At 42.1% G+C, this 69431-nt stretch overlaps 3 protein-coding genes across 5 annotated transcripts; 1 reads left to right on the top strand and 2 right to left on the bottom strand.

Moving 5' to 3' along the window:
* Positions 1 to 28948: 28948 nt before the first annotated feature.
* On the bottom strand, positions 28949 to 32821 carry tent5aa (terminal nucleotidyltransferase 5Aa). Of its 2 annotated transcripts, XM_053880902.1 has the most exons (3): positions 32378 to 32821; positions 31843 to 32285; positions 28949 to 31679 (listed from the first exon to the last, which is right to left on the bottom strand). In XM_053880902.1, the coding sequence occupies exons 2-3, from the start codon at positions 32266 to 32268 to the stop codon at positions 30900 to 30902; spliced, it is 1206 nt and encodes a 401-aa protein (XP_053736877.1). In that variant the 5' UTR covers positions 32269 to 32285; positions 32378 to 32821; the 3' UTR covers positions 28949 to 30899. The 2 variants fall into 2 exon arrangements, with proteins under 2 accessions (XP_053736877.1, XP_053736875.1); XM_053880900.1 differs by having other exon boundaries at positions 31843 to 32821.
* A 7082-nt stretch (positions 32822 to 39903) lies between these two features.
* ibtk (inhibitor of Bruton agammaglobulinemia tyrosine kinase) lies at positions 39904 to 59602 on the bottom strand. 2 transcript variants are annotated; one of them, XM_053881458.1, is made up of 30 exons: positions 59429 to 59602; positions 57674 to 58510; positions 57463 to 57559; positions 56922 to 57046; positions 55241 to 55351; positions 54152 to 54322; positions 53965 to 54082; positions 53700 to 53880; positions 53496 to 53619; positions 52341 to 52518; positions 52018 to 52171; positions 51465 to 51849; positions 51062 to 51318; positions 50824 to 50910; positions 50671 to 50753; positions 50555 to 50592; positions 50387 to 50483; positions 50208 to 50309; positions 49996 to 50113; positions 49230 to 49290; positions 47711 to 47782; positions 46470 to 46594; positions 46212 to 46324; positions 45970 to 46115; positions 45687 to 45802; positions 45436 to 45534; positions 45214 to 45366; positions 44823 to 45014; positions 40961 to 41093; positions 39904 to 40669 (listed from the first exon to the last, which is right to left on the bottom strand). In XM_053881458.1, exons 2-30 carry the CDS (start codon positions 58016 to 58018, stop codon positions 40544 to 40546), a joined length of 4107 nt encoding a protein of 1368 aa, XP_053737433.1. In that variant the 5' UTR covers positions 58019 to 58510; positions 59429 to 59602; the 3' UTR covers positions 39904 to 40543. The 2 variants fall into 2 exon arrangements, with proteins under 2 accessions (XP_053737433.1, XP_053737434.1); XM_053881459.1 differs by lacking the exon at positions 47711 to 47782.
* A 1873-nt stretch (positions 59603 to 61475) lies between these two features.
* On the top strand, positions 61476 to 63516 carry tpbgb (trophoblast glycoprotein b). The gene has a single exon (XM_053881341.1). The coding sequence runs from the start codon at positions 61993 to 61995 to the stop codon at positions 63085 to 63087; it is 1095 nt and encodes a 364-aa protein (XP_053737316.1). The 5' UTR covers positions 61476 to 61992; the 3' UTR covers positions 63088 to 63516.
* The last annotated feature ends 5915 nt before the right edge of the window (positions 63517 to 69431 follow it).

Genomic DNA, 69431 nt, shown 5'->3' on the forward strand with positions numbered 1-69431 from the left:
GCAAATGTGGAACCATGTTGCGGGTGGCGGCGCACGCTGTGCTGCGGCTACACATTTACACCTGAAAAAAAACAATGGCCATGAACAGAGAGTGTCGAATTAAGAGGCTTTATTTAGTTTGGAGACAGCCACGCAGCAGTTTTGTTTATTTTTAGTCCCACATTTTGATCACGGCACTCAGATAGATCAAAATTACAAGACTGCTGTTTTCACCCCACTGACCAGTGGCAGAGCTGGCTCATGCTTTGACACATGAAAGTAACACTATTTATTGATAATTTTGCATTCTATCACTGATGCCAAGGAGCAAAGCTCCCGCCAAAACTTGATGTTATTCAGTTAAATTATTGCAATGTACCTAATGAACAGGAAAATAAATATAAAATTAAAGTTAAACATTGCTTTACAGTAGTCTTAAACAAAACATTTTTTTTTTTAAAAAGCCTGATCCGCTGGACATCAAGATCATCTTATTTTCATTGCTTAGCAAAAAAATAAGAGCAAGCTAATTTTTTACAATTTTTTTCTGACAAAATAATATTTTTTTTCAACACCTGGATACAGCTTTGTTCATCAATGGTCGCTACAAACCTGCTGTGAAAGCTGTGAGTGCAAGATTACTTTTTTAGGCCTGAAAGATATAATCCATTGGGTTGTGTTGACATAACTGTATTCAATAATTACCATTACTATCTTTATTCTAAAAGTTGACACGGCTCACTCATTTTGGTTTTGCCCACATAGGAACAACAGAACAGATGAATGAAGATAGTACCTCAGACTGGGATTTATGGATGATCAATTCATGTCATTTTGGAAACATATGGGATGATCACAACGGAAGTGACTCAGACAGCCATCTACACAGATACGCCAGTGAAGTTTTGTTTGAAATACAAAAGTTTCCAGTATATAAGTATGTGTTGTTGTGCAGTTGGTTGTCAGATCGAGTATTGTATACTCCATTCAGTGAACTATTCAGTCAAGTAATATAGAACGGTGATGTTTGGGATGCTTCTTTATCTGTCTCTGTGAGCCTTTTACAGATAAAAAGAGTGGTCCTTTCAATGTCACCCTCTCACATGACATACAACAGCAGTATCCTGCCATACTTCCATAACCAAAATACACACACACCACTTCATATGTCGCCATTGTTTATAGGTTTTGAACAAATCTATATGATTTCAAGGAGCGCAAAGATCTTGTCCCCCTTGCATTGAGGAGTGTCAGCCTAAAGTTTCTGTGGCATCTGGGTGAGACTGCCCCGAGCCCCAATCTCAACAGCCTCTCCATGCTGTTTGGTGAAACATCCTGTTAAGAAATGAGGGCCAACTATTGCGTTCAGACTGAACCTGGGCCTTGTTACATGCTCCGCTCCGCAGAGGTTTGGGCCATCCAGAGAGGAAATGAGAGGGAGCGTGGTTGTAAAACATGTTGGGCTTATGACTCATCAAGAGACCTGGCAACCAGAGCTGTCTGCAGCCCCCCGTCCCCTTCCCTAACTACACCCTCAGATGTCCAGCATTTTATGGTTGATTATAATTTATTTTATTTGTGACCGCTACTTTGGAAAAAGTAACTCACTTGGTGAGGAACTCTAATGGCGCTAAAGGGTGATGGCAAAGACCGGACACTTCTCTCAATTCAAAACACGACCCTGGGCAGAGGACCATATCTAATGAGACCCTTTGTGATGCAGAAACAACAGGCCCTGTAATTTACACATTTATGTGGAAGAAGAATTGACACTTTTACTGAGGTCTAACATTCTCTCATAATCCTAAAACAACATTGGAATGAACTGGATTTTTGATGCTGACAAAGCAGTTTGAGTGAGAGAAAAATAAAGCATGTTTCTGCAGTACATGAGGACAAGCTGTTTGTTGAAATAAGATAACCTGCATCTTTGTGATATTGTACAGCTAGGTAGCGCTGTGTCTGGGGTTTGTATTTGAGTGGCAACCTCTAAAGGGTATCGCACATTTCTCTTGAGTTCTGATCCAGGCACCTTCAAACCGGGCATAAGCAAGAACAGGGTGACTCATCTGGCCATATCCAGCCCACACAGACATGACATGTGGTCCTCTGAACTTCACCCAAACAATGTATGAATTATTCAGTCGAACTGGTCAACATAACAAACGCGCGCTTGTTAGTGCATTACTTCTGTTACTGCCAGGGGGCATCGGTGAGTAAGATGTTCAGGTCACCATAAAGCAGTAGAGGAAGAACAAACAGATTGGCTCCAAAAAATAAGGAAGGTAAATTAGTTAAATGTTACTGATGATGTCTGAGAGTTTATATCAATTCAAAAAAAATGTGGTGAGCACCATGGGCTTGAAATGCTGCTTCTGGGCTTTGGTAGATTCCCTCTTCACCATCTTGGAAGTCAGCTTTGTATGGAAGACTTCTTGCTTCTTCCTGTTGCTACAGACCTTTGGCGGATAGTTGTGGTCGAAAAGTAATCCAGGTCTGACCATTGATGGAGATGTTTCCACCATGCTGCTCCGAGAATCTTGAATTTAAAAAACGTGAGGGGGCGGGGCTTGGCAACCACAGCAGGACTGTGGCCGATCTGCTGCGCAGGATCAACTCCAAATTCCTCCTTGTATCCCACCTTGCCCCTGTTTAGGTTCTCTGTGAAGAACCTGAGATCATCAGCTTCCCTTGTCGCCTAGCACTGATCATAGAAAAAATGTACATTTCACTACTTTATTAAATGTTTCAAATTGTTAAACTGCCTTCAGTATTTACTTGTACTTAACCAGTGTTGCGAATTACCAAATTCGTACCAAAGAACCGGTTCTTGTGACAACGGTACATTGTATGAAGAACGAAAGGAGTGGCATCCCAGCTCCGTTTTTCTTTTTACGCAACACGGGATATTTGCCGAACATGCAACACAAATTTGATGAATTTGAGAGTGAGAATGTGTGACTTTGACTTTTTATCATCCCAACAAGTAGCACACACTCACAACAAAACAACATACACATGCTAAATTTACCAAAACAACATTGGTGTAAATGTTATACTACACTAAATACTACTGCAACTAGTCTTTTTTTTTTATGCCATCTCATTTTTTAGTTTGTTTGCATTGCTAGTGAAATGTTTTTGGGGTTTTTTTTAAATCATGTACCAACTCAGCCGTGGACATTTTTTTCTATGGTTATGTTTTATATTTAATGTTAAACCCATCTGCTCAGTTGCTTACGGTACATGTCGCAGCTGTTAACAATTGCCAGGAGCGCAACAACATGGAGCACCGCACAGTACAAGGTGTTTTATCCCATGCAAATGCTTATTCCATTACAATTGTACTTACATGCTTGTGGTAGGAGTCTCTGTTTTTATCTCAGGTTCGTGTTTCTTTCTCCACTATGCAACATTCTGCACAGTTAAGTGAACACACAACAGCATTGATCAATCAGCAAGAGAAAAGCTAGAAAACCCTCCAGTCCTCAGAATAGAACTATTAAAAACCAAAACGTCACATCACGGTTTTATTTCCCTTCATGCTTTCCAGCATTGCCTCAGGCATTAAAGCGTCTTTTCACGGGAGTTCACAAGCAAAGGTTGTTTCTCCCTCAGGGTTCCGTTCAAGTGATGAACGATGTCATATTTGTTTTGTTTTTTTTTCTGCAGCCTCTGGGATCATGTTTCAAGTCACCCACAGCACTCTTTATTGATTCGAATCGACCAGAAGTCCGTATTTTAGTTTAATCGCAATGGAGGATGCCAAACTATTTCAAAGGTTTTACTGAAGAGACAAGATCAAAGTTTCACTTTTTTATGTTATGGGATATCGGTTTATTTGTCTTTTACTTACCAAGCATTCGTCTTTCTGCTCTGCTTCAGGTCAAATGAAGCAGCAGATAAGAGGTTCCGAGCAGGTTTGGCTGGTGATGGACAGTGTAGTGGCCAGAATGACTCACCTCAATATCACTCCAGTCACTTTCAACACTGAGCTCTGGTTGCTTGTTGTCTGTGAGGGCTGGTTGCTATTTGATCAGCAGAAACTCCCTTGTTTTGTCTTGTTTTTTTGTTTTTCCAAAGGTTGTCAAATCTTTCAAAGACAAATTCTTGGTTCAACTTTTTGTGGTAGCTTTAGCCTCTTTAAAGTTTTGATCCATTGCTGTTACACAGACAGGAATATAACTGAATGGAAACAGTCGTTTTTTTATACGACAAGAACAAAGAGGGCGTCAAATACCATGAAGACCAAACAAATTTCATGGTCTGCCAATTTTCCAACAGCTATTTTAAACCATCAACACAATTTTATTCTGTTTCTATCATTTTTTTAAGAACCACAAATCTAATTCAAATTGTTGATGATGATAGGTACATATCTCACGTGCATTTGGGTCAGAGCAAAACGACAAGGAAAACCCTCTCATTCACTATCTGAATTCAATTTATTTATTTTATGTTTTCAGGGGGTTATTTTCAACATTTTGTATAATTGTTTTCCCCTCCCTGTAGCTATTAATACATAAACTGAAAAGGTGCATTCAATTTATTTTATTCATAGTTCTCATTTTAATAATATATATAACGTGTTAATATAATGAATAAAATCAAATAATAACCGTGTAATAATAAAAAAAATGCCAATCATATTCACATATTTTATCTGTAGTTGTGGTACCAAGATATTCACCACTAGGAAAAAGAAAAATCGCATTTAATAAAAATGAAACTAAAAAAAAAAATCATCGGAGAGTAGTAATATGAAACATATATAACCAAATTATAAAATATTCCTGGTGATTTCTTAAATATGTGACAAAAAAGGCAAAAGTACAGTAATGTAATTTTCAACATGGAAAATAAAATGTTGAAGGCTGTGATCTTGTGATATTTACCATTGTGTGCTCAGCAATATCATTCAATTAATGATACAAACTACGAGCTGATAGAAACTTTAAAGCAGAATAGTAAAACTCAGTCATACAAGGGTCTAAATTTGGGACTCGAGCTTCAGACCAAAGAGAATTTAGGAGTTAGGAGGAACTTTAGGAGAAGTTTAGGAGTCTACAACTGGCATTAACTGACCAGGGTGTCTATTCCTCCGTGGCAAGATTGTTCTAAAGTTCCCTGTTTTCTGCAGCTACTTTTTATATTCTCTTCAAATTACTTTTATAATCTCCTCATTACTAAATGTGGATGCGAAAAAACTGCCACGTCGTGGTGATAGGCTGTCAATTTGTGGGTCATGAATTCTAAATGCGTGCGGGTGTTCTCGGTTTTCCCTTTTTTTCATCAGCATTTTGCATTCAATTAGTATCAGAATTGTATTTTAAGTTTTCACGGGCCACATGAGACGACGGCCCGGTTTGGGCCCCCAGGCTTTGAGTTTGACACGTGCTTCTCAGGGAGACGCTGACTGCTTTGCGGTGAAAAGTGTCTGTTTTCATTTATAATCATGAATTACCAATGTTTTTGGTTGGAATTCTAGCACTGGACATTCTTCATGCATGAATCAGAAGCATCATCATCTCTGTAAAGAAGAGATTCAACACTAGAAAGTCTCGATTTCTGAACACAATGGAACCACCAGCACCATTTGAGGGGGGAAAGTACCTTGATAAGGTCACATGTAAGCATGAACACGCAACAACCTGATAAACTCCTCAAAACTGTTCTGCACCAACACACAATATCTCAACATTTATTGTTTTTAAATGCTTCACTTCCGTCAACAACAAGGAAACAATTACAGATAGAAAAAGTAAATGGGTTTGTTGTGGAAGTTTAGGCAGAGTCACTGCAAAATAATCTGAATATGGTCATGATATTTTGGTAAATAGACACTCTCCAAACGGCAAAACGTTTTTATTTATTTATCATAATGATGCTTCAGCACTCTCAGCAACTAGCAGATTCCAGATGTACAAGAAGCGAAGCAGAGAGAGAGAAGTGGCCCAGGCCTGCTGTTAAAACATTCAGCAAATCCACTGTATCTACAGAACAGAGTTTACAGGTCAAACTCTGTACAAGTCTTGCATTGAATTTGTCAAATAAATAGATAAAACCAAAGGCTGCCACAGTTTAAACCACTTGGAATATTTAGGATTAAGGCCATGCAGGTTGAAGTGAAAGGACAAACACGGTTGACTGATAAGGCCGGATTACATGACTTTCCCCGACCGCAGCTCGTGACTCGGGGTGGCCACTGCTTTCAAACATGGAGGTCTCAGATCTGTCCAACACTTAGACCTCAAGTATGTTAATAATTTGCTGCTGAGGATGAAAATCTTCTTTTTCTTTTTCTCTTTTTTTAAGTGGGCGACATTTATTCAACCCTCTTTTCTGTACAATCAAGTTTTGTTTGTATCAATGAACAGTTTGGTTGAGAAAGCTCTTATGACTTATCAAAATTAACGCATTATATTTAAGTGCAGTATTAGTTTGTTCTCCGTGTGGACGTCTGTGAAGCAGGACTTCTGCCCTCAGATCAGATGTGGTGTATCTTCATGATGTTAAGCTTCAGCTGAAGTTTCTGCTTCCATCAATGGGATGTAGCCGGGGGGATTTAAAAAAAGATACGACTTGAAATATTAATGTTTGTTCTGTTATAACCCACTGAGGGATGCAGGGCTGCAACCTCGAGGACAGGTTTCCCATTTAAGGGCATCTAAAATGGTCGACTCAAATATGTATAAACAAGCGAGGCAAGCAAAACCACCTTTACAAGCAAGGCACAAGTTGAAGGTCAGGAGTCTTCTCACGCTGTTCTGTCTGCCGCTGCTTCAAGAGGACCAAAGCTACTGTTACTTGAATGTTTTTTTTAAATGATATTGAACACATCAGTGTGTGTCTGTTTCACAAAAAAGTGAAAGTGTAAACGTGAAGCCTGTCTCCTTCTCCCTGGCCACGCCCACTCTAAGGTAATTGGACAGGAGGAAACCTTCAGTCCGCCTCTGCTGAAAACCCTTCAGGAGGCAGGCAGTTCAGAGCTAGTACAGTTGAGCACAATGTGACGTCACATTGTGATCTCTAGTTCACAATATTCCAGTGGGGGAGAACTTTACAAAGCAGTAACTTCCAAACGGAGCAACGGAAGTTCTGCATCATGGAAGCACACTGGCTCTTCATGTACGCTGTGTTGTGCGTTCTATGTGGTCACTGTGCTTTACTTGTTTTGCATCAGACTTGCATTTAGCTTGACTAAATCACAGCGCCACAGTCAAACTCTCTATATTTTAGCCCAATAATAGAAACTGTGACAGCATGGAACTGTGTTTAGTGCACGACAAAGCTACTCTTCCTGATTCCAAATGAAACATGCATTGATTTTATGCAAAGCAAACTCCATTGCTAACAGACTGGGTTTACACTGTTGAACTTAGCGATGGATGTAACCCAAGTGGCAAGCTGTGCACCCTGTTAGCTCACATGCGGACCAAAAATCACAGCCAGCTGTGGAGATGGAGGTTGTGAAAGCCAGTCATATCGGATGAGGCTACTTCATTTATGCTGAAATGAATTTAAACAGACATCATCAAGGTCTTCTGGTTCTGGAGGGAGACCCTGGTCCAGATGGAGAGAGTGTGTGTCGGGTCAGAGCTGTCTTCAGAGATCAGCCCCACAGAAGTCTTCTTTAAAATATGCTCGCCTCAGCCACTAATTCATCAAATATCTCAGCATGTACCATTAACGCCCAGCAATGTGGCTTTCTCTCGACGAGTGCTTTAACGGCATCCAGAACATGCTTTTTTTGCATTCAACCACACGTCCAGAATCATTCTGCTGAACTGCTGAAACTGTCAAGTGAAGCTTCCTGCCCTCAACTCCTTTAGTTTTATTCAAAATATATATTGCGCAATGTTTCAGATTCACATGGACAGTGCACTTACACTGGAGCTCAGTATTTTCTTCTTTCCTTTTGTTCTTCTTAAAAACGTTTTTTCCGAGACATGATAAGGATGAATAGACAGCTCAAGGGAACGAGTGACATGGGACTGCATTATTTAACGGCCTGGACTCAGCTGCTGCATGTCATCAGTTCTTCCACAGTTCATCCCCACAGCTGATCTATATTCATAATACTATTAGTCAGAGCAGAGTTCCACATTGTTCCATCTTATTCTTCTCGGTTGGTGCTGCTTCTTGAGGTAGTTCCTCCCACCATCTGTTCCAAACTGAAATACTTCACAGGTCCACTCCAGGCTCTGTCTCTGACAGTGCTCTGGGTCTGAGGAGAAATCTGCAAAAGACGGGGTGTGAGTTTTTATTGCTTGTCTCGAACTTTAAAAGGGGAATGTTCTGACCTGCATCTCCAGTTACTTGATAAACCTTCCTTTGTTTGGACCCTGGGAGTCTTTACGCCCGGAGTCCAATAAATGGTCACATTCTCTTGGAATTATGTTTAAAATGAATCTACAGATTCAGTAACCCGGTCACATGGCGGAGGAGACGTAGGACACTGAAAAACTGTGCGGCTTAATCATCTGATATGAAGAAACGAAGAGGTTGTTTTATGTGTATTTCTTTAATAAAATAGTTTAGAAAAACAAGAGGACGTGGAAGCTCAACCCAGCCTCACTCTCATTGCGTCACGATGATGTTGGGAAAGTGAACATTTGCGTCCTATTCTGACTACAAAGGCTGCCTCCAGCGTTGCATGTGGGCACACAGGTATTTTATCAGGGTGAAAAATGTCCCACGTCAGGTAAGTGGGGGGAAGAGCAAGAGGTGGAAGAAGACGTTGGGAACCTCTCTCCACTGAATTGCATGTCATCTTCGAGACGCAGAGCAGATCCCAAGTGCAGTAATGGAAGAGTCACAGGACGAAAGGAACACCATCCAACGCCGTGTCTAGCCCCAACCTCTGTCTTTCTTTGATATGGCGTCAGACTTTGCGGTGGAAGGCAGGGCATGTGCCTCAATTGAAAACCTAAAGCGCCACCATGGAACAATGACAGCTACCTTTGGTGTCAGCATTGAATGCAAAAGTTTGCTTTTCATGTTGGGTAAAGTGTTGTTGACATGCACAAAAGAATGGTGACTCAAGCCCATCATCAATTGAGAAGCTATATTTACCACGTGACCCAACTTACTATACAGAGCGCCACTCCATGGGTTAACCCGAAACCTACCCCTTTCTTACCTAGGATGGCTAAAGTCTCATTTCCTTATCTCTTATAAGATTATCCTTATGATAGTCACGTGGTGCGAAGAGTGAAATTTTCCAGATAATCGTCTTGCAAAATGGTAAATCTCACATCAATTTTCACACTAAGTTCCTCTTGTGATTCTTCTGTTAAAAAGAACACACCGCCAACCTGTCCAATTCCATGTTGTGTGTTGTGTTATCCTGTTGTTGCAATGTTAGTGTTGTATCCGTGATCATGCTTGATAAAATGTTGAGTTCACAGGTTGGTGGTTGGACAGAATCTTGATGTTTGCTGTTGAGATTATCAAGGTGCACCACTGACATCAGTATCAATTATTAATGTTTTGTATCATTTCTGTTATTTTAAAATCGTCATGTGAATGGTCTCACATATTAAAAAAGTATCCTTATGTGTCCCACTTTAGGAAAAAGTAAGCGTACCAGTGACATGATTGTGCTAGTAATTTTTTTTATCTATTAAATATCTGGTACATCTGCAATTTGGCTTGACTTGTTTCAGTTTCAGTGGACTTTGTGTTTGGGCGATTGACTTTACTGATGTTAAACAATCATAACTGCTTCTGTTTTAGGTGTGAACTTCCTGTGTAGAGTATTCAAGTTCATTTCAACATCATGAGTCAACTGGTCCCACCATCTGGATCATCACTGATGTGCTAATGGTGGTAAATGGTAAATGGTAAAATCTTTACTGTTCAAACATGCAGAAGGGACATCATCCGAACATCAACATATGATGTATCTTGATTTCAGGTGAATTGGAATGTGCTGTAGCCACTGACTATGGAAATGGATGGTCAAGTAAAGTCATTGAAAGTTTGAGTTTCCTTTCTTTTTTTCCCTGATGGTTCTTGAATCTTCGCTTTCAGTTGTCGAATGAAGGCTAAAATTGTGTTCCATGATGGCAGCAGTCTTATGACTTGGTAAAAAATAAAAACAAAAACAAAGTTGAGGCTTTAAAGTTTGTAAATGTGGCTGCTTTTTTGCCTTCACTTAGGTGTTATGATTGTGATTTAAGGGAAATGTTGACATTGGCATGAGGATGGATGGCCACAATATTTATTGACTTATTTAATTTAAATAAATCATTTTTACTTTACTTTATTTTGAATTACCTTCTGACTCAGGAAAGGTTAAAAGGAATCACAGCTGTGAACCCGCTCAAAAAACAAACCAAACATTTTTATTTTGCTGTGAACGACATTGCGTCAGTAGAATTCTTGAATATTGAATTTATTAATGTAATTGTGTGCTGTATTTTCATGTGGCATCAGAGTGCTTCTCTCTAGATCCACTTTCCCATAGTGCTATGGGAGAGATGGTCCTACTATACGCAACAGGATCCAAGTGTTGGAGGATTTTCCATGTTACATAAAGTATATTAGTATATTTTTCAAGACAAATGTTGGTGAATTTATGAACAATGTTGATGACTTTATGGTGTTGGTGGACACCCTGGAAAGGGGACCACACAGAAAGGACCTTGGTTAACCCCATCCATTTCACCTATAGACGGTTAATTTAAGTACAATAGCAGTCACGGCGGGATCAGGTGTGAACTTTTGCCCCTCAGATGTTGTTGCTAGTAAAATGACTAAGTGGAACATAACGTGAAAAAGCCCTCTAAATCCGTGTGGTTTCATCAATCATCAGCTTCAGAAATGCGTTGGATACATCAGTGATACTCTATCAGTTTTATCTTCTGCTTAAAGTGTCAGTCAGTGCAGGCCGTTTTGCTGGCCCCTCCACCCCCCACCCTTCTCTTTAGGAAAGCCTCCAGCTGGCTCTCTGTGTGGAATTACACCCCGGGATCCAAGCAGGGCCGGCTCGCAGAAAAGAAAACAGCTGTCAGACAATGAATTACTGTTGTGAGAGCAGACAAGTGCATTTCTGAGGAGTGGATGAGGAAGCTGCAAGTGTGCAAGGAATGACACACACGCAAATATAAACACGCCGTGCACATTAGAGCAGCAGTCAGACGCGTCAGGAAAAGTGGACCGCAGCGCGACACTTCATTATTCATCCACTTCCCCACTCAGGATCCCACACACTCCTGTACGTGAGCATCCGCACATTCGCTGGCTGGAGACGAAATATGTAAGACTTTTCAGAAATGCTTTTTCTGTCGAGTGCTGGAGCTGCTCTGCAGCAGCGTGGTTTAGCAACGCAAACACAGCACATCCTCAGGCTGACCCCTGTGAACCGGGCCGGCAGCTCCTCAGACGGACCCCAGAGCCTGCAGATCTCAATGACGTCTCAGTCTCACACACGACTGTGAACGACTGAGGTTCCACGGCACAGAAGAGCCTCTTAGAACAGCCTAGCTGTGGAGGGGGGGGGGCAGATATTGAACATATTTTCCCAAATATGGAGCAACGTATCAAGCAGACCCGCCCATTATTTAGTCCGAAAGATCTTCAATTTGGAATGAATCCTCTCTCTGGCCAGAGCTTTTCTGAGATGATTTCTATTCTTTGGAAAATTCCACAATGCACAAATACTCAATTTTTAGTGTTTTTCCTTCAGATTCCATTTCAGCGCGGGCGAAAAGGAGCTTCAAGTTTCAACATTGCACTTGTGTACTTTTCATTTTAAATCACCGTTGGCTCCCGACGGCTTAACAATAAGAGAATGGAGCTTGTAGCTACACGTCTTAAGCATGGACGGTCCTCACAATGACAGCTGCAGGAGAACGGAATCTTTAAAGCTAAGCCAGATCGATCGCTTGGTTGTGTGCCTGTCTCTTTAAATATTTTGGAGACTGTCACTCAAAGTTGAGAAACATATTTTAGAATTCTCGTGTTGTTGGAATGGTCGTAAAAGAAAAGCTTATCTAATATTTGCCACAATACCATAACAAAACTATTCCCAAATATGTGGCGTCCCACGGAGAAAAGGCTTATTATAAACATTTGATAGCTGATAGTTACCACCGCCAATGGGGTCACTGGCTTTTATCGGTCTGTTAGCAAAATAATGCATCAACAAAATTCCAACTCGATTTTCTGGAAATGTTGATAGTGGGGACAGAAAACTGCTGATTGCATTTTGGTCTGAATCCACGAACACTCTTTCTTCTTCACTCCCTGGGTGTTGTGCGAGTGAGTTCCGGAACTTTACTGCCACCTGCCGTCCCATTGCGCTTACCAATACTTGACATGCCTAAAAATACTATCAACTGAATGAATGCAGAGGAATAACATTGGACCTATATACACCTGTAGAAATCAGCGTGTGAGTGTGATTTTCCTGTGTCCAAATCCTGTCGGTCGTGTGCCAAAATCCAAGTTGAACATTAATAGCTATAAAAATAACCATCACAAGAGAATGATGACTTCACCGCATTATTATCTCTCGAGTTAAGGAACAAAAAGACCCATGTCTTTCATTGTTTTAAAAGTAACTTTCCATGTTACTTTTAACATCTTTTCCCATTGTCACAAATATATATATATTTTTTTAGATTTGCAAGAAAAATAGATCAATAATAATAATAATAATAATAATTGTCATTATTATTATTATTATTATTATTATTATTATTATTATTATTATTATTATTATTATTATTATTATTATCTTTTCTGTTGCAGTAAAAAAAAAATCAGCTCTAGACACTATTTTGATGTGAGCATTTCCACTGGGGCTACAGTTACAAAAAGTTGACAAAAATGGCATTTAGTTTTTATTTAAAAAGGAAAAATTAGAGCATATTATTCAAAAAGAAACTATGATGAATTAAACTTCATAAATATTACAGTTTAAGTATCATCATATATATATCATTTATATAACATATATAAATAAATAGTATAAATAGTAAAAGTATTATTTTATATACAGTTTAGGTGTCGTAATAAATAGGGGTCAAAGCAAATGTGGTACGTATTGGAAAAATAACAGTTTGGGTGAGGAAAAAATGGCAAATAATATCTGGAAAAAATATGACTAGAAATTGTAGAAGGATAACTGGCATGCACAATCGCTGAAAAAGGTAACTCAAATAGTTCATTGTTTTAAAAACTTGAAAAGTATCTTTAAAAGTAAGTTTGAAGGGTAAAAAAGTAGAATAAAATCATATTGAATAATAAAAAACTCATCTGAAGTTGACCTGGGGGGCAGATAAACACAGCAGTTAGTCGCTACTGTATTTGTTCCTTCTATTTCGAAAACCAAATTGTATGACATATACATTAATAGTATTGAAAGAAAAATAGTAGTAGTAATAATAGTAAGAAAAAGTGTCGAGTGATGGACCAGAATCAATTTATGGACGGAATTTGGATGTTCTCCACGTGGTAGGTAAGATTCTGGGCTCGGAGCCCACAAGCTAAAACCTGAGTAAAGCTAGGAATGACTCGCTTCTGTTGACTGTGACTTGCCCTCTGCTGCAGGATTGTGTTGGCCGAACAAGTAAACCACCTTAAAGTAAAGACGTTTGTGGCTGTAAAGAGAAGCTGTGAAAGCTCAAGCCTTCCTGAAACATAAAGAAGGGTGAGTGACACCATGTAAACCACGTCTCTTTGTTGAGCCTCTGGAAAACCATATTGCATTTCAACTGGTCACAGACTGTGAACAGTTTTGTGAGTTTCCCTGCTATTTTTGGATTATCCTGCATAAAGACCTTGTGAAAAACTAGAAATAAAAGTTTCAAGCTGCAAACTGAGTGAGACTTGAGTGAGTCATTGATCGATAACCACAGATCGCATGAGCAAAGAGTCTTAATTAAGAAAAACAAAAGCCAGTGGCTAATTACTGCTCTAAATACTCAGAACAAAATGCTCCAAGTTAAAACCGAGCCCTTCTTGTTGTCCGCTTCTGGTTTGCTGGGATCCATGTGGAGAGCATGTGTCTCCATCAGCCGGCTTTGAGAGAGTCTTTTTTTCTTGAATGCAAATTCACCCTGTACATGAAAGGCGCCAAACCATTATCTGTTAAGTGGCCAGCTACATAGGAAAACGCTCTTGTGACATATTTTCCAACATTTGAGAGTCAAAACAAACTTGATCCATCACATAAATAAGCCAGCTTTGGTTGGTGTATTTTGGAACTTTCGACATGACTCGGCTCGCTGTTTCCTCGGGCTCAGCTGAGCACACACACTAAGGGAAACATTTTTTTTTTCAACATGTGCTCAGAAATAATTTTTGCGTACTTATTTTAACCCCTCTTTTCTTGCTTCGTCTCGTTCTGTGTACACTGGATAACAGTGTACCACAGACACAATGCATTCCAGCACCACGGTATCTGACTTCATTTGAAAAAGCCTCACAGGACAATGTTTTTGTTTGATAAGTATTAAAATAGGGCAGTTTTTCAGATTTTTTTATAGCTCTAGAGGGAGGTCAGACTCAGCTGGTTTGGACACATGGGAACATGATGAATGAAGATTGTTAGAAATGGATTCAGCATATAAAAGAAAGAGAGAAAGAAAACCATTGAAGTTCATGGATGATCTCAAGGAGGAAATGAAGAGGAGTTATGTGAGCAGGGAGGATGATGGGAAGCTGAGTTTCCACTGACTGAAAGAGTTCCACGCGCTCAAGCTACAGCTGCAGCTAGGTTGTCCAGCTCCCAGTGAATCGCTATTGATCTCATTCCATAGTGTCAGTGGTAGATGTACACTTGACTTTTACTTGTTTCAACTTGAAAAGTTCTACCCTCAGGGATTCATCCCGACAACCTTCTTGGGTGTTATTTACTGAGCTAGACATTTCCTTGACAAGTGACTTCTACAACATTGGAATCCATCTTCAACAGATTTGGTGAGTGTGGTGTGTATGTGCACCTGTATCTATCTGTCCATCTGTCTGTCCGTCCGTCCGTCCATCCGTCCGTCCGTCCGTCTGTCTGTCCGTCTGTCCGTCTGTCCGTCCGTCCGTCTGTCTGTCTGTCTGTCTGTCCTACTGTCTGTCTGTCTGTCTGTCTGTCCGTCCGTCTGTCCGTATGGGCAATGCCTCAGGCTACATAAACAAAGCAAGAGAAAAATCAATGTAGCAGAATGTGGGAGGCAGAATTGTAGCCCTTTATCACTGGTGATGTGATAAAGGGCTATTGTCGGAACTTCGGACACGCGAACGTAAACAGCGCATTTTGAACGCTTTAATGTGAATAAAAGATGTGACAAGTTCATGATTCGAGGTTCAGAACACTGCAGAGTTTGCTTCGTGAGTCAGTCTCCAGGCTGGAGCCTGTTTTCAAAACTAGTTTGAAGTGATCCTCATGCATCTCTAAGCACCACAGTAACACTTCACCCGCAGCTTACAGACCGGAGCGGCTCGTGTATGAACAAGAGCTATTTTCCTTCTTAAATTTAGTGGGTGGCTAATGCTCCAGTGCACTCTATAGCCCGGAATTTACAGGAAATATTTGCAAGTGTAGTTTATTAGGTAAAAAATATCAATACAGTATCAGACACTCAAATATTGTGACAGTGGAGAGCATTGACAGGTTCTTCAATATTTAAACCCAATATTTTTGCCGTCAGTTTTTATTTTTTTCGGGACAGCAGGTGTGAGTGAAAAGACGCCTGGATTCATATTCCACCACCAAAATGTAATGGTCACTTCTTTGTCCTGGTTCCACAGAATGAACAGCAGCCATCACTTGACCTCCTGAGCAGAGGCAATGACTGAACACTTTATATATATAAAACACAGAGAGCGTAGTGTGAAATGCCACTATTAAACACCAGGAGGAAAGCAATGAAAACAAACGCGCGATGCTCATATCTCCCCACTCGCAAACATATCGTGTGCCACCGTGTAATGACGCCTTTTAACTTTATTAATCACGTCCCGCTCCAGCAACCTGATCCAGTTCCAGAGCGAATCTCACCTGTCAGACACGTACCCCCCTCCCACCCACGATCACATTTAATTGGAAAGTAATGAAGTTTCTTTTTAGGGAAATGATACACATTTTATGAGAATCATGCGGAAGACACAGGACAGAGTCATATCTCCGGTTTTGCTTTCACGTCCGAGGCAGGCGCTTTCAATGACGTATGAAATGACTCCGGTTTTATATCAGCGCCGCCATCTGGGTCCCATTACCTCAGCGACTGGTGAACAAGCCTAAAATGGTTTTATTTGTCTGCCGGGGGGATGATATTGAAGGTGGCGGCGCGGCCTGATGGCAATCGCTCAGATTCACGTTGTAAATGGAAATGTGCATCTGATCATTCGCAATGCTGGTGGCAGGCAACAGTGATGGACATGAGAATGGTTAGATGTTTCCTCATATGGACGACAAGATGGGGACAGGTCAATGGAGTGTTTTCAGTCTGTTTAGAACGGTTGTGTTTTCTTTGTGAGATGATAAGATAAGCACATCCTCCTCTCACAGCTGTTCTTCTTTAGTCCACAGCTCTCTCCTCCTCCATTATTTCTGCCTGAAAATATCTTTTTTTCTTTTTTTAAAAAAAGCAAAACTTCTTCTCTTAGAACATCCAGTTTGTTCATCTTTTCCATGATCTGACTTTAAATGAGGAAAACCCAAGACGGCCCAAGGGCAAGCGATATAATATCACCATCATGTCGTCCCCACACCACTGGAAACGTCCACACAGCAAAGGAATCACGTTACTCTCATGCTGCTCATTTCAAGGTTTACATAATCCTGGTCCAATCACAATGCAAACGGGTCCTTTTCTAGTTCATACCACACACCATTAGTCGCCCAATCCAGAGCTCTGGTGAGGTTCATAAACTACTGCAATCCTCATCTACATGTTTTACTTCGGTGAGTACATTTGAAATAGATCAGACTTCAGTCAGACACTTAGAAAAGGATGAGAACATACCACGTGCATATTCACTGGTCTCCATTTTGATCCTTGCTATGAAGACAGGCAGTGACTTTACGTCTTTGGAAACTGGCCAGAGGCCAAAGGAAATCCTTATATTCATTGAAGTGGTGTGTTACTGGTGACCCAGAAGTTAGCTAAGAGTTACTGCAGCACTTTCTTTCATAAAATCCTGACAGTCATTTTCTCATAAGGACGATGATCGGTGCTGCACAGACGAATATCCTTTAATTAATTTGATGGACGATGGAATACTCTAACACAACTACAACGTTAATCAATTTAAAAAAATTATATATTTTTTTTTATATTTTATCTCAAAATTTATTTTTTGTTGACCAGTTACTGTCACCACTGTACTTACCCTGGATTATTTTTATTTTTATTTTTATTTTTATTTTTATTTTTATTTTTATTTTTATTTTTATTTTTATTTTTATTTTTAGCCGGCTGATCATATCCCTGCCTCATGAGATGAAACACCACTGGTGGAGCTGATCATTTAGAAATATCGTCACAACAGCTCAAAAGCCATACTTATTGTTGCTCACAAAACTAGAGCAAGCAGACAACGACTTTAAGATGCTATGAGAGAAAATAACAAGCACATTTTAGGTTCCTTTCTATAGAAAATAATCCCTCATCTATTTGGCTCACAATCTCCCAATTTCTGCTGTGTCTGTGAAGGTTCCACGTATCCACTGCACCAAAGCTTATTCAAACGTCTTTCATTATTTTTTTGTATTTTTTTTAAAGGCAATTGAAGGTCAATAGTTCAGCAGGAAGGAAACATAACGGTCGTGGTCTCCCTCCTTGAGTTGAAACAAAGTTGTTGTTTGTTTTCACAGGGAGATATTGGCTTCTCACTTGTCAACAGTGGTTAGCATAAGCTGCCCCACACCTGCTTCACATGAGAGGCATGAAATGGCTTCTGTCTGCTCATCACGACCGCACCACGCTGGAAACACATGGGCTTCTGTGCAAATAGCTTTGCATCATGATGGACCAACCACAAAATCACTGTCAGATCATTTGGTCATTTAGGATCATGTTTAAGTTTTGTATTTAAAAGAAAGCCATACACGCAAAACTCTGACAATAATTTTCTTTCATTGTAAAATATGGAATAAAGTGCAGAAAGTTTCATGTCTACTTGGTTTCCTGTTCTACTCAAGTGTATTTGATCTGGTTCTTTCAGGATTTCTGTCTCTCAACACAGCTGACAAACACATCGACTACACCATGGTAATATAACATCCATCACTTTTAGAGTTGCACGGCATCACCAATCGGTACAAACCAACTCAACAGCTTCTTCTTTCTTTAGCATTGTCACAGCCAGTCATCCACCACCACCTTAACATACCTTGCACATCGAGCGACTTGCACTCATGTCCTCCTTTACCACTTCCATGGCTCACTGGTTGTCTTCCCACTTCACCACTAGGGCAGGAATCGATACGATACGAATCCCGATACATGAGTGATGATGCAATATATCCCGATATATTGTGTTACTGTGCATATGCTGACATTATCATAATAATAATAATACAATAATAAGAATTAGATTTGTTAGCAAGAGCTGTGTACATCTGTCACGTGTGGCAGAGTTTCACAAGTCTCCTAAACGTTGGAAATGAAATCTCGCCTGAATTAAGAGGGATTTTTTTTTTCTATCACTCTCTCTCAGACGAAGGCGGCGAGATTGAAGGCCCTTTGGTGCGGTTCTTAACTCAAGGTATGCTCTTGAGCGCTAACCGCTAATCAGCGTCGTCCTTATGGAGCGACTAACCGAGGGCTTTTGTTATGAATACAAACAAAGTAAGTGTTGACAGCATCGTCACAAATCAATGTCTCTTTGGTTTTGCCAGCCAGAATGTCGTTTTGAAAGAGCCAAGTACGAAAATCATTAAATGTCTTCCAACTTTCGAAGATTGCTCATTGTATTAAGTGCTTAACATGTTATCTTTTTAAGCTGAAAGGGAAAGTCGATTGACTGTTTGCCATGACCCTGAATGCATCTCAAAAACACAAACATATCCAAGTATTTAGTCATTAAATATCGATCATGATATTTGGGTGTATCTATATTTTCTTACAGTCCTACTCACCGATAAAGCTTTCCTTCCGTCCTGCTACTCGTCTGCCACGGATCATCTATCTCCACTCATTCCACCATGCCTGCACTCTCCTCTTCGCCTCCCTCCACAACTCTGTATGCCTTGAACTCAGCTGTGTTCATGTCCCTCATCTTCACGCTTCCTCCCTCCTCTCTCTCATCTCAGCGTCGTGCTTCTACTGACCTTCATTCTTTTCCTCCGCAAGATAAACTATTATAGTATCATTACAGTGGAATAACAGGACTTGTAAACACATTCTGACAAACCATTGTTCATTTACAGGAGCTGGACATTGTCACTGCTGAGTGGGGAGCCGAGTCCATCCTGCAGGTTTATAGACTTATATAAGATAAACCCGCTCGTCTCAGTGACCCTAATCTCCGAGACGAGCGGATCACCTTTCCATCTCCGTCCTCAGTCACCTTCCCACCCCAATCACTTGACCCTCCAACTCGCCTCGTCTTTGAATCTTCTCTCAAACACCGACCACATGACCTGAGAGCTCTCATCTGTCGGCATAGCCGTCTTTTCACAATAAATCATTAGCAACAGCAGAGCTGCCCAATGATCCAAGTCTGTGCAGCGTCTTGTGTCCAGACAGAGCAGGTATTCACAGACCGGTTTGAAATCTGGCCTACATTACAAAATACTTGTTAAAATGGTTTTTATTTCACATATATTTTACATTTCCTCCATAAAGAAAGACGTATCAGATCCTTTTCAGAACAAACAAGTGCCCTTTCATGAATCGAACTCACCAATTGGTCAATAAAAGCGCAGAGAACACGTTGTTCTTGTAATGTAACCTCATACACTAGGTGTATTCAACAGTGCCAGTTAAGAAGTCGGCACATGATCTCGCCTTTGACAGGAGATAGCAGAACTCATCGTCCCCTTGGAGAAATTTGATTTCACAGTATGAAAGGAGCGCTAAGTGCGAGACGGCAAAAGCCTGAACAAGGCGCTATTAATGCGACAGAGTGGCGGCTCATCTTGCACCAACACGTGCTTCTTTGAACTAGTAATTTTCCAGGGAAGTGCCCGACATGGTCCCGATCAGTCGTCCACCGTCGGCTCTTTATGACAGAATCACGGATGACTTTTGCAGGCCGTGCTCTGATTGAGTACTTTCAGGGCTTCGCTCCTTTGGAAAGGTCAGCAGGGAAGAAAAACAAAATGTGTCTTTAGTGCAGTCCATCGGCCGCTTGACCAGATGTGCAGCCACGTGACGCCCCTGACAGTCTCCGCCCACTCACCATGAGACACATCAAAACAGTATCATATATTCATTCTCATCATTTCTCCATTGTTTGGCTACACATCTTAACCTTTATTAGCCTTAGTAACGCAACAGACGTGTGTTTCCTCTCCTTATAGGGGGTTAAATTTCACATAACCACAGAATCTTTTAAAATTTCATTGAGCTTAAGTATTTTTATGAATTATAATTATTATAATCAAATTATTAGATTGCAACTGAAAACTTTACACCCACAGCAAGACCATTCTGGAATTTTCTTTTATTTGTGTATTTTTTATTATTAATTAATTTTTTTTTATTTTATTTTCATAAATAAAAAATAATAAAACTATACTGACAAAAAAAAATCAGTTCTATTTCATGGTTATATTTTTTCAGTCCTCTTTTCATTCCCAATCATGAGGGTCCTCCTGAGGTGCTCATGGGTGACTCATCCCTCCACAAAATCCGATTCACCAAAGCGCGACCAGTGGAAGTCAGTCAGATGGTTCTGAGCTGTGTGTGGGCAAGAGCCTCTCCAACGCTGCATATTCTTTGGTGACTCACCGTGCTGTTGTAACTGCCTATTTTAATATCTAGACTGAAAATAATAACTTCAGGATGACACACGTTGCCCCTCAAGGGCACTCTTCACCTCAACCACTGCCTCACATCATCTTTCCTGGCAGTCAACATCATTACATGACATGTGGGGGTGATGTGCCACAGTGGATACCACACACAGCAATGTAATTAAAAAAAAATAATAATAGAAATAAAATGCCAATATTTTGTCTCATTGCTCAGAAGCAGGAATGGATGGCTGAATGATGGATGGTTGTATGGATGGATGGGTGAATGTGTGGATGGATGGATGGACCAATTCATTGTATAGGATAAAAATAACATGTTAAGAAGAACAGTTTGTCAAAGAAAGGCTAAAAATGCTCAGAAGAAAAGCGCAAAATGATTTTTAATGAAACACAATGCTATACAATACTATACAGTGGTACCTCGGTTCTCAACCACAATTCGATCCAGATGGTCCAGATCGATTTTTCCCATTACAATGAATGGAAAAAGAAATAATGTGTTCCAAGCCTTAAAATAGTCTTTTGTAGGAGTGAATGTAGAGTGTCTGCTGCAGGTGCGCTGTTCCTCTATGTGTGTGGCCGCTGCATGTGGGAGGGGTTGCCGAGTGAGTGACGTCTCTCCAGAAGTGAAGAGGTGCCCGGTGCGTGTCCAGCTCTGAATGTGCGCTTCTGTGCAGTTTGGCTGTGACAAAGTCATAAACCAAGTCACGCTCTGTCCCAGACTCGCCTCATCCCTGTCCCAGCTCCAGCCCACAACAGGACATCAAACCCTGGAGCTCCAGCCTCGGAGGTGTGGAGAGCGAGCACCTCCCCTGTGACACTCTACCACGGTCCAGTGCGGAGACAGGAAAGGTTTTACACCTCAATATGAAGGAAAAACAGTCAGTAAATGTAGCTAACGGGACACGTCTGCATACAGAGGCTGCGTTATACATAATAACAAAGCGCGTCGTGGGTCAGCTGATCGGTCCGCGCACATTCCGACTTTTTTCGGGGGTGTTTGAGTTCTGGATTTCCGTTTGAAATCAGTAGCAAAAAAATCTAGAAATTTTTGTTTCTATGTTTGTTGTTTTTTGAGTCACAGAAATGTGAGCTGCCAATGGGAATTCTGCTAAAAAGGTCTCAATGACTGGAATAAAATGTGATCCATTTAGCAGACTTGAGTTGGTGATGGTTGTCCACCCAGGAGGAAGACATCTTCAGTTATGTATAAAAATAGCATGGCTAAAATAAATAAATACATTTGGGAGGAAGTACATTAGAAATTGGTGCACTCATGTAATTATACTTCTGTTAACCTTTATTAAACATGCGCAGCCTGCCAACTGAGAGCCACTGTGGTCAAAGGGTTCTTGGTTTAGTCGAGCCACCACACTCCTTCAATAACAAAAGAAAACATTTGCCTGGAAAGTCTGTGCAGAATAGGCAATAGAGAGGAAAAACAAAAAGAAATCTCCAGTAGCCGGCCACCGTCCAGTTCCTCGCTGTGGAAAAGCCATTAGAGAGACGTGGGGCTGCGAGACGACCAACAGGGACGAGCTGGAGGATGAATGAAAAGTGTCTCAGCTGCTGTGGAAGGTAAACAGATAATTAGGATTCGACATGGATTTACTGCTGAGCGCTCGGTCTTTTCCAGGGAGCTGTCACGTGTGGCAGAGTTTCACAAGTCTGCTAAACGTTGGAAATGAAATCTCGCCGAATTAAGAGGGATTTTTGTTTCTGTTTGACGCTCACACGAAGGCGGCGAGATTGAAGGCCCTTTGGTGCGGTTCTTAACTCAAGGTATGCTCTTGAGCGCTAACCGCTAATGAGCCTCGTCCTTACGGAGCGACTAACCGAGGGCTTTTGTTGTGAATACAAAGTAAGTGTTGACAGCATCATCACAAATCAATGTCACTTTGGTTTTGCCAGCCAGAATATTGTTTTTGAAAGGGCTAAGTACCAATATCTTTAAATGCCTTCCAACTTTTCGAGGATCGCGCGTTGTATTAAGTGCTGAACCTCAAAGATAAACATCTTTTTAAGAATACTGATTAAATAGTTGTTATGGTTGCTGACACTGCTGAATTTGCACAAAAAAAAACAAAAAAAAAAAAAGAATCGCAGATGCCTTGGATTATCACCTGTGGCGGACTATGACAGTTTTCTACTGAGGTGGGAAGACTATGGTAGACTCGACGCTGGAAACCCTGGAATCGCACTCCAAACATTTGTATTGAATCATAAACTATCACCAACTAATGTACCTAAGACGTGGCACCTTCACTTCCAACTATCTTCAGTAACTAAGTATGAAAACACTGCCGCAACAATGGGCTGATGGCCTGAACTGCAAAGGCTTTAAAACAACCAAAAAATTGAGGATTGCTTCAACACATTGTGTCTCTTTTAATTGAATCTGTGCCTCGGCATTGTCGACTATCAGAATACAAAGGGAAGACTAATAGGCTTGTTCTGTCTCTAGACAGTGATGCATGAATGGGTGAGCAAGGATTTTGGCAACCCATGAAAAAAGTATCCTGTACAACTGCTATGAGTGTGATACTTCACTTTTCCAAAAAGTGTTAGAATCCCGGTTCTGATCAACCACGTAACCACCAGAGATGTTTGGCCCGGAAAACCTTTGCTCTTAGAATGAAGATTCGCTTCCATGTCTACATCTTCTGTTACGAAGATACAAAGATTCTCACTCATGAATAAGTTCCTGGGTCATGACATTAGACTCTAGTGAAAGAGCTCCTGCGTTTAAAAGATATTTTCCAATAAACACAGAGAAACACAATACAAAAACGACGTGAACGTGTTTCAGTCTAAAGTGAAGATGATTATCCTTTAAGATAATTGTGTGTCTGAGGAGTGTTAGCAGTGAATTTGTTTTGATAAGCAGCTCCAAAAATATATCAATATATCAGTATTTTTGATGAAAAATCTATGTGTGTCTATGGCAATGGGAGGTCCTCAGTAGGATAGAGATACAAACGTGTGTGTGTGTACCTGTTAATCTGTCCTTGTGACTTCTTAACCCAGCTATAAAATATCCAAATATCCCCCTAACAGAATATATATTCTTCATTTCTTTTTTTAAACTCAAAATTAGGACATTTCAGAGTACAAAACGACAACTGCTCCTGCTAGTGTCGACAATGCCGCGAGATCTAATGTCCAAAGGCTTGACTTAATTTTGTTTTACTGTCATTTGGCCTTTGTTAGCAGGCCTTTTTTAATTCACTGCCTTATGCTAATTCAGTGGTTGGACACGCAACTGCCTCCCGCTTCACAGTTGGATCAGAGTGTTACGAGAAAAGCACAAGAAAATAAATGAGTACTGTAATGAGGGACAAAATGGCTGGTGCCTGCGCTGTGTATCATGTTGTTAGCCGTGAAGGAGAGCATATGGTGCAAATAGATTTCCTTGTCAACGGCTGTTCATCATCATAAAAATGCCTCGGACGTCACATGCACAGCTACTTCACCCATTAAATGATTTTCCATGTTGACAAGTTACCAGAGCACAAGCAGCCATTGTACCATGACATATGGCGTTTGAGTTGCCATTCAGGGACATTGTTTCTTAGCCTTGCACATGACTCCCAAGCTATGACAGTGGAGGTCTGTGTCCTGTCTTCATAAGCTCCTTTCGCTGCTGCTGTTCTATCATTCAGTGATTGTCTCAGACACTTCACCTTTGCCTCCAAACACTACCTCATCGTGCGAAAAAAGTCCCGCCAAACTCATCCAGAAATGTGTCGTGGGAACAAAGTCGCAAAGAGAACAAGTCTTTTCCCCCATCTGAAAAATGCAACAAGACAGAGAGGACCACCAAATGAAAGGTCTTGCTGCTTTAATTTAGAGAATACAGTCAGTGAGTTCAGTGCATCTGAGGAGCCAACTCAAGGGTTGAGCCATGAGTCACGCTGGAGAGGCAAGTGGAGGTATCACGATGAGATGGATCGTAATACCTTTACTGTTGTCTTGACCCAAGCCACAGTGTCACAACCGTGACACTTGCCTGTGTATAAAGTTGTAGCGCCTTGGACACTCGCTTAGTTGGGGTTGTCCTGGCTTCCCGTCAGTCCTCCGGGCAACATCTGCTCTGTGGCTGCTGAATGTGTTCCCCAGCTACTTTGGCCGTCTGTTCCTGTGTGTATGTAATAACATAAAAGCAGCAGAAGTGTGACTGAGTAATTGTTGAAGCAACATAATCTATCATAGAAGTATTAGTTTTACTGCTGACACTGGCACGGTGAACTGGCTGTTGTGGCTGGAAATGAAAGGTCGCCTGCGAAGACGTCCACCACTTCCCTGGTGTGGATTTCGTTTTTAAACGCAGCCACTGCCCTCCTGCGTGTGTGATGTCGGGATCCCTGTGATAGTTTTGTCTTGCAGTAAAGCGCTTTCTAATGGTTTGTGGCTGCTGCCATCACCGCATGCTGGCCGGAGCCTCTCAAGACTTTCTTTATACTGTTAATCCCAGCGACCGTTTAAAAATACATTAGTTCATTTTACCCCAGCAAGCACAGGTCTTATGATGCTAACAGTGTTCTGCAGATTTGACCCAGCAGTATCATTGGCTCTCAGGCATGACTAAGGCAAAAGCAAATAAGCGTTGAGCTGTTGAGTCTCATTGCGTTCTTGCGTTTAATTCATGCCCAAAAGCTCCATAAAGAACTGGTCTTTTGTGTAAGTCAGTGCTACATTATCATTTTGAATTTCACTTACGTGGCTTCACTGCTGGGTAAATTCATGTCTTAGCAAGCTGTGTGTGTTATAGGGGTTTTGCCCTGCTACTGCCACCTGCTGTCCAACTGACGTTGTTGCAATCAATGATATTTCAATAGCTGAAAAAGGCTTTGAAATGAAAAATAAATGTAATGTTTAGACAAAATATTGTTTTAAAAACATCCACAATGTTAGCGTGAATGAGTGGCTTGGTGGAGGTGTTGATCAATGTGTCAGTATTGGAAGATAAGATTTATGTCGTATGACAATGTCTCCAATTAAAAATTAATAAATGTGTGGCATATAGTTGTCAGTACAGCACAGCCAACCAGGATTTACTAGATTGCTGTTCTAGCATAGCCTGTGCTGGCGTAGCCTGTGCTAGCATGGCTTGTGCGAGCATAGTAGGCACATCATGAAGACTCTTCTGGTCTGGGTCATTGAGTCAAGTTGTCCTGTCATGGAGACAGAAGAGCAACAAAATGCACCGCTGTTTTCAGCCGTGTAGGTGGACAGCCATCTTGACACTAGCCTTCTGAGAAATATATATCCAATATTAAGTAAAATATGCAGGTTCATAGCCTTCAGCAACATGATTTGTTTTCTGATCTGTTTTTTTAAAGCATTGCACAGCACACTATAAACATACAGTTCTAGTTGGTGGGCGGCGCCCTTTCATCTAACAGAGACTCAGGGAAGAGCTGCTCCTTAGCGTGTGGCTGTAACTTCTCAGGATAGAATGCATTTCTCAACTTCTCTGCGATGTCAACGCTGAAGACTTCTGGTGAAGAAGGCAACCAGGTGAAGGACAGTCGTGGCGTTGACCGTGATGGGGGTGAAGATGAATCCAGACTGTGTTCTGTTGGACAGGAAGTCAGAACTTGTTTTTCCGCCTGACACTCTTGTTCAATAACTTAATCCCAGTCTGGCTTAAGTCCCAGCCTTTGCCCTGGCAAACTACAACTAGATTGGGTTTCATGGAGACAACATGACACCTTTGTGAAAAGCTGACACACCAGGGCTGATACCGCCCGTGTGCCGTCCTCCGCCTCACTGCTGGACCGGTTCAGTGGAACAAGGAACAGTGATGAATTTTCTTGAAATGATGATCGACTTCCCGGAGGAGAGAAAAGTTTCCCTCCTCAACTCCGGGAGAGCAACTGTCCCTCTTCACGCTTTGTTCTGTGTCAATATGATTAGCCTCATTCTGTCACTCATCCTTCAAAATGGAGCTGATTAATAAGCCGTAAATGTGCCTGAGCGAATGACGCGGTGATCGTATCTGTTGGGTTTAGTCTTGTCATTCAGTCACATGACGGGAGGAAGCTCTGCGGGCCTCACAGCTGATGGCTCTTTTGTGTGGCTGTTTGTGAGGGGCGGGTGGGCCGGAGAGAATCTGACTAGCATGCAATAATATTTGTCCCACAGAAGTCGCTCTCTCGCCCTGCTCTTTCTGGCAAGAGCCGGGCGGCTTCTAAAAAAAGGTCCCACATTAATGAACTCATGAACAGAATGAACTGAGGTTACACCTAAACAATAGCTCCATCTAAACAGTCAGCGCAGAGGTTCATGTATTAGAGAGAGTTCACTCTGTCAGAGCGTGTCCAATGCCAGGCCCTGGGGCCAGTTGTGGTCCACAGAGAATGTACAGTACACATTTTTAATAAGCAATTTGAAATGAAAACGCAACATCAGCCTTTTTTGTTATCATGCCAGTTGTAGGAAAGTAGCTGAAAGTGGAATTATACAGTAATGAAGGCAGGCTCTGTTGTTGGCACAGAGCTGGACAGCCTAACATCAGTGGCAGAGCGACAGACATTGAACAGGCTTCTGTCCATCATTGACAATCCTAGTCATCCTCTGCACAACACCATCTCCAGAGAGAGGAGCAGTTTCAGCGACAGACTGCTGTCATTGTCCTGCTCCACAGACCGACTGAGGAGATCATTCCTCCCTCACACCATTCGACTCTTGAACATCTTTCAGGGAGGATGATAAAATGGACAAATACACTCTGGACTCACTACACACTCACACCATAGACACACATGCACTTTATTTCACATACTGTTCACATACTGTTGTTTGTTTATTTGACTTTTTCTTATCTTTATTTGTACTATTGTTTGTTACTTGCTCTTATGTTTCCACATGTCACGCTGCTGGAAATGGGAATTTCTCTTAGGAGATTAATAAAGTATTTATCTTTCTATCTATCTATCTATCTATCTATCTATCTATCTATCTATCTATCTATCTATCTATCTATCTATCTATCTATCTATCTATCTAATGATTCTAATTCTGGTCTGTAAAGAAGCAAGAGTCTTTTCAGTTTAGTGCTATGGTCTGTGTTCATAACTAGTAAATAAGAGGACTCTTTTTCATGGACTTCATAAGTTTAGCCAGTTATTGTTATGTTAAGGAAGTTGAGATACCCATTTTCAGTTTCCTGGATGTTTTTTCTTCTCATTTTCTTCCTGCTTTCTGACCTTGAGATACAAATAATATATATATAATAATAAGAATTAGTGCATAAGTCACAAGACTTGTGAGAGAGACTCATGTGGAACGGTTGCCCCCAGACCACTCAAACACTCGCCCACAATTTAGAGTCCTTCTGTATGTTTGTTTGGGCAGTGGGAGGAAACCAGAGTGTCTGGGGTGAAGCCACACAAGTGTAGGAGGACATTGAACTCTGCACCGAAAGGTCACGACTCGAGGATGTTTTTACCCCCAGGCTGCCCTCAACATGGAATATTTTGAATTTAAACAATGTGAACTTCAGTATTTACGAACAATATATCATTTAAATTTTACTCATATATAAAGATAATGAATGGAAAAATAGTCATTTTCTTTCTGGTCCCTAACAATGTTGATGCATATTTTTGAAAAACAAAATATCTAAACAGGCATTTAGAAATGGCAAATGTCGAAGTAATAAAGGTGTTTTTTTCCTTTTAATAAGTTAGTTTTTATTTAACTTGGTTTGTATTGATCTATGAATATTTTTAATTTCTTTTGTTTAATTTTGTGAAACACTTCTTGGTGCTAATTGTGTATATTTAATGGGAAAATACTAACATAATTTCAAGTATCACATCCACAACTGATGACTTTACAATTGCAATTCCCACCATGAGAATGCAACGGAAATATGGCTTTATGGTGTGTCTCTTCTGTTGCAGCTGAGATGTCTCTCATGTCAGAGCGAGGACCACCGACTTTTAAAGCTTTTAAAATGAAGTGAAACACAGTCTAGTCATTTTGAAGTTGTTATAAGGATATTGTTCAGTCTTCCAGATGATTTCAGTTTCCAATTTGGCTGTTTGATGTTAATGTTTTGTCGTAAATGTTTAATAGCTCTCAGTCCGGAAGACTTAGTCGTGTCTGCATCAACAAGAGCGAACACTGATAGAACGTTCTCTGATGATGATTCAGTTGAACAGAGAATACAAGACACGGAACTCTGACTTTTCCGATCTTTTATTGTTGAAAACATCTTGAACCTTTTGACCCATTGGACACATAGTAGAACAGCAAAAAATAAAAAGCTATTGAGAACATTTCATTGGACGCCTGATCACAGACTCATCGTAACACTTGCAGTGTCTGATATATTTATAAAAAATATCCATCATAAAAATATACATACAAGACAAGGAACTTTTTTTTCGGAATTTTTCTACACGATTTAAAAAAAAAAATGCTTGTGACACAAAAGACTGACGCAAGTAACCCACAATCTCTAGGCACGATCACTAACCGACAGGCGGACTGGAGTTAACTAGCTGGTCACTGAGTATAAATAAAATCGCTGGCACAATCCGAAGGATATCGTCAAAAAAGACGCAAGCAAATCAGAGCTGTTTGCAGATGGGAAGAGAATCAGTGGAGGGTTTTCTCTTTTCGCCGCAGCGTCGAACCTCTGCTGGTCTTTGGGGTCAAATGTGTGATGAGGCCGCTGATGAAGCTGAAGCGAAAGCGTGTATTCATGTATGTACAGTTCATGATCAGTAATAGAAAATGAAGTCAAACAGTAAGCCTTTAATAACAACAGATGAAGCTGCAGTACTTTCCCATTGATTTGTCATCTGACCTTCACACCGGCAGTCAAGCATCAAGAGATACAACCCCATCACCAGCTGCACCCATCTCTCCAGATTCACGCTTCACATCCTCTCCTCTTCCTGTCTGCCGTCCACATCCACTCTCTTGCTCACGCTGACACATGGCCTCTTTAAAGCCCAGCGCCATCAGCAGGCCTACCAAGATGTTTGGCACGACGGTTTCTGAAAAGTGTCTGCGAACCCGACAAAGTTCAAGCTCTTCAGCAGCAGCTGAGGAATTCCCTGCCCCAGTGCTAGAGCAAACACTCTCATCATCTGAGGTGTCTCGTCAAATTTCCTTCAAGAAGGAAGCACGCACACTAGTCCTCTTTCCTCTGCCGTACTTTTTTTTTTTTTTTTTTTTTTTTTGTAAACAGTTTTTTCCTCCATTGAGAAGAAGAAGAAGCACCACGGTACAAAATGAATAATAAATTGCTGATGACAATTTTGAGGAAACAGTACTCGTTTCGGATCCCTTGACTGCTACTTTCCCAAGACATATTCAAAACAGTAGCTTCCACCTTTTTAATAATTAAAGTACACAAACACTGACTGTGCATGGTTCCACTGATACATTCACAAGCCTCTGGGGTGCTGTTGTGCCCGACTATAAACACGAGTGGGGAGAATTCACACAATGATTTGGCCTCCTCCTTTGTTTTCCTTTGTCGCCCGCTGAGAGGCGGTAGGCACTTGAAGACACAGTTTCACAAAATATGTTTCCCCCATAAAAACTGGGTTTCATGTTTGAGACAATCCAAAAAAAAATTCTTTGGTCTGTAAACAACCGTAGAGCAGTGTGTCTGAGCGTGTGTGTGTGTGTGTGGGCTGAAGTCGCTGTGAGGGTGCCGGCTATTCAGTTCTGGATAGAGCAGCTCAATTCTTCAATCCGTCACACACACCTGCGCACACCTGAGCATCACCAGGTCGAATTCAGATCGTAAATGTGACACATTCACATTAAAGTATGCACTCAAAGTGACCCTATCATTCATACACAACGTATGAACCATAACACAAGCTTTGATGCAAAACATTAAATAGAAGACTCTGCTTTTTTTTTTTTTTTCCCTGCTGGCTGTCAAATACCAGGCAGGTTTGAGGGCGCTCGGACCTGTTTAAACAGATGAAACTCCCGCTCTTCTATCCTCAGGCCTTGCTCAGTTACAGGGCAGCCAGGTGGAGAACGCCGGCTGCTGACAGGCGAACATCGGCTGGACCTGCGCGATGTAGTAGTTGCTGAAGTTGCCGTCTGCCACGTAAGGGGCCGGCTGGTAGTAGCACGTGACGTTGGCCACATTGGGGATGACGTTCTGCTCGGCCAGGACGCGCACCGCCAACATGGCGATGAGCCCCAAAGTCTGCCGCCTCTCGTGCCCCATCAGACACACCGTGCTCTCGTTCACCACCCCGTGCAAGGTCATCAGATAGTCATACTTGCGGTCCTCCAGGCCCACAAAGTGGTTTTGGAGGTAGGACTCCAGCTTGCGCTGCTGCTCGCCGATGTCGGGAAAGTCGATGAAAAAGCGCGAGCACATGTACCGCTGCAGGGACTTCATCTCGGACTCGGAGGCCGCCCGGAAGCCCCTCACCAGCAGGTGACAGTACTTCAACAAGCCGCCGCCGCGGATCTCTTCCGGGTTTCTGGTGCAAATGACCTTGTGGCGCAGGTGGTCCAGGGCCTGGCCGAAGTCCCCGTACACGCTCTCGCCCACGATGGTGGGGTGGAAGGTCTCCGTCATGGGGTTTTCAGAGCACTCGTAGAAGAGCAGCAAGGAGTCCAGCTTGATCTGGAAGGAGTCCACGCTGAACTCAAACTGGCGGCGGAGAGAGTCCACGAACTTGAGCTCCACGTTCTTGCCTCGGTTGTTGGAGAGGGAGATGAGGCTCCAGCGGTCCGAGTCCGTACACACCTTCACCATCTTCTGCACGTACGCCTCCTGCTCCAGACAAATCGGGAGAGAATCAGAGGACAAATAAAGAGAAACAGAAAACACACAAGCAGCTTCAGAGCTTCAGATCCATTCCAAATCGGTTTATCTCAATCCTCTTAGGCACTGAAGGCATCATTTTACTATCGGTTAGCGGCTTAATATTCCTTACCTTTAAGGTCAGTGGTGTAATTTTCTCCTTATTCACACAGTCGGGTAAAAAGTCCAGCAGGCAGTCCAACACTATGTCCTTCACCGTCTGAAAAGCGCTCTCCCCTTTTAAGTCTGCGCAGAAGATCAAGTCCAAGTCCTTGTAGCCCAGTCCGCTGTCTTCGTGCAGGATGTGGCTGGCTGCGGAACCGTTCAGTCGGACGTCCCGGACGCGGATCTGTTTCTCCTCCATCCGAGTGCGCACCACCTTGACGATCTGCCGAGGCTGCATCTCCAGGGTGGGGAAGTTTCCACGGCCGTGGATGGGGATGGTCTCGGTCAGAATGGCGTCCAGGCGCTGCACTTGCTCCCAGTGCAGGACGCTGACGTTTCCGCCCTCCGCCTCCGAAACACGGCTGTTGCTGGAGCCGCTGTCGTCCTCAGACATGGTCGCTCTTATTAGTCCTTTGGAAAGTCGGGAAAAAAAAGTGTGCTTTGAACCGACAGAAAAAGGAAGGGGTGGTCAGAAGAGTGCGGATGAGCGCATGGAGTCTCACTCTTGCTCGCAGTTCCCGCAGACGAGACGCTTCAGCGGAGATGTGGAAGTTCGTGTTGCTCTCTTGTCACTCTGTCAGGGAGTCCGAGCATCGCAGTGTTTGAAGGATCCAGGAGGGGGTTTGCTTTTCCGGCCGTGACTCCGTCGCCCAAAGGCACCGCCTATGATTTTAGAAATTTGCATGAATGAGCAGCTCCACAACTTTGGCACGACGCTCCTCCCGGAGGAAGCAAACCCCGGCAGGAATCTTCTGGACTATCGACGCGCACCGTTCTTTACATAGCTCTCACTCTCTGCTGCTGCCAAGAATCAACCTGTTTGAAAACGCTGGATGATTGTTTTTTTTTCTTTCGCCCTCCAGTCGCTTCAGTTGGACACAATTCCCCCCCTAGTGCAGGAGAAGTTAACTCATCCCTACCCACGGGAGACGGCCGCCAGAGCTCTTGCGCAAGTCTGGACAGCCGTCTGAGGCTGACAGCTGTGCTCACCCCGCCCACCTGGGACACTCCGAGGATCAATACTAATGCTCCTTCAGCATCTCTCTCGCTCTCTCTCTCTCTCTCCCATGAAGCGCTTTGTATCTGACCTGTTGAAACAAATTGTTTGGAATTCAAGCCATACAAAAATGATATTATATTTTCAAACGAACAGCGATTTAGCTTGATTCTAAAATGATTTTTTTTTAAAAAAGCGATGAAGCTGAGGCTCTCCGGTGTTGCTATATTGCCACCTGTAGGTCATTTGTGGTCTTGAAAAACACAAACGTACAAATTTACCTACACAAACACAAGGATAATATCGCATATAAACGCGCACCACACACATGGGTCATCTTTAGTAAGGGACAGGAGACGATTTAAAGACCCGTTTTGACTGTTTTTAAATGTTTTGTTCAGCAAAAAGTAATTATTGAAGACATATGTAATGTTTTCTAGCACAGTTATTGTTATTTTAAATAAGAAAAAGCACCGTAAGCACCGCTGGCGGTTTTCTTAACAAGAATACAGCAGTTTGTATTTGTAGCTTTTGGGGGTGGGGTGCTCCGGAGCCCTTTTAAAGTCACATTTTGAAGTGAAAACAGGTCTGTTTGACTAGACAGACACTCTTATTTGCCCGTACTGCATTGTTATATTGCAAAATTACTAGAAGTCAGTATCATTTCACCAGCTCTTTGACGACAAGTGAAGGTTACTATTAAGTCCACAGGGGTCACAGGTCAGATGCGAGGTCGGTTTGAGCGGCGGTGGCAGGATCCATTAGGCAGGGTAAAGCTCTGCGTCACTACAGCCACCTAGATCTGTAAACCCTGGTTATCTCATTTGCTGGACTGCTGGTCTTAACACCACTGACCCACACTGATGCGTGACCTCTGCGCGTGTCACGTCCGCCACCACACAACCCATCAATGACAGTCGCAGGGCTGAGTCAAGTCCAGTCTCACATTTCACTATTAATTCCACAAAACTTCAGCAGTGAAATTAACATCATTTGTGGGGATGTTTTGGCTCCGTAAAATACTAAAATACACTGCTTCATTTCAGTATTTTTCCAAGTCATTCTATCATAAATGTGTCCGTCCAGTGTGATTGCTAGTATTACAGCTCTTCATAAAATAGCCAAAACATTTATACAACTGAAGGTTTGTTTTCATCTGTGTCCTTGGCATGTGTCAGGCAGGTTGATCACAGGTCTCTGAAATTCCACATCTGGAAATGTAAATGGAACCGCGAGAGCTGCGCCGCCAACGACTTCTCCATCTGCGGCGCGACCGCGACTATAGATCGCGCCGCAGAATTCATCACAGATTTTACCTTGTGCACCAAATCTAACAGAAAAATCCAACCGTGAAACTTGTGATTCATCGCTTTGATGTAATTAAAGAAAGCAGTTCCTATTCTGTTTTGCCTCTTCTCTCATCACAGGCTTTTATTTCAGCCAAAATCAATCAGCTGATCCAGATAAGATGGAGCATAAGAAAGTCCAGAGTTTTCCCCCTGGAGAGGATGAAACTATTATCTTGCCTTCCCCCTTTGACAAAAAAGTGAAATCACCTCATGAGAACGTTCGTGACCATTAAAAAGACAAGAGGAAAAATGACTGTTTTGCAGCATGACCACATGAATTGGAGTAATCCGCCGTGAAGTGACGCACCAAGCAGATACGGATTGGGCAGCTGCCGGCATGACTGTAAAATCATAAAAAAAATGTTTTTCACTCTGGAGGTGCAGCTGGAATAAAAGTGCTGCATCGATTGTCGCACTCATCATGTGGCATGTGTCGATGAACTGTTCCATGATCGGGGATGGTCACAATTGTGCCTATTTTTTTATCATAGCTTCAAAAAAAAAAACAGTCTAAAAAAAAGTACAGTCTTGTTAGAAAGCATAACTTATTTATATTGAAAGACTGTGAGCCAAGTAGAGAGGCAGAAACCTTGAGTTTGATGTAATTCTATTGTAACGGAAATGCTGAGTTTTTTTAGACAAACAAATTTAAAATTCAGACAAGTAAATATTTTTTCCAATATTTAAAGGGTTATTGTGATGGCATCCTGATAAACTGTGAACAGCTTAGCATCGCTGGTAAGCACTTCGCCAATGGCTCCTGTCTACTCCCTCAATAACTCAGATTTAATCTATTCATGGTTCGTTCCAGTCTGTTCCAGACTACTTTAGTATCTCGGTCACTAGTGCAAGCTCAGGCTACTATCTTCCTCGCTTGGCTCGCGCAAAAGTGCCAGCGTGTTACTGAATACTGCTGCCGCTTGATGTCCACTAAACTATTAATGATGAATGATATTTCAAATGCTCACTAAAGGATGTGATAACATAAATATAGAGCAATAAGAAAAACAGTGGTTTTTACGGTGTATATTACTATACTATATATTATATATATATATTACTATATTAAAGTAATTACCATCAGTTTGTGAAATATTGCCAAGTCTGAAACATAAGAATAAGGGCTGTGGCTTATACATGCTCATTTTAATAAATGAATTACAGAAAATAATTACTAGTTTATGCAAATAACACGCAACAATCAGGTAAGTAGGAAACATTTTTCATTATAGAGTGAAGTCATAACCAAAACATCCATGATGAAGAGGTTAAATGACCTCGCACTGATGGGTTGAAAACTTATGTGAACAGATTCAACTTCATTCTGGTGTCAAATTTATAAAATACAAATATTCATAATGAATTCCATTTGTACTGTTTTTATCAATTTATTTATTTTATCAAGTGAAACCTCTGATTAAAATAGATAATTGGGAAGCAACTGGAGTTCCACTTCCTCATGTCATTTTTGACCCGTGTCTCACTTCAAATGAGCTCATCCTGAACGTCCCATTTGGCTGACCTTCATTTCACCTTCAGTCATTGGCCTGACACTTAAACTAGTGTTCTTTTTGGCAGTTCTCTAGGTTCCTAAAAGTCTTAATACTGTAGAGTGTCAGCAAGAGCATGTGGGTTCACCATTGTTTGTGTAATTTTATTTCAACCACAGTGTCATACCGGACCTTAAAATCCTCTTTTTATCTCCAGTGCCAACTTAGAGATTCTAAAATGTTCCCAAGCCACAGCGGAAACATGGTGGTGGATATGAAGTGAGAAGAGCCATCATTGAAAGAAAGTTATTGCACCTAATGAAAAAAAAATGAAAATTAGAATTGTAAAGAGTTTTTCTTGCCTGACATAAAAATAAAAACAAACTTTATAAAACCAAAACTAATTTAAACTGCATCTGTTTTACTAACCGAATCAAAACACACTATAGCAAAATTTTTGTCTTTTCATAAAGAAGCATTTTCAGATGATTTAAAATCATATTGATTTTGACTCGGCTGGTTTTACGACAGCTGTCAGTCAGGTGCGGCATGTCATGTCCATGGCGTCACTTACGTTAACAGCCTGACCACCTGACTAGCGCAATGATAGTAGTTCGGCAAAAGCGGCATATTTCCAACCGTCTATCTTTTGTTGAGTTTTTATTACTATTTTTCTGACCTATTTTAATCTTCAATCTTCTTCCATTACCTCATGTTGAATGAGAAAAAAAACAAATACATAAAACTGACATTAAAAGTAACAAAAACTAAACTGAAATGAGGCATATTTCAAAAAACTCAGACTCATTTAAACTAGCCAACCCACTATAAAAACTAATTCAAACAAACTGAATTTGAAAAAATAAAAACTGAAAAGTAAATTAAAAACGATGAAACATCCAAAACTACAATAACCTTGCACTGGAGAATCAGAGACCATTGTCATGACTGGTTCTGGCTTCAGACACTTGGGATTTCCTCACTGACAGGCGCAGCCCAGCCATCATGTCCTTATTGTATGGCTTTGAGGCTCATGAACAGAACTTGTGGCATTTGAAATGACACTGTATGAAGGCTCCTGACACAGGGGACCATGCTCGGATGAGGAGGAGAACTGGGTGTCCGACTGCATCATCAACACATAGTCACATAAACTCAACACCCACGGGGGGAGAGAGCATGAGTGATGACATTACTAGAGAAAACAAAGCTTGCTCTCTCTCTCTCTCTCTCTCTCTCTCTCTCTCTCTCCCCCTTCTTCTCTTCCCTTCACGGATAACTGGATTTCCAGCAGTGGCACACTGGCTAGTCCCGGCTGTCAGGGAGATATTCCCAATCCCGACAGCAGACTTCAGCTTTGGTTGGGGATCAGAAGCGCTGGAGGCTGAAATGGGATTTCCAGCTCTTTTGAGTCTGACCCCTGGCTGACGACAAACCTGGAGAATCACTCGGCCCTCCAGGAAATGTTGAAGTGGGGTCACGTCGGGTCGGTTTACAGAGGATTCCTTTGTCACTCGCCTTTGATCCTGTCGTGTTTCTTTGGATGCATCAATCATGCATGTTGCTGAGGGATACACTGAGGCTCCTGTCTCAGCGCCTCTGCCTCCGTTTTGAACATGAGTTGATCCAAATCATCCTCAAATACATCCACACCTTCAATGACAGAGATTTTAGGGGGTTTCACTCAGCTACTGGGAACCTTTTTTCAATCGCATGACACCCATAACTGCCTCGCCTCATTCAAAAATACCTTACCTCAATCTGTTTTAGGGAGCATTAGGGCCACGGATTTAAAAAAATGAATAAGTCGTAATATTACAAGATTATTCTTGCAATATTATGTGATTCATACGGTAAAAGAGTCCGACGCCGCGCTGCCTCCATCAAAATAAACAACGTAGAGCTAAGCTGTACTTCGGTATAGGTTTTATAAATAAGGAAATCCATCAACAATCAACAACAAATAATAATTAGTTTACGGACGTTGATGTATCGCTTTAGCCTTTATAGGCAGACGAGGCGTATTTACTAGTGATGTGTGGATCGGTCCTGAAATATTGATACCTCCGATACTAGATCTGGATTCTATAAAATCCATTCTCAGACCAAAATATCGATACTTAAGTCATTTGAGGTGAAAAGTAACTAAAATGTATTTTTTCACTACCAAATATTGTATTATTATTTTAAATCAAACTTAAATTGTTAAATTCATAAATATATATAACGTGAATTAATAATTGATGTCAATTTAACAGTGCAATTATTGTGGAATTATTTGTTTAAATATTTTACGAGCAATTTCAGTTTGCAGTTGCCAGTATAATAATTGTTTGTAGATAGAACCTAATAAGATTAAGTAGTCAGTGCTGAGTAGTCCCATAATTTTTTTTCAGTGAGATACCTGGGAATTAAATAATTCATAAATAATGTTCACAAATAATTAAAGAATCTTTTATTGTATTTTTTTTCAGAGTAAATAAATAAACAACAAACAATTTACTCATCCTCGTATTCTTGAGGAAGCTATGATTAGGTGGAGTCACATACATATCGGTATCACTAGCCTGAATATTATTCAGTATCGGATCGGAAAGGAAATCAGTGGAGTCGAACATCACTAGTGTTGAGTGAGCATGCGGGGAAACTCTGTTTACCCGGTTCCCCCTGGTCCATACAGCGCATGCTCATTCAACACTGTAGCATTCTGGGTAATGAAGTTCTATCTGAACCAACTTCACAACATCCCAAAGACTTGTAAACGACTGGGTCTGTACCTCAGAATGAACCACACAGACTTGGAAGACACGTCTGGTGCGGTAGTGGTCGGCTGCAAGTCTCTTGGTGGTGACATCAACGTGCTGTTCAAAGGGGTTTTGACACTTCTCAGGAAACAATACGGATAGTCCTCAGGGTTTTGGATCCAGCAGGAGTGGAAGTCTGGCGCGCAAGGCCACTCCGTTATGCGATGAATGTCGTCGTAGTAGTAGTACGTGGTTAATGTCGTAATATTGCGAGATTAATCTTATGACTTTAATCACGTAATGTTATTTTTATTTTTGTGTGTCTGTGTGTTCATGTCATTCTGAAAACAAAGGTATCTATCTTTCAGGTAACCATCATTTCAGATGGCATCATGACGGTGCTGGCATTCGAACTCAGATCAGATTGGTCCCGCAGACACGTGCTTGTCAGGCTGCTTCGCGCCCCTTGCTCTCTGACGGAGGCGCTTCGCCCCAAAGCTTTAAGGATCTTCGGAAATCTGCCAGCTGAGCGTAGGCCACGGTGGGGTCAGGTAATCCCGCGCTAACAGGCTCCATGTCCGCTCAAGAGGATTGGGAAAGGTGGTTGGCTCTTGACTGCAGCTCGCCACAGCAGCTAAGCAGCCGGGAGACTCAGGCAAAGGTCGGCGGTAAACAAGCCAATGGAGAGCATGAATAACTTCGGAGGTAAGCTCGCACTAAACCTCCTCAAAGGGCTGTGAACTTGTCCCCAGAAAGGAAAGTGCTTATTGAACGTACATTTCTGGATGTGGATCCAACTTATTTTCGTCAGTGTCCGTGCTGATACTGTGCTAACACAGCTCTGACCGGGCCAGTTACATCCTGCAGGATCACCATCGGTCTTTATCAAGATGATTTTATGGCACCTTGGTGGCCATGAAGCTCCATGTTTCAAAAAGACAGCAGTATGTCTGGAACCAAGCCGTGCGATCCTCCACATCTGCCTGGCCCAGAAGGCTGGATGGCTCATCCACAAACACTTCCTCTCAGAAGGGATGAGACTCAGCTTCTCAAAATGAGAAGGTGTTCAACTCTTGCCAAGAAAGATTTAACACAAGGTGAAGCTCGGTGTAACGTTCCTGTCATGGTCTTAAATAGACCCTAATGCAGGATTAATATTTCTCCAACGGACCATGTCTTCAACTTCCACCGAGGCTGCTCTCCTCTCAATGACCCTTGATACAAACTCTCTATCTGCACATGAACAGTGTCACCGAGGTTAATCGCAGGATGAGCCATGCTAATAGCTACATGCTACGCAGCGCAAATGAGTCATTAGGAAGCGTGTTGAACGCCACAATTATTCAGCGGCTCTTAAGAGCGGCAATCTTTCAATTATGCGCTAATTGAGACGTGCGCTGAGGCGCCTTGTTCCGAGTTCAATGAGGAGACGAGAGGTCAATGAGCAGGTGACGTTTTAATGCATGCCATTTTCACTTGGGTCATTTTTCCCGTACACGCAAATCATCAGGAAACAGTGACGTGGTGCAGAACCAAACTACGCAGCTCCCAAAAACTTGACCTATCATTGTCCGCTGCATGCTACCAACAGATAAACGGCTTTAGTTTCATAGCTTACACAGTCAACCCAGATGACCACTCAAACTGCATGAACACACAATTTCCTAACATTCACATGTGGATTCATGCCACTCTGGACGACTCACAGGAAGTGAAAAGGACCATGTTGATGGTAAACAGGTGAGTTACGAAGCTACATACAGAGCAGTGGGCGGTTGGCACACTTCATTTCAGAACCCTTTCCTCTGGCTCTACAAGTGATAGTCCTGCAGAGATCTCCCCCTGTTTCTTTGGCAACTTCACATTTTTTAATACTTGGGATTTATTAGCTTACAATGCAAGCCCACCAAAATAAGCAAAAAAGTAATCCCCTGATAAGAAACTTTAACGTTTGAAAAAGCTTGGAGCAGCGAAATAACAAGCCGAGACTTAATCTTGTCCCGCAGTGGGATGGATGAGGAACTGAACAGCGCTGGGAGACATGAAGGAGATGGTCTCACTCCGCTGGTATGTAGCGGCTGAACAAGCCTCAGTGCTTGTTCCAGGTCGGGGCTGCCATGGGACCTCTGGAGGATCTCTCCACTGCGATGAACTCATCTGGGTTGTCACGCGCCTTATAATGGAGCAGAAGGTCCTGGATGGCTCGCTCTTCGATCTAGCAAAGAGAACGAGGAGATGAGGGGAAGAGAACTCTTGCGGGAGAGGAAACCACATGCCATTTCACGGGAGAAAGAGAAACTGCTGACACTAGAAGCTGAAGTTTATCTTACAGAGGAAAATAGAAGCGTTTCTGGAAGGTGTCGACAGCAGCCTGGCAGCGGCTGCGGATCTCATTTTTCAGCACGGGATGTATATGAGATCCCAAAGCGGGGACATTAAATCATACTAGTGGGGAATGAAGGGTGCAAATGTGTGATCAGCGGCGCTTTTGGATGAGACGTGTTACCTGGATGAGCGCCAGTGGCTTCTCCCGACTGCGGATCAACGCAGCTTCCTGCTGCTTTTCCTCCTCCACAATGGACGCAAAGGTCACCAAGGAGGAGCGGGGTGGGCTTCCTACTGCTCCCAGCAGCCACGGCCTGGAGGGGGGAGAGTCGTGCAGGGAGAATCAGAAGGTGCTGATACACGCAGCAAACGTCTCAGCAGGTGGACAAACCATGAGTCAACTACTAGTGACAAGTTGTGTGTGTGAGAACGAGCGCCAGGCTCTCAGAGACGCTCAGATTTAACCGAACCTGAAATTAAATTTAATTTTAGACCACAGCCTGGGTTTTGTCAGAATGAGAGTCCAGACAGCACTTATTGAGCTCAGATACCTGTTTACTCTCACACTGCTGCCTGCAGCGCAGCTTCAGAGATGCTAATTTGATGCAGGGGACAGATTTTAAATCGTACTTTACAGACTGGAAACACATGAAAGAGGCCATGCAGCGCATTCATGGTCCACACAAGTTCTTTTATACAGGCAGGATTTTTTCTACTTCTCCCTCCCAGAACATCCAAGACTTTAAGAGGGGATGTAATGCCGCTCGTACAAACAGATCAAACCATCTCCTTCAGCAATGGTTTAAAGAAAAGACGAGCAACGCCTGGGTCAGCAAATCAGAGCAAATAAAATCACTGACTATTAAGGCACCAGTGCAAATCTTAGTTAATTGCAGTTCTACTATTTAGTGTCATTTACACCAATAGCTACTTAATTGTCTTGGGCTTAACTTGTTTAATTTAGTCATCAGGGACCTACAATTTAGCTCTTAAGGTTAAGAATGTGTGGTTGCTTTCTATCCGTTTGTTGTCTTTCATGTCTGATCATCTTTAGTATGGAGGTACAACCAAAAAAATACTGTTTATTTCAGCATGTTGAAATAAACAAAACTCCACTGACAATGTGGCACCTGTTTAAGTGTGGATTACCAATCTGTAAAGTATGCAGATGTCACACACTTAATTCAACCAACAAGCAAAAAACAATCCACCATATCAGTGAAGATTTAATGCCGCTAGCAAAGGTGCAAAGTCTCTAGCGTATATGCCCAGCATAAGCAACAACAATGGCTGTGCACAGCTCCTCATAAAACTGAAAAGTCTTTGAATAACACCCTGAAGGCTCTGCAGTCCACACTTGCAGTGAGGTGATCTGAAAGGCATTGAGATGTTCCACAAGTGGGTGACAAGTCTGAGGACAAAGCAGGCCATGTAAGAAGAGGGATGTTGTGTGGAAACTGAGGTGTGTACCCGAGTGTTGTGTTGCTGCAATGTGTGTTGAAACTGTGACAACTGTGTTGTTATGAAGAAGGCCATTCACTCTGCCAAGCAAAACAGTCAGAGTGGTCCAATGATGGTAACTGATCCCTCCCGACAACAAAAATTCTGCCTCCGCCCTGGTGATCCATTCGCCTGTCGTGGTCCCTTGGACACCATCAGCGTCTCGCAAGTGAAAACATAACAACCACACATATTCTGCCTTTTATGAGGATGTCTATCATTCAGGATGGACCTGACCTAAGGGCTCCACTGACACGAGACAATCCCAAATGTGACACAGAACAGTGGCCTGATATTAGCTTGGGATGGGCACACGTGGCTGGCACTGATGGTCCATGGTGGTTCCAGTATGATGGTCCCAATTGACTCAGGATGGTGGAGTGATGGGACCAACATTGCGTGCAATAATCCTGACAATCTTAGAATTGCTGAGGTCACTTAGGAGCATACGGCAGAAATGAGAAGTACTTCAGAGACTTCCATTTATGCCCCTCATTAAAACACTTTTAAATAGTAAGTTCTTCATATCATGTGCATAGCAGGTGTTCTGTTCTCTGTGGAGTTCAGTCCATATTTCATTTTTAATCTGGCTCTTGTTTTCGGTTTGCTTAGTTTTTCCCATATGTTGTTGGTTAGTATCAGACAAATGTTGCTTCATTATCCAATTCTTAAGTCTCCATTTGGACAAAAATATCGGTGCTTCTAAGAAGAAGAATTTCAGTGTTCATAATACATCCACCCAGTGTGAGTTTTAGCTTCAGACACAACCTGTCTGATACTAGATTGGAGCCAAAACGTCAGGCAGACACTTCTATTAATTTTGACATTGATATGGACGCAGGGTCCCAGGAGGCAAGACCGAACGCGTATGAGGCGGCTGCTGCTTCCTGAGCCTTGAACTACACCATCGCACTGCTCAATGGAAAACCGAGAGGAACCTGAAACCTGCTCTGTGTTCTGTATGATCTGCTGTGACATGAGGGCTGCCCTTATCTATTCTGATTACCGTCACTGGCTTCACCAGAGTGACTCACAGCTGTTTAATATCTGGAGGTCGTCTCAAAGCTGTGTAGCAAAGCAGGAAACTGGGGAATACATTGTATGACTGAAAGAAAGGGAAGATTTTAAACACCTTTGTCAGTGTATTATTTGCTAAAACAGTGACTTTTGTTCTCATTATTATGAACTACGATCTCAGGCCCTTCTAACACATGGAATTGTTTGCATTCAAATGGAGTATCAGTCGCTACATGGAAGTATGATCAACAACTGGGAATCTTACTCAGATTTATAAGTGATAGCCTGCTGTGCTGCCTATCTGTTCTGAAACAGCCCAGTCCTTCACCCTGATTTAACTACATAACCTGTCAGCAAATTTGTGTCTAGAAACTACACACTCACAAAGTAAACATGGATCTCTGTAATGTGCTTGTCGGTGTGGTGTGGTGAACCCTCTTCTCTCTGCTCTGAGAATACACACGAACATTCTCAGATCAGATTCTCAGAATAAAGTGAGAACAATCTGTGAATTATTACACAAGCTGTTGCAAATATTGTGGGGTTGTAGGAACCAAAAATACATGTCTAATGTTTTCACTCCAGCACACTTGTCAGCCGCTGCCATCTCTGTAATAACAGAACGTGATATCACTGACAATAATCAATAAAAATGTAACCACTTTTTCTGAATCCTGTTGAGAGAGAGAGGAGGATGTAAGGTTTTTGCCACAGAGGCCACACATTTTTTTTCTTCCTTCTTTCTCAACCTATCAAAGCAGACGGCCACCCACCCAGGGCTGAGCTCCTTAGTGCTCAGAGAGTCACTCCTGAGGCAGCGCTGCTAAGTGCTCACTCCCCGATCACCTATTCACCGTAAATCATTTTTGAACAGATGTGCAAATCATGAGTGCCTGGTGGGGAATTCTGGAGAAGATGAAAGCTATATATGAAATACTTGTCAAATACAGACTTCAAATGAGCTGCCAACCTAAAAATATTGATGGCTATATAATATTGTGGCATGTTAAACACAGACAATTATATTATTATAATTAAGTTCATGAGCTGGAGTCCATGGATGGAAACTCAAACTCGGATGCAGACATTATCAAGAAAATAACACACTTCCATTCACACTAGAGCAACAGATCTGCAGTGTCTACTAAAAATAGATATTAGTGAATCATAATCTTGCGCTGTTTTTATCAGGCTATGACTTGTCATGGTTGAGGTCAGGGTGACATGGATTGTTTGCAGGTCAATTGGGCAGCATCTGGTCACCCAGATCTTCATGCCATTTAATGTCAATCAGGCACAGTTCTCAGCAAACTCAAAAACAAGTTATTAGGTTCTCACTTCTGTTTTCACTTCCGCAAAAGCACTATTAGAAGACATAGCCAGCTTTTTCCTTATGTAGTGTTTAGTACATGACAGATGGCAACTCGATGACCAGTACAAGACAGTGAAAGAGGAAGCGCAACGACGCAGCAGTGCCCCCATGTGGCAGGCCAGGTTAAATGACCACATTACAGTCGTCTACTTACCCTATGGGCTTGTCCTGCTCGCTTTCTTCATATTTGTGAGCGACTCTTCGACTGGTGGGTGCGACAGTGGTGGGAGAGACTTGGGCACCTCCCTGACCCCTCTGAACTCTCTGCTGTGTGTTTAGTCTGTTCTCCTCCTCCAGCAGCGCCCGGAACGAACAAGTGGAGGGTGGGGACTGAACTGCGGTGGCCCTGCAGACAAAAAAATGTAAAGAGAGAAGAGGTTGGCGCACGCTACTGTATACAGCAAAACAAATTAACATGCCTGATTTCGCAATTCTTAAGACCTCTTTAATAATGTCACACGCATTTGGTCACTTAAAAAAAATTGAAACCGTTTAAGTCTGCCTCAATTTCTGCTGGTCAAACAGTCATCCACCGACTCACTCACCAGGCCTTTCCATTGCTGCTCTTGGTCGGGGTGACTATGTGGGCAGGTTTGGATACTGTGGTGTCCATACTAGCTTCCTTGTGGGCCATGGCCAGCAACTTCCTCTGCTTCTGAGACAGCTTTGTCGACACAGGGGAGGGTTTGGTGACAGAACTGCAGAATGAGAGGAATGGAAGAACATTTAGCTTATGGAAACATATCTTTTGGTTTAATCAAAAATACCTTCCCAGGTTTTTTGGGGTTGCACCAGGGGACGGCATAGAAGTGGCTTCTAAATCCATAATGGTTCGCAGATTCAACACTGGGGGTGGCTGAACAGGTCTGAAAATTGTTTGATTGTTTTTAATGCAGTTTGGAGAGGATGCCGGTCTTATTCAACATTCACTAAATATATCAGAAGCTTGATCAATTTAAGTTTATATCAAACGGATGACTGACGTTTATACAGTAAAGGCTTCTCCAAGCCATCCTACCTTTGAAGAAGTGGGATGTTCCGTGGTGCAGAGTTTGGGGGTGTTGGAAGACCATTACTAAAGGAGGTCGGGGTACTGGGTGGGCTTTTTAAACTTTGAGAGAGAGCCTTCCCGTTCTATCAAAACAGAAATACACAGCATCTTCAGCAAATTCTGGGCCCACAAATATGTACTTTTAATTGATGAAGCCAGTTCTGGGGCTGAAAATGGAAACTGCAAATGTACAGTAATGCTGACCATTTTGGGGTAATCATTTGTGAGTTGCGTAATGAAATAAACCAACCTCGGGTCTGTCATGAAACACTGGCGACTGCATGTCTCGAGGACTGCCCACTCCCATGCAGCTGCCTTCGGAGTCGGAAGTGAGCAGCTCGTGTAGGGACTCGGCAGAGTTGGCTTCCACTGTCTTCACCAGACATGGCATAACCACTGAGGAAAAGCAGAGTTTCAGGGGAAAACTGTGCCTTACAACCAGAAACATAAACTGTTTAAATGGGTAGCAACAGTGTGTGTTTAGCTGTTTACCAGTAGGAGGGGGGCTCTGAATGATGTCAGACAGAGTGTAGCCTCCTGAGCTGTCAGATCGTCGCCTTGGTTTCTTTTTAGCCTTCATCTTTGCCTTCTTCAGAAGCGTCTCCCTGAGGAAAACATGCTTTATTTATTTATTTATTTATTTTTTACAGAACAAGATTCAAACTGGTTGTCTGTGATCTAGCTGCGGCCATCTATCAAGCCTCTAAAGAATTCATTTCCATTTCTCTTTTTTTTTATTGCTTTTCATACCTGCAGCTGTGGTCCAGTTCTTCAGGTTTTGTGCTGAAAGCAGAGTCGAACTCTTCTTCCTCATACATACTGAGGTCAGGAGCACCTGGGTATGGGGTGATCACCCTTTTTTGCATTGCTGGGATCTGCCAATGACAATTACACCATTATATTGCAATTACTTAACTGCAATCATTTCATAAACCAATGAGCGGTGTCACAATAAAAATAAATATGTTAGTACTGGCTAGAAGTCATCAGCAACTGTCAGACAAACATTTTATATCAATACTGAATCATTTTCAATGAGTCACTCAATTGAAGACTCCATGCCTTAAATATGATGGTAGTTACCACACACAAATTGGCAGAACTCAATATATGTGACAATATACACTGTGCATTACAGATTAGTGAAGTGAACATTCACTGTACAGTCCAGCGGATGGTAACCTTTTTCATCCAGACAGCCTGCATATGGTATTTTAGAAAGGAATTCCAAGAGAGCCATATCTTTTTTAATACTGATTACAACTAAGTGAGGAAGGACGGCCAACAATTTTTCATAACTTAATAACTAAGTTACAACAATGTCTACTTGCCGTGCGCCTCAACAGTGCCATCTAGTGATTACCGTTTACTATACACAAAATACAGAACGTGTTTTACACTGTATGGTGTGCATTTTCACAACTTATGACGCAGCAACACAGAACTGGAAGCAAGAAATTTCGATGAGGAGCCATCACTTCATCGAAAGTCCAATTTGACGATCAAGTTCAACACATATTAATTTTATGTGGCTTAGCATGATCCATCATTCTCAACAATAAAACTCTTGCACATGAACCTAAACAGTTCCAATGATGCTTTGCAGTCGAGTCAACCAATCACAGTGGTTGATCACAATAATATGGCTCCGCCTCCACAGTGGGTGAGTTGAGCACTCAGTGCTCAAGGATCAGAAGAGAAGTGGGAAGACGATGCATTGCACTGTTGCACTTTAATGTCAATAAAATACATGTAACTTCATTGGCCTGATGTGACGAGGCTCAATCTACAGCATGAAGCTTGTTTGGCCATGTTATCGTGATCAAAGACTACGATTAGTTGAATGGGCTGCAGTGTACCAGGGGAAGACACAGCAACTGAGCTTGTTGTTGACAGTGACAAATGCTACTTGGATTCACACAATATTGATAGCTGTAGTAAAAGGTCTGGAGTAGGGGGCACTGCCGTTTGTCAAAACAATGAGTCTGTACCATGCAAGAGCCTTGTGAGCCATAGGTTTGTGACTGCTGGTCCGTGGAGACTGTGACCTCATGGATCAGCTGCTGTGAAGAGTGCATAGTTCCAACGCGCACCAAGGTGAGTTATGCAAATGACAAACCTTGGTTCACGGCAAAACTCAGACAGATTAGACGGGAGAAGGAGGCAGCTCGCAAGTGTGGGGACAGGAACTGCTACAAAGAGCTGAAGTATCAGTTTGAGTGAGCTGAAGAAAGCTAAAGCCGTATACTCTGACAAACTTAGGCAGCAGTTCTCAGCCAATGACTGCATTCGGCTGCAGTGTGGAGAGGGTTTAAGGTGTTCAAAAACTACAAGCCACTTGCCCCCCCACCCCCACCCTGCACAGGACATGAACAACTTCTACTGTCGCTTCGAGCAGCCATTGTGTCAGTTTGATATAAACTTAAATTGATCAGTTCAGGAAGCTGAACCTTTGGAAGGCTGCGGGTCCAGACAGAGTCTCCCCTGCCATCCCGCCCTGAGCTGGCTCCAGGGTTCCTTGGTGTCCTGTCATATTCCTGCCTGTTTTAAGTCCGTAAAGCTGATGAAGTTTGCGGATGACACCACCATCATCGGGCTCATCTTAAATGGAGATGAGTCGGCTTACAGGAGGGAGGTGGAGCGGTTGGTGTCCTGGTGCAGCCACAACAACATTGAGCTCAACACCCAGAAGACGGTGGAGATGATCATGGACTTCAGGAGAATCACAGCTCCTCCGTTCCCTCTCATGTTGGCTGGTTCGCCCATTCCCACAGTGGACTCCTTCTACTTCCTGGGAACCACCATCACTGAGGACCTCAAATGGGAACTGACCATCAGGTCCCTCATCAGGAAGGCCCAGCAGAGAATGTTCTTCTTGCAGCAGCTACGAAAACTACGACTGCTGACGAAGTTCCTGGTGGAGTTCTATACGTCCATCATCCAGTCCATCCTCACCGTCTGGTACAGCAGCGCCACCGCCAGGGACAAGAGCAGACCGCAGCGCATTGTGCGTTCTGCTGAGAAGGTGAGCGGTTGCAGCCTGCCACCACTTCATGACCTGTATGTCTCCAGGACCCAGAGACGTGCAGGTCGGATTAGAACCGGCCCTTCTCACCCTAGACATGGACTGTTTGTTCCTCTTCCCTCTGGCAGGAGGCTGCGGTCAATCCAGACCAGAACCTCCCGTCACAGCAACAGCTTCTTCCCCTCGGCTGTCAGACTGTTGAATTCGTGATCAGCCTTTGTTGTTTGTGGGTTATTTATTTGATTGTATTTTGTTCATGACAGCACTTTCCTAGTTAGTGGGATCCCCACCGACCATGGTAATAAAGTTGATTCTGATATATGACACATTAACAGGAAATCATGTGTAAATTATTCAGCAATTAGACAATGCCTGCATGAGATGAGCGATGAGTGAATTCATTGGATAAAAATAGAAACACAAAATGAATATTCAAATCAAGAAGAGTGTAATGCAGATTGGGGAAAGTCTGTGTGGTGACTCACCATCCTCCTGTAGGCACTGGAAAGCTCCATGAGCACTTCATCACTAAGAATATCCAGGGCCCTGGAGAGCAGAACAACAACAGCAGAACAAATAGGAAGATTAGTGCCCATTTATTATGGTGGTGAGTATACAAAAATAATGACTCATCTCCAAAACAAAATACACATGAAAATTGCCAAGAAATTACTTCAATCAAACTTCAGAGTAAAATACACTCTCATCTCATGAGACAGTCAGATATGGAAGTTGGACAAGTTTATCAAACACATTTGTACACAGCAAAGGGCCAAAACTACAAAAAAAAAAATATGCGTCTCGTCTGAAAACATGCAGCTAGTAGTCATATAGCAATCCTACTATAAAGGTCACACAATACAGTGTGACCTTTGGGAGGGTTACAGTGGGTTAATTTGGGACCCCGTCCACGTTATTTTATCTACTTAAACTGCATGTTCTGCTGTGTCTTGCCTCAGCTCATACTGTATTCAGCTGCCTCACCATGATTTCCCATGTTGCAATTTACAAAGTGCATGCAGCCATTAGATAAGATAGGCAGCAAACTGAAGGTTGTACCTCTGTCTGAAAAGCACTGTGGTCGAGGAAAAAAACACTAAATTTAGTTAATCTCACTTCCACTTAGGTGAAGTGACATAGTAAAATCGAGAAGCGACGGCGGGCACCCTCTTTCTGTAAAGTTCAAATGCTTTTCAAGACAAAATACATTCCCGTGGATGTGTAGAGAATATTTTAGCATGAGCTTCTTACTTTGACTCCAACAGGGCAGTGATGTTGAGCACTATAAACTGAATACAGGACAGTTTCAGTTGCTCAGCGTTGTACATCGTAGCAAACTCTAGAATCTCAGCTGCATTTTTCAGAGTCACTGAAAGAGAAGATCACGACTTTCATTCAGAAATGGTATGTCGACTTGAAAATAAATGAATAAATCAGGACCATGGATTGTTATTACAACTTACAATTCTCTGTGATGACAACTTCACACATCTCTTTCAAACGTGTGATCAGGAGCTGATCAGCGACAACCAGAACATTGCAGACAAACTCCACATTTGAACAATCTTGTTGGGAAAAAGACAGAATACACGTAAAAAAATAGTTGGCATTTACAAAGAGAGCATGGAAACTTGAAGAGAACCTTTTATGGAGGGAGACTCATCTGTGTAAATATACTCCAGAATGACCTGCAGAATCTCAGAGCTGGTGGGCATTTCAAGTGCAGTACAAGATGTGGCCTGCGAGGGGCGCAAGGGACATAGAAAATGACCTTTAGGACACAGGCTTAGGTTTGCAGATAAGAACTCACCTCTATCCACGGGTTTCCAAGCATGCTATGGAAATATTCTGCCAAAACAATGATAAAAACAATATTTTTTAAAATAATAATTAGAATAAAGCTGTAAATGAGTGACAAGGCCATACCTAGTCTTGCACAGAGGACACTCTTGTGACATGGAAACTCCTTGCCATCTTCGGATTTTAGCGTGACATCACACAGATAGGAGCTGCGGGGGCACAAATATGAGTTTGATTCAAGGAATGAGATATAAAGTTCAATGGATTTTTTTGACCCACCATTTTTTCTGATTGAATTTCAGCTTGTTCCCAGTTTTTTTGTTCACGACAATGATCTTTCCACCTTCGTATCTCACCCCATCCAGCCTGTTAATAAGTGAGGAGGGCACTTGTTATGCTACACCGAAATGTAATTTACTTAACAATAGGTGAAAGACAGCAATTGGAGAGGCATACATTCTTCAACACATAAACAAGAGACATATTTTACTTTAAAATGACAAGCATTACTTCCTACCGTGCAGACAGGTTGCCCAAGCTGAGCTTCTTGGCAAAGCTCTGCAAAGTTTTCACTGGGTTTTGCCCATCACCATGAGCCCCAGCCTTGTCACTCTTGCCTCCTTTTGCCTTCTTGCCCTGTTTGGAGGTCTTGCTCTTCGCATTGTTGGCTTCATGTTTATTAGCGGGGGAAAGAGAGCGGTAGACTTCCAGCGCTGAGCGCCCTCTCATGCTCAAGTTCTGGAGGCTGCTGATAAGCTTCTCCTGCCCTGAATCCTGGCCAAAACATCAGAGATACATACTTCAAGCCAAACATGAAGCCAAGATGAAAGGAGGAGAGAAATACTGAATCAGAGTCAGTAGTTCAGCCAATTAAATTAGATGATCCATTGAAATAGCAATATTTTTACTACTTTCCTCACCTGGATTTGCCCAGTCTTGACCTCTGAAACTGTCGGCCGAGCGCCGTGCATCAGAAGCTCGCAGGAGTCGGTGTAGATGAAGTGCAGTGCATACTCCAGCATGTCCGCTGGGATCTTCTCCAATATCAGCAAGTCACAGCCCACCGCATCTTCACTTTTCTTAACGTCTTTGTCAGCGTCCTCATCAACAACACACCCCTCAGACATGAACAGTTTTCGGAAGAACTCCGACCGCATGGATAGGATGTATTTGTGCGCGGCAAACGTGCGGTTGCCAGCTTGAAGTGTGACGTCATGGATGTTGTCGGTTTCATCTGCCTCATCCAAGAGCCTCCGAAAATGCTGGGAGAAGGTTGACGCTGAAACACCGGGAATCTCATATAGACTGTAATACAAAAATGATGAACAAAAACAAATATTTGAGAGCGGGCAAAGGCAGTAAATAAGACTTAAAAGAAAACAGAGGTCAAAACATCATCATAAAATAACCACTATTTGTTAAACTAAAACTGAGATAGAAATAATTTTGTGATTCTAGGGGGAGGTGACAGACCTTGTTTTGGGGTCTGACTGAAGTGCTCCAAAATTGCGTCCCTTGGAGTCTGTGGTGATGCTCACTGCTCTGTGGACGTAGGGAAGTTTCTCCAGCTTGATCCTCTCAAACACTGTCCCAACATCTGAATGGCCACAAACCTCCACTCCAATATCTGAAGTGTGAGAATATTTCATATCACAAATTTAAATCAAGACCAACCATTTTCAGAAATAAAAGAAGTACTCATGGAGAACTACTTGAAGAAAAAACAGTGATAAGTATGGCACAGAATTTATTGCAAAACACAGGCGCAACGCTTTCCTGTCAGTCAATCCTCTCACCTTTCTTTTCACTGATCTTCTTGTATTCCCCAGCCCACACGCCGCTGAAGCCCTCACCCTCCTGAGTCACAAACATCATGCCGTTTTTGCTGAGTGCAATGTCGGACATGAAAACCTGACGCCCATACGCCCACCGGCACTGTCTCACAGAGCTGCCCGAGGAGCGCCAGGAGAACACCTGAAAGTCAGGAAATTTAAAAGAAAGTTACACAAATAACATTTAGCTTAAAAGAACTTTGGGGTTGTGTAACTGTTTATCATGCGCTATAGGTTAGATAACGACTCGGAGGGAGATGTTAAAAATAAATGGTTCTGTGACTGTGCTGACATTTGGAAAGTGTGTGCGATGAAACCTTACTTTTCCTGTAAGCATGTTTTTATTTGAATCACTGCCTTTTTCAAGTGTTTTCTTGCCCTTTGTTGTTTTGCATTAGACCAAAAGATATTACTTGCAAGGCAATTACTTTAGAAGTGACCTCCTCAAAGTGTATTTCCTGGCACTCGTACACGGAGAATACTAAAAGCTCAGTCGTTCTAATCCTCGACCCAACTCAAGGAGAGCAAATAAATACACATGGGTGCATCAACTCATTCCAAAACAAATAGAACACTAGTTTGATGGTAAAAATAAATAAAATAAAATAATCATTATTGAAGAATTTAAAGCTTTCTGACTTCATTGAAACCTACGTGAACAACGAAAATAAAAGTGGTATGACAGTAAATTCTGGGGTGGAGACTGCAAAAGTAGATTTAAGATTAGCAACAATGCTCATTTAAGTAGTGATCTTTTTCAGAGTAATCTCAGGGGATCCTAATGCAGGACTTTGAAAGTGATTCAAAGTGAGAGGCTCAATCAGAGGGTAAATAAGGAGTTGGGGGGGTGGGGGTTGTTCACTTTTAAGTCTGAATTCTACATCATTTAAAACATAATGATGCAAGCAGCCTTCTGCAATACCTTTTTTTTTTTTGAAAGTTTGATGTTAAGCCCCCACAGTGGCAAGAATAAAGGCGGTCTGTCTATGAGACAGATATTACATCAGTCGTCTGTGGCACAGACTTGCTGATGACTTCAAGAAACACACAGAACTGAGTGATCGAATTGTTGTCAATGACAGAGTCAATAACATGTTTCACAAGACTGAACAAACATACCCTTCCTGCTTCATCCAAGGCCAAGATGGACAACTTCTCCCCACCACCATCATTTAAAAATTGTGGTTCCACACGATGGTCCAGGGTGCCTCCACTGACCAGAACTTTCTTGATATTGAGTTGCCTGCAGGGAGCCACATATAACACCATAGAGGGAGTGACATGAGAATACAATGAATGAGCGATCTTGGAGTTTTAATTCACCTTGAAGCCATTTTCTTGCACTGGTAGTCCACCAGCAGATAAACATCACCCTTGTCAGTCACAACAACAGTTGCACCATTGCTAGCAGCAGCCATAGCAATGCTAACATCCTTGTGGTGCAGAGCTGAAACCTGCCGCGGTGCAGTCACACACTTCTCCCCATTGGGGTCCAACAAATACCCTTCAAACAATGATATACAAGCTGTTATTGACAGCGCTTACACACTTGAGTAAAGAAGTTTGTCATCATTAAAACACTTCTTACCAAGTTGCCCCCCATTAAGCCCCATGGTATAAACAGCCTCTTTGGTCCACAGCACAGTGTGGAACCTTCCTGCAGCAACTCCAATCACCATCCTGCCTTTCAGTGCCTTGGAGAAAACCTGTCCCAAACAATGAGAGTCATCCATACCAAAGTCATACATTTCACTGCGAACCAAACCATCATTTACCTGTTTCGGGACTAGTGCAGAGGCCGGTGGAGGAGATAGGCCAAGCTGATGAAACATGTTCAGACCAAAAGTGTAAACATAACCCTCTTCTGTCAAAACTACAGTGTGGTCCTTCGCTGCAGCCACTTGAGTACAGTGGTGGGACATCAGACCATTGACTATTCGAGGAACCTAAAAAAAACAATAAGATACACATGATTAATAAGTGGAACAGATGTTGCTCCACACATGGAACAACAATACCTACTGACAATATGATTTTGTCCTTGTAAAGTGGTATGTTTCTAATATTTTAAGTATTATTACAGCAAAATCCAGTCTCCAGCATTTCAAAAAGGCTTATAATGAATACTTGAGATCAGATCATATAATTATAGAAGTCGTTATTCAACAATATGAAATGCTAAAAACATGGTGCACACACAAAAGCTACTGTCAGTTCACTGCATTCTTCAGTTCACTCATTTATCGATCTGATTGACTTTGACTAATAGTTTCAGATTGTTATTGTTGAAGTGAAAGAATATGTTTTGGTAAATCGTTTTCTTACACGACATTTAAGAGTTTTTATATTTCTTTAATTCACCATTTATCAAAACAAATAATGTACAATTTCATGCACATACTCGGATGACCTCAGCACCATTTACTTGATGCACTTTGGCATAAGAATCTGAAAGAATCTACTGGGAGTTATTGTTAAAAGGAAATGTATATTTGATGGCTTCAACAAACAAGTGTACTGAAACATTTACGTGTGCTTGTTTTGGGGATTTTATTGTAATGGCTTTTTCATGCTCCATCGACTGCAGTTAGTGAAGTATGAACGTTGTTTAGCACCTCTAATTCCAATTTATCCGCTTCTTCAAAACTTCTTCAAAACTAAAAAATGCACATAACGGTGCAAAATGCATTGTAAAATCACTTTAGTGTAGCTGTTATTCTCACAGCTTGTGTTGCGGTTTTAAACTGGGGTGCTGGAAAGATACAATGAAGCCTTTTTTGTGATTATTTATATATTCGGGTTTGTAAGAATGAAGTCAAATTTGAATCATGTTGACCAACATTTAAATCAACGACATAACCAACCAGATAGGTTTGTTCGTCTCCATGGCCTAGACGTCCTCCTTGTCCATGCCCACAAGTGTACACTTGGCCTTTTTGAGAGAGAAACACTGAGTGGAACTTACACAGGACCACCTGAACAGACAAAATACAATACATTAGTGTGGGAATACATGAGCAAATGAACTTCAGTATTTATCAACCAGTCATGTCCAAATCATATTATTTCATGGTTCTGCTATATGTTAAAGTTTTACAATTAAAATAACTACTAAGAAAGTCAAAAAACGATATAACGCATGGCTAATTTTATGAACGTAGTTCATCTATAATGGTTCAACTAGATGAACAATAATCATAAAAAAGTTTGCTCTGTTAAGCAAAATAGTATACATTAATGTATACTACTCAAAATTTCGTGGACCAGAATTAAATTTTGTTCCATTTAAGTATAGGACAGTATAGAAAAGAGACAAAAAATCTGACCACATTAATATAATATTAAAGGATGACCACAAAATATTAATCCATGTTTACTGAATGCACAGCTTTTTTCTTGTTTCGTACTACACATGCTGTATATATGAACTCCATCAGACGTTACATCTGTAGTCACATCAGTCAGTCAGAAACTTGTAGTGATAGTAAAACACCACAGCAATAAAGAACCAGGCTACTTGTGGAAAAGCAAACATCATTACTAATGCATCGATCCCCTCAAGCCTTCAATAGAGTGCATGGATGTAACCCCAAGTATCACATTGATGTAGACATTGGCACACATGCATAGACACTATGGCGCTTCATTTAATTAAAAACATGTCAGTGCTGGATTAATATTTAACCCCTGGCACCTGGATTGGGCTTGCGATACAAAGGCTGTGTCATCGAGTCATTGTGTGGTCATGAAAACAGATCCTCCTGCCCCTGAACTTCTGCATGACAAGTACTCAGCTCCATGTGTAATAAAGTACTAATACAAAGCTTGGTTGAGTAATCCCTTTCTGCTTCCACAGTCTGCAACTGGTTTGAAATGATAACACACACACACACACACATAGATACATACATGCTTGATAACTTCATCTGGCATCTGGTGAGAACATAAAAGCACCAAGAGAGCAGCAACTCTGCTGCCAGCTGCTACATTCATCACACTAACAGCATCCACATGGCACACGAGTGAAATTGCAGCCAGTTGGCACAGCCCTGCTGATGAGTTTAACCTTGCAAGACTAATTTAAGTGACAAAGTGCCTTTAGGAATCGAAGCCTGAACCCCAAGTCAACTACATGAGGTGACATTTCTCCTCTGACACAAATTATTGTTAAAATATATACAAAAATGGGACCTTGTTTAATGATGGTGTTCGAAAAAGAAGAGTTCATAGTCAGAAGTGCTCTGTAGATCTGAACTATTCACACAACCCGGATGCAATTCAAGTTTAAAAGCAATCAAAGTATCTGTACAGTGGAATGTTATCTATGCAGATTGACAATGTAGTATGGGTCTACTCTGGTGGAATTGGGGACTTTAGAAGGGTCATAACGGTTAAGAAGTTGGGCTGAAATTTGGCATAGTCTATGTCAACTCCACTAACATGGAAACAAGATGAAGTTGTTTGATACACAATATATCATCTGTGATCTAAGAATAGAGGGCCAGCGACTGCTTTCAAGAGAGGCTGAGACAACAGCTGTTTTACCTGCTTGATGTAAACTCCACTCCGGGCAAACACGTCGACTAGCTCCGGGTGCTGACGCGTCTCCTGATTCCCGTGGCCAAGAGTGAAATTTGCATTGTTTCCCCATGTGTACACTTCAGTTGGATCTGGGAAAGGAAAACACAACACCTCAGTTTAAAGACAACTTTTACCATCTAAAAGTTTGTCTCTTTCTACATCCATTAGATGACTTGACTTATTTATCTGTATTTGACATACCTGAATTATGTGCTTATATACTGTATATCCACATTCTTATTTCACTCATGAATTCCCAAAAAACACTTTATCAAAGCAAGATCAGGCAACGTTATTGTCACAGATTATCGTACAGTCCTCCCACTTAAATTATCATTAGAATTATAAAGGTTTCCTAAAATCTATGGATCTTTAAGTGATATTTGACATGACACCAATACTCAAAACTGCAACCTGTTTGGGAATATAGGACCTTTATTGTCCATTTCAGAATATGACTTTGATATTTTGTTAAAAAAAAGATGCTTTGCCAAGGCTTTCCTACCTGTGTTTTTAAATGAAACATGAGCTGGCCTGTCCTTCATTGTCAGGTCAAGGACAGAGAGACCTTCTTTGTCCTGGGTAGTGATGAGTCCACCATGCTGTAAAAAGCCAGAGCTATTTGAATATCAATAGTTCTAAACCAAATAAAAATAATTCCTGTGATTGATTCAAATGATTCCTGTGTGAAATAAACAAATGTTTGGGGTACAAACCTTGACCAGAGAAATAAGACAGTGGATCTGCCCATAAAAGATGCTGCGGTGCAGAGCAGTCCAGCCAGACTCTTTGTCTTTAGCCGTCAGATCTGCATTCTTGCTCTCCAGCAGCCACTCCAGCAAGGCCTTCTTTCCCAAGGAAGCCGCCAGGTGCAAAGCAGTGCGGCCAAACTCATCGCGCAAAGACCCCGAATTATAGCAGTGTGATGTCAAAAATGACCGCAGCTGACCCTCTGAGCCTCTTGTCAGTGCCGCTACCATCTTGCCAGCATGCTGCAGGGAGCGGCATTTTGGGGTGCAGTCTGGTTGTGCCAGACTCATTTTTACCCCTTTAATATCCATTATTAAACCCTATCACCCTTTCCACTACACAAACCCACCACCCATGAATGAAAGAAACACTGGTCTAGATGAACACAACTAAGCTCAATAACAAAAATTATTCACTAAAGAAGCAGCAGATAAAGATGGTTGGGGAGCTAGAATTGTGCTTGTGTTGAAGTTCCACTGCACCCTAGCAACCCCAGAGCCTTTAGGCGACTAGTCTCAGTCCACCATCTCCATCAAGGATTCCACAGAGGGTAAAGTGCCTTTAGTAATCAGCTGCATCATGAACACAATTATCGAATTACAAAATGTTGAAAATGGAAAATACAAAAGATACGTTTCAATGTCTGCAAAAATAGTTCTATAAATACTTTACAAATAAGGCAATGGCGCAAACAATCCAGAGACCCTCCAACTGTTCAATCACCAAACCCGAGGGTAGGGTCCCTGTGCCCCACCCCCAAAGTATCTCACTCTGATTCAAAACTCCATAATTGTAGGAGGGACCTGAGAAAGAAAGAGATAACACACAATCAACTGTCATTATTTAACATACAACAATACATCACCAGTCACCTACCATTTATTAAAGTTTGGAATTGCGACAGCTAATAATAATAATAATAATAATATTGTTATGAGCATAATCCACGACGCAGTCCATCTGGATTCTTATCCACAAGTACCTTTCCTTCACTCCAAAGCCTCTTGGTAATGACTGAACTCTTAACAGGGCAGGATTACTCCATTCAAAATAATTGTTTTATTTAACAATTTAACAAAAAGGTAGTAAAAACTGTTTGCTTGTCTATAATAGAAATAATATTAATACTTAATTGGCGAAACTTTTCTATCGCGGAAATTTTTAAAAAATGAACAAAATAAAAAGAAAACAAATAAAAGTATTAACTGAAAAAAATGTGAAGAAACAAAATTAAATGGATTAGTGGTATTATTTAAATGTGTGTTGGGCAGCGTAACTAGCTGCCTCTGGAAGATGTTGAAAATTTTGGCTCTGCATGGCGGTTATATAACTAGATGAATTAGATCATTCGAGGCGCTGTCTTTCGGAGTGACAGCTGCTCAGCTGTTACAAACACTAGCCACGTTCGACTTAAAGGTGCTACTTTCGAAATAACGGTGCTTTTCTATACATGTTACATAATAACCATATTCACGGCTTACTTCTCTGTAAGTCATGCAATAATGTTAAGCAAGAAAACCAACTTCCTCCATGCAATATAGCTGCAGTCAGACACAAAACTAGGCCTTACATTATCAGACCAAAGCGTATATAATATAGAGGATATGAAATGTTCCAGGTTCGATCCTGTTACGTCAACTGACACATCGGCAGGCTAGCAATGCTAAGCGCTTTACTACAGAGTCTATAGTACAGACCACTGCCGTCGCTACACCACTTACCGTCCGTTAAATGATAGAAGGAGACGAGAAAAAAGTAGCATCAACGAAGTATGTCCACTGTGCCATCGTTACGAATATACAACGGTAAATGAAGTCGCAATGGTGCTAAATTTGACAGGAGCTGAGCTCTGAAAGGCTCCAGGTTTGGCAAAACCCATCAGCTAACGTCGAGACTTCTGATTGGTCCAGCTCGGAGCAATCTACCAATCTAGATGTCTATTGGTTTACTGTCTCCCGGCGTTTTGAGCTGTCGCTGAGCGTTTTGAACTCCGACGTGTTACAAGCTGTGGTCACATGCAATACGTTTTCAAGTAGTTTTACCATGTAGACTCTCTCTCAAACGGTTGTTGCTGCACACACTTTCACAGATCAGATGCATAAGCTATTTCTATTGAATAGTTCTAGACTGTCTCTGCTGGCAGTGAAGCCTGTTTGATCGGCAGTAATACTCAGCTGACAGGTCCCGAGCAGAGTATCGCTTTCAGTGTCAATCCAGGTTTCATCGGCATTGCCAGATGATTGTCACACTGACCCCTGCTTAGAATAGGAGAAGGTCAAGAGAGGGTGAAGGTAGTGTTTCACAGGGATCCACAGCCGAGCAGCGATTATGACATATTGATGAGTGCGTCCTAACTTGACACTTAAACGTGAACCAAGTATGGAAGGAAATATGGCTGCGTTCAAGCAATAAAAGGAGGACATAAGGTTCATACATTTGCAATCCATTAAAGGCATGATCAAGAACTAGAAACTAGAAAAATGATGAGGAGGAAATGGGAGAAAAAAAGTTACTAAGCCGCACAAATTTCTGTATATTGTATATTATTAAACACACATTTTTATTCGATGGCTGTAAACATGTTTAAGATAAATATAATAGAAACACAGGGCATTAAAATATTGCTCTCAAAATGATGGGAATAGGTATTTTCAACAATAAAAAGCAGGGCTATCAGTAGATTATTTTTAATATGGTTTAAAAACAGTGTTAACTTACAATTAATAGCATATTAATAACATTTTTTGTTTCTAATTATAACTTAAAAGACTTAATCAATGTGAGAGTTTAATTTAGAATTAATTGTGAGCAAACTCTGTTTTAATAGAATTAAAAGAGATTTAATGCACTGACAGACCTGATTACAGTAAGGAACACGTTTTGGGTTTAGATTATTGTTTTTTTTTTTTTTTTTTTTTTGTAGGTTGGTTTTATTATTGCAAGCTCATGTAGTTGGCCTATAAAGTAAGGAATATGTTTGGTACATTATTTGTTTTGTTTCTTAGAACATATTTTTCTCATATAAATATCGCATTTCTAAATCTGCGTGTTACTGAAGTGATAATGTAGACATCTAAGCTCAAGCTGCTGTTGTGCGCCTAGTAGACCAACTATCATGGGTTGCATAGTTCAGGTGCTGTGGAGACCAGGGTGAAGATGTTGGTAGTCCAACAGTTACTGACCACAACTTTACATCGATTCATAGACAGAATTATTTGTCACTTCTTTTCCTTTCTTTTTTGGATACGTTTCCTGTTCTGAAAATAATTTTCAATGTACAAAAAATAATAATGCAGTACTTGCAAAAAGTACAATAAAAACATTTTTTAATTATCATTTTTTTGTTTATGTATAATTATTTTACTTTCTGTAAATACAGTAAATGTAGTATTCACAAATGAAGAAAATAACGTCTGTTTTAATATTCGTGCCATTGAGTTAAAGTCAGTTCCTGGCACATGTGCTGCCCTCTAAACAATCCCAAATGTAATGTGGCCCAGCTGCAGCACAACAGCTATTTCAATATATTACTGCGTGAGTCTGTTATTGGTTGCTTAGCAGCCTGCGCCGCACAGAAGCCCCCTCAGGTCCCCAGACTCACTCAAGCCTGTGGGTCTGATTTCAGCTCAGGCAGTCTTAAGGTGTCGTCGCATTAATGTTGCTAATTTATAGAGGTAACCACCATACTATGCATACGATCCCATCACAGTTTATTATGATGGATAATGGGGGAAATTAAATCTGGCGGACTAAGAAGCAAGTGGTGGCTGCTCCCCTCTCAGCTGTGAATGATGGTATATTCCTCGCCCCCTGCTTCGGCGGGGTTTGGTTCGCCCCAGTGGTCTATCGCCTGTGTAGACGGCGGCTGTCTTCTTCAGGCTCGTAATTGATACGCGGAACCCAGAGACTCCCGAGACGGAGGACCGTGTCTTCTAACTCCCGAACTCCAGCAGCCTTTGCCCTCCCGGGTGGGAAAGTAGCCGGCATTTTTCTGCTTCATTTTCCGTCTGGTGAACAAGCGAGGGGCACAAGAAGAAGTTCTCCAGCGCCTGTTTTCTTCTCAAGGAAATGTAGTCCGCTCCTGAGCAAAGATGGTTTTGGGGATAGTTTCGACGAGTTGGAGTCGGAGATGACGCAGTTTCTGAACGGACTCAGGTGAAAGAAACTTTCCCTTGGCTCCTTGTTGAAGGTTTTAGTCACAGAACGCAGTCAGTTTTCACTTCTAGTTTGGAGAAAATCCCAGACGCGCACGCTGAACTACTCGTGCCAACCAGGACGCGCAAAGATGAGGACATTCAAGTGTGTCGCGATGCGTTTACTTTTTTTCATCCTTGCACTCCCAGCGTCCTGTCAGGGCTGTCCGGAGAAATGCATGTGCTCCTCACAAACTGTAAAATGCCAAAACCAGGACTTGGACCAGATTCCGCATTCCATTCCTACCAATACCACATTCCTGTTCATCACAGGAAACAACATCAGCCGCATCAGCGTGGAGTCTTTCCCAACCCGCCTGGAACTGTTGACAGATCTCTATCTGAGTGGGAACGGCATCGAGGATGTGGATGCAATGGTGTTCCAGAATTTGCCAAACCTTGTGCGCCTGGACTTGAGCAATAACAACATCCAAACTTTTAGCGAGGAAGCTCTTCCAGATGATAATAAATTACAGGTTCTAAATCTCAGCAAGTGCTTTCACAATCACTCCAGGATAGAAATGTACTTGAGCGGCGTGCGGAATGCAAGTCTCCAGCAGCTGACTGTCTTGGATCTCTCCGACAATGACCTGGTGATTCTGCCCGACGACCTGTTCAGCAGAATGATCAGCCTGGTCCATCTGAACCTGCGGAACAGCTCCATTGTCTCCATCCTGAACGGCACGTTGAAAGTCCCGCCTCTTCAAGAGCTGGACCTGAGGGACAACAGCATCAGGGGTATTCCCACCAGCACCCTGACGGAATTCAGCCTCAAGCCTAACCTCGACATCTATCTGGCGGGGAACCCGTGGCGCTGCGACTGCTTCATCGAGGAGCTTCTCACGTGGCTGAAGAACTCGACCCGAGTCAGCGATGTGCAGAATCTGACCTGTTTGGACCCAGAGCGCCTGAGGCGGCAGCGGCTAGTTCAGGTCAAACCATCACAGCTGAAGTGTTTTGGGAACATGGAGGGTGTGCTGGAGACCTCGTACGTCTTCCTAGGTCTGGTCCTGGCCCTCATCGGGGTCATTTTCCTTCTGGTGCTCTATCTGAATAGAAAGGGCATCAAACGGTGGATGTACAACATCCGGGATGCTTGCAGGGACCATATGGAAGGCTACCACTACAGGTATGAGATCAACACTGACCCCAGGTTGGCCAACCTGAGCATCAACTCGGATGTGTGAGCGAGGACTAGCTACTGGAACCGTACGAGGCGTAGCCTGAGTTGCATGAGTCTTCCACTCTTTTGTCATGGATGTCCAAACACAGCTGCATGTCCAGCTCCAGTGTCATCCCCATGTGCATATTGCATGGACAATCAACTGTGGGTTGGACATTTGATTTATTTTTCATAAGGAACAATGGAATGGCGTACACTGACTCTTTAGTGTGACAGTTAAATATATCCTGCCGATGAATGCATCCCTCTCATTATGCCTCTGCTGCGGAGATAATGCCTGTCTGTGGATTTATTTTTATCATGTGGATTTGTGACATACAATATGCCTTTTATTGATGTTTCATAGTGCTGAATTTCCTATTTTAATAGATGGATGTGATACTTTTTTTTTTCTCTATTGTGAATATATATAGTTAAATAAAATGCCTCTGGGTTACTGGTATCAGCTTTGTCTGAGGGCCCTTTCATCATGGGACTATGGGATGTGCAGAAGAGGAGTGAGCACGTACACACTAAGCATCAACCTATAAAACGTCACTTGACAGGTATACAGCAGTCATCAAGTCGCTTGTACCTCATACCATTGTCATGTGTTCAAGAGGTTGAGTAGTGACTGTATTTGTTTACGTCCTGCATGTTTTTCCCCCTCAATTTTGCATTCAACAGTTCTATTTGATCATTTTAACGTTAGCAAAATGGGAAAAAATAATGACCAGCAGGGGGAGTTAATGGCTGCACACGCGCGCAAACAGGGAGGACCTCTTACAATTGGTTCATATATATTATATAGTGTGAGATAGTAACCTTTTTTCCCCATTGAGAACGGTTTCTATCATTTGGTAAATTCTCACATGAACCAACTGCTTGTATAGATACTGTCAATCAAAAACCTTTTTTAGGTTCATCTGTCTGTCTCTTTTCTGACATCATCATACATTCATTTTCTATCTCACATGGGCAACAGTCTCACCAGGAAGAGAACCCTGGGATGTCCGAGGTGTTCACAGGCCAGATGGGAGACATAACATCTCCAATTTGCCCTGGGTCTGTCCCGTGGACTCCTCTCAGGCGGAAATGCCTGAAACACCTCCCCAAACCAAGAGGCATGCTCTCAAATTCTGAGGAGCTGTGGTTGTACTCGGTGCCTCACCTGGATACCTGCGTTCCTAACACTATCCCTAAGGATGTGTCCAGTCACTGTCTGACTGTGTGGACCTTTTAAGTGAAGCTGACGGTCATTGATAATCGAAGGAGGATAACTGCCGGCTCAAAATTGTGCTGCTTAAACATCTCATAAGATACAACAGAAGACTGTCACTGTGTACTTGACTAGCGATTTTCTTGCATCCCACCCGCACGTAATTCAGCTAGGAAGCTTTTATAGTGTCACATCACGAGGGATGGTCTTTTATATGACATATAAATGAGCTTAACAAACCTAATCAACTATTCTAAAACCATTTTATGTGCCTAATTCAGGAAGACCGGGAGCTGTTGTGACGTTTTATGGGGAAAATTGAATCGTGGGCAGAGAATTCCAATTTAAATGAGCTACAAGTCTGAATATGAAGGTCGAAGCTGAAGGTTATCAGCGGCTCAACCGGCTTCCTGTTGTGAATCTGATGGAAAGCAATGACTCCGAAGCTCCCCTTGGAAATGTCTTCAGCTGCAGCTGTCATTCCTAGCCGCCCTGACCGTCACTTTAAGGTTTGCCTCTCAAAGCGCTTTGGCCGTGCCTTCACCCAAGACATACTCTGTCTGATGGCACATGGCAAATGAATACAAAATGAACCTGAAATTCACAGGGGGCACAAAGAAGTATTATGGTAATGAGCTCAGGCAGCTCTGCGTTGCACGTGATCCTGTTTTAAGGGAACTTGCATCTCCAGAAAAGTGTTTCCCATCACCATTCTCTACCGTCAATTGCTATTTCTCACCAGTATGGTATGAATAAATAATTCATGCGTGCAACTCCTTTGAGGGCCAGGGAGCTACCATGCATGTAACAGTATAGCAGTCGAAAAGAATAAAGCTGTTTGTTATGTCTGCGCGTACAGTAAGAATGAACTTCTGTGGCCTGTTGAAGAGCGGGGAGAGATAATCATTCTCAATTCTCTCGTAGCCCGCAGCTACCACTCATCTCAGATTTCCTCTTCTCTAGCACTCCAATAGGGAAGTACTGCTGCCCGTCTTTTTCAGAATTAATTTTTCTAAAGAGTGGAAATTAATTGTTGTCACACTGAAGGAGCCATAATTTAGAGTATCACTTTCTAATGATGAGCGAGAAATGGAGCGGTGTTTGACAATGGATGAGTTGTCTGGTGCTTCTGCTTTTGTTAGGTTGACAAACACAGCTGCTCCGGCCCTGTAAACTGAAGACTCGCTGTCACAGCTCTCTGATTCGCACCTATGCGCAGAAACAACGCTGCCAAGCCTGGAAAAGTGTAGCATGCTTTTAATAGAATCACCAACATCTGGGGGTTTTGTCATACACACCAGATTCCATGCACATTGTGAATTCACATCTGAAGTTACTTACTTGTGCTGCCATTATCAAATCATGTTTTGACGTTGCTCGCTTCAATTTCTTCAACGTCAATCCATCCATCTATCCGTCTTCCATTACTTATCCAAGTTGGGTCACCGGGGCAGCATGGGGAGTGAAGAGGGCCATACTTTCCCCTCCCCAGAAACCTCCTCCTGCTCCTCTAGGAATACCATGTTGTTGCTAGACCAACAAAGAGACTCCTTGGCGTCCTGGGCCGCCCGTGATCCCACCTGGAAATGTGTGGAACACGGGAGGTCCCCAGCACCGCACAAATGTGGCATCACGCATGCAGCCTGCAACAGAGATTGACCTATGAAAGAGCTTCCCCTTTTGATTAAGCTCTTTCTTCACCATGACAGACCTAAACAGAGTCCTCACGACTGAGGACACTGCACCATCTCAAGCTCCGCCCAGAAATATTCAAACTCGACCTCCTGGGGAAGGATCTCTCCACCAACCTTTTCCAATGGAGAACCATGGCCTCAGAATCTTTCTCACGTTTTTTCACTTATATAGCTGCTAATCTTCCTAGCGACAACTAAGATACACAGCGACTATTCAATTGGCTGAAAGCAGTGAGATTATAAGATTTCCAAACCAAAAACCATCAATGCGATGTCGACCCAATTGTAGGATCAGTCATGCAGAGAATGAACAGGTTCTGTAGTCCATGCTTCTAGAGCCCAACTCCAATTTGTGATCCACAAAACACATGGGAGCTGGTTGAGCAAAGGTCCATGAACTCTTAAAGACCTTGCTGAAGGGGTTCGGATATAATACTGCTGTACTTGAATGTGAGTGTAGATCCTTCTTTGCAGAACTCCTGAAGAGATCTTCACTGTGGAAGCCAAGTGTGATTTCATTCAGCTGGAACACAGCACAGGTCTCCCAGTCCAAAGGCGCCTCTCTAAATGACTGCCTGTGGTGACAGCTGATCCCACTTGTGTCCCAAGATGCTTCCGTAAACTATCCACCTTCAGAGAATGTCTCCAGTGTCTCACCCCATTGTACACATTTTTAACTCATTGCTGCTCCTCATTACTGCATGGAAGTACCTTTCCATGATCTCACTGAACTCTTTTCTTACTCTTTACTTTTGGAAGAGCCAGATCATGCTGATACCTGTCAGCTGCTCAAGTCTACTGGAAACTGACAGGCCATGTAATAGGCACGGAGCTGTAGATCTCATCGAATGATTACAGAGTTGATCACCAAAAACTCATGCTGACGCACAGTGTTTGTTTGGGACATGTTGCATCACGCACAGAAGTTCAAAAACCAACTACTATTCTGGCTTAAAATACATGGGCTGCTCTTCCCAATCCAAAACCCTTTCAGATTATGCGGTTATTGTCCACCTCTGGTAGAGCAATGGTGCGCCATGAACCCATTCATCCAACCACAAAGCAGAAGGATGGTGGCCCTGAAATTCCCTGGGGTCAACTACATACTCCAGGTCAAAGTGCGTACTGTATACCAGGGGTGTCAAAGTGGTCCTCTAGGGGTTGCAGTGAGTGAAGATTTTTGTTCCAGATAGGCAAGAACAAAGACCTGTACCCACTGTGGCTATTTTTGTATCAGTCTGGGACCTCTTGCTCATGGGCTGAAACACTCACACTCTTAGGCTGCATCCACATAGAGACTCGATTTTCCTATTCAATATTTTTCCAGGACAATTTCAAGAAAAATGGAGGTGAGCCTTCCGCACGAACCCTCTGAAAACTACCAAAACATTTCATTCACTGCGCAAGCAGTCATACTCTGGGAGGCAAAAATATCAGGCAAAAATTCTCACGTACAGTGTTTATGTTCATTTTAACTATTGACTCCAACAGTGTAGCCAAAATGTTTTGATTCGTAATGGTTGCCATTTCATCCTGTGATTTGAAATGAGTCTGTCTTTACACCTTATTCCCTGAAGTCAGGCTTTCTCACCTCCAATGTGTCCCTGGAGAAGAATGCAGGTGCACTACAGCCTTATGTTTCCACAGAGACCACCAGTGATCAGCCCTCCTCTTTACACTTCACGGACATTCATATCACAGAGTTGACTTCACACCACCACGCCTCAAGCTGCGCTTGGCAGCGCAGGTGTAATTATAGTGAGACAGGAAAAAAAAAAAAAAAACAGTGAGCGAGTGAACAGTGGAAGGGAAGGAAGAATGAAATAGATGAGCACTCCATGATCTATAAGGCTCCCTCTTCACCTTCTGTGGTCCACAGAGTGGCCCTTTTGTGCTTGTTAATGTTTGTCTCTTAGCAGCTTCGACGTTTAAATAGAGCCTCAAATTACTTGTGGCTGATTTCAGACCGGAGATGAAGCATCTCCCAGGAGTGTCCAACACAAGTAATGTTTCACCTATCAACACCAGCTTATTTTTAACATCCGCTTTCTTCTAAACCCACTGAACCCCCTACGAAAGTTGAGTGGTGTGCATTGGCCAGACAATTGTTCATAAAACACACAACAACTCATTCATGCTTTCTTTTGTATTTCTTTTCTTTATTGTTCTCCTTCAGAGGGTTGCAGGGGCCTGGATCCAAAGACTGAGACGGAAGACCCCTTGGACCAAGGCCATTGCAAGGTGCATATCAATGTAGATAGATAAATACCCATGTGTACACTCACACCTGTGGAGACACAACATAACCCCAACCCAGGTCAGGGTTGCCTCAAGCTGGATTCGAAACCACCAGCAGCATGTGACCTCGGGGAACATATTTCAGCCAAGTTCATGCACTTTAAGTCTTCTCTGTTACAGACGAAAACAATGTTAATAAAGTTATTCTTTATTGTAAGTTGATCTAGATTACTTTCATTTTTTCTTTTCTTTAATGTTAGCAAGGATACAATGTTATGCAGAGGTGTACTTATAATAATTTTATAGACAAATTTACATAGGCTGGCGGCCACGAAATGTATACTTCTTCCTTGAGGGGCAGCGCAACAGAAAATAATTGAGGAGCACTGGTTTAGATCAACGATAAAAAGCATAAATAAATATATAAATAAACATATTGAAACGCATCACGAAGGAATAAAAACATTCCTGTCAATTTAAGTTAGATACATTCACATAAGAATACACAATAAAACTTCAATAAATGAACCTCCACCTCACACATTTTTTGTTTCACACACACACACGCACACACACACACAAGCACATCTAACTTGTGTGTTCGTACAAGGCCAAACAATCAGGTGATACATAAAAAAATCCAAAACTTGTCAATCTACGGCTGTACTGTCGTAGCCCTATTCACAACAACATGAAGCTAGACGCAACAGTCTTGTTGAAGACTGCAGAAACAATTGCTCTCTCTCAAAGGCCTTTCGTTGCAAGAAAAAAAAGAAGCGTCAAACATGGCAAGAAAATGATGTTGATCGTGCTAAATAGGCTACTTTCTGCCAAGTTTCATATAGTCACCCTGCGACTACAGCGGCACAGATGTTTTTCAAAGCAAAGAAAAGCAAAGATGCAATGAAATATTGTGTTTTTTACATATTTAATATTTTTTTGGCCTGGTGCTGAGAGACGGAGTGGCACGTTATCAGATTGTCAGAGGACTGTAATTACATTCAGCGCTGTACCGGTCTGTTTTCTCCACACACACCTGGTGGCCCCGCGAGTGACCTCTCCATCTGGAAATACTGATTACATTCAGATGAGTAATGAGTTTTTAACATTAGATAACGATCCTGGAATGTCACTCGGGCCCAGCCCGGCGGACTGTCGCAGCGTGGAGAAGGGAGCGTGGATGGGTGAAGCATTGTATTGTCACCATCCTTCCACAGG

The sequence above is a fragment of the Synchiropus splendidus genome, chromosome 12 (genome assembly GCF_027744825.2).
Source record: "Synchiropus splendidus isolate RoL2022-P1 chromosome 12, RoL_Sspl_1.0, whole genome shotgun sequence".
NCBI classification, from domain to species: Eukaryota; Metazoa; Chordata; class Actinopteri; order Syngnathiformes; family Callionymidae; genus Synchiropus; species Synchiropus splendidus.

Coding starts and splice junctions, on each gene's coding strand:
- tpbgb (XM_053881341.1), top strand. CDS start 61,993: ATGAGGACATTCAAGTGTGTCGCGATGCGTTTACTTTTTTTCATCCTT.
- ibtk (XM_053881458.1), bottom strand. CDS start 58,018: ATGGATATTAAAGGGGTAAAAATGAGTCTGGCACAACCAGACTGCACC. Junction 54,323..55,240: donor GAGACGAACAAACCTATCTG/GTTGGTTATGTC, acceptor TGTTTTTTTTAG/GTTCCTCGAATAGTCAATGG. Junction 51,850..52,017: donor CAGTCAGACCCCAAAACAAG/GTCTGTCACCTC, acceptor TTTGTATTACAG/TCTATATGAGATTCCCGGTG.
- tent5aa (XM_053880902.1), bottom strand. CDS start 32,268: ATGTCTGAGGACGACAGCGGCTCCAGCAACAGCCGTGTTTCGGAGGCG. Junction 31,680..31,842: donor TTACACCACTGACCTTAAAG/GTAAGGAATATT, acceptor TGTCTGGAGCAG/GAGGCGTACGTGCAGAAGAT.